General features: G+C 42.7%; 11 protein-coding genes across 11 annotated transcripts; all 11 read left to right on the top strand.

Annotated features, from left to right (window-relative positions):
• Positions 1-5,558: 5,558 nt before the first annotated feature.
• On the top strand, positions 5,559-6,672 carry LOC137633689 (mRNA decay activator protein ZFP36L3-like). The gene is made up of 3 exons (XM_068365937.1): positions 5,559-5,718; positions 5,815-6,078; positions 6,314-6,672. Exons 1-3 carry the CDS (start codon positions 5,559-5,561, stop codon positions 6,670-6,672), a joined length of 783 nt encoding a protein of 260 aa, XP_068222038.1.
• A 3,455-nt stretch (positions 6,673-10,127) lies between these two features.
• Positions 10,128-11,661, top strand: LOC137633688 (antifreeze protein Maxi-like). Its single transcript, XM_068365935.1, has 3 exons — positions 10,128-10,343; positions 10,978-11,205; positions 11,605-11,661. The coding sequence occupies exons 1-3, from the start codon at positions 10,128-10,130 to the stop codon at positions 11,659-11,661; spliced, it is 501 nt and encodes a 166-aa protein (XP_068222036.1).
• Positions 11,662-16,360: 4,699 nt separating this feature from the next.
• LOC137633687 (serine-rich adhesin for platelets-like) lies at positions 16,361-20,241 on the top strand. Its single transcript, XM_068365934.1, has 5 exons — positions 16,361-16,592; positions 17,179-17,423; positions 17,633-17,774; positions 19,054-19,221; positions 19,961-20,241. The coding sequence occupies exons 1-5, from the start codon at positions 16,361-16,363 to the stop codon at positions 20,239-20,241; spliced, it is 1,068 nt and encodes a 355-aa protein (XP_068222035.1).
• A 6,646-nt stretch (positions 20,242-26,887) lies between these two features.
• On the top strand, positions 26,888-35,515 carry LOC137633686 (serine-rich adhesin for platelets-like). The gene is made up of 9 exons (XM_068365933.1): positions 26,888-27,230; positions 28,189-28,433; positions 28,643-28,784; positions 30,062-30,229; positions 30,969-31,416; positions 32,852-33,130; positions 33,384-33,502; positions 34,974-35,098; positions 35,333-35,515. The coding sequence occupies exons 1-9, from the start codon at positions 26,888-26,890 to the stop codon at positions 35,513-35,515; spliced, it is 2,052 nt and encodes a 683-aa protein (XP_068222034.1).
• Positions 35,516-38,124: 2,609 nt separating this feature from the next.
• Positions 38,125-42,272, top strand: LOC137633684 (antifreeze protein Maxi-like). The gene is made up of 4 exons (XM_068365932.1): positions 38,125-38,379; positions 39,664-39,805; positions 41,085-41,252; positions 41,992-42,272. Exons 1-4 carry the CDS (start codon positions 38,125-38,127, stop codon positions 42,270-42,272), a joined length of 846 nt encoding a protein of 281 aa, XP_068222033.1.
• Positions 42,273-46,606: 4,334 nt separating this feature from the next.
• LOC137633683 (keratin-associated protein 6-2-like) lies at positions 46,607-47,059 on the top strand. Its single transcript, XM_068365931.1, has one exon. It carries the CDS (start codon positions 46,607-46,609, stop codon positions 47,057-47,059), a length of 453 nt encoding a protein of 150 aa, XP_068222032.1.
• A 570-nt stretch (positions 47,060-47,629) lies between these two features.
• LOC137633682 (mRNA decay activator protein ZFP36L3-like) lies at positions 47,630-48,452 on the top strand. Its single transcript, XM_068365930.1, has 2 exons — positions 47,630-48,022; positions 48,246-48,452. The coding sequence occupies exons 1-2, from the start codon at positions 47,630-47,632 to the stop codon at positions 48,450-48,452; spliced, it is 600 nt and encodes a 199-aa protein (XP_068222031.1).
• Positions 48,453-48,462: 10 nt separating this feature from the next.
• Positions 48,463-50,465, top strand: LOC137633681 (cuticle protein 64-like). Its single transcript, XM_068365929.1, has 2 exons — positions 48,463-48,645; positions 50,196-50,465. Exons 1-2 carry the CDS (start codon positions 48,463-48,465, stop codon positions 50,463-50,465), a joined length of 453 nt encoding a protein of 150 aa, XP_068222030.1.
• Positions 50,466-50,620: 155 nt separating this feature from the next.
• LOC137633680 (antifreeze protein Maxi-like) lies at positions 50,621-52,798 on the top strand. The gene is made up of 3 exons (XM_068365928.1): positions 50,621-50,700; positions 51,402-51,766; positions 52,512-52,798. The coding sequence occupies exons 1-3, from the start codon at positions 50,621-50,623 to the stop codon at positions 52,796-52,798; spliced, it is 732 nt and encodes a 243-aa protein (XP_068222029.1).
• Positions 52,799-58,271: 5,473 nt separating this feature from the next.
• LOC137633679 (mRNA decay activator protein ZFP36L3-like) lies at positions 58,272-58,968 on the top strand. Its single transcript, XM_068365927.1, has 2 exons — positions 58,272-58,586; positions 58,762-58,968. Exons 1-2 carry the CDS (start codon positions 58,272-58,274, stop codon positions 58,966-58,968), a joined length of 522 nt encoding a protein of 173 aa, XP_068222028.1.
• Positions 58,969-66,494: 7,526 nt separating this feature from the next.
• On the top strand, positions 66,495-70,179 carry LOC137633678 (antifreeze protein Maxi-like). Its single transcript, XM_068365926.1, has 5 exons — positions 66,495-66,575; positions 67,662-67,838; positions 68,617-68,722; positions 68,986-69,153; positions 69,893-70,179. The coding sequence occupies exons 1-5, from the start codon at positions 66,495-66,497 to the stop codon at positions 70,177-70,179; spliced, it is 819 nt and encodes a 272-aa protein (XP_068222027.1).
• Positions 70,180-71,213: the final 1,034 nt, after the last annotated feature.

Below are 71,213 nucleotides of genomic sequence, written 5' to 3'. Positions count from 1 at the left end.
ATGTCTATGCCTATGGCTATGGGTATGTCTATGGCTATGGCTATGTCTATGGCTATGGTTATGGCTATGGCTATGTTTATGTTTATGGCTATGGCTATGTCTATGTCTATGGCTACAGCTATGGCTATGTGTATGTCTATGTCTATGACTATAGCTATAGCTATGGCTCTGGCTCTGGCTATGTTTATGTCTATGGCTATGGCTATGGCTATGGCTGTCTATGTTTATGTGTATGGCTATGTCTATGTGGCTACGGCTATGGCTATGTCTATAGCTATGGCTATGGCTATGGCTATGGCTATGGCTACATCTACAGCTATGGCTACGTCTATATCTATGTCTATGATTATAGCTATGGCTATGGCTATGTCTATTTCTATGTGTATGGCTATGTCTAAGGCTAAGGCTAAGGCTAAGTCTATGGTTAAGGCTGTCTCAGGCTATGGCTATGTCTCTGGCTATGGCTATGGGTATATCTATGTCTATAGCCATGGCCATGGCCATGTCCATGTCTATGTTTATGGGTATGGCTATATCTATGGCTATGGCTATGGCTATGTATACCATGGCTATGGCTATGGCTATGGCTATGTCTATGTCTATGGCTATGGCTATAGCTATTTCTATGTCTATGGCTATGTGTATGGTTATGGATATGGCTATGTCATTGGGTATGTCTATGGATATGGCTATGTCTATCTCTATGGCTTTGGCTATGGCAATGGCTAAGGCTAGGGCAATGTCTATGGCTATGGCTATGTCTATGTCTATGGCTATGTATGCCATGGCTATGTCTATATCTATGTCTATGTCTATGTCAATGGCTGTGGCTATGTCTATGTCTATGTCCACGGCTACAGCTAAGGCTACGGCTACATCTATGGCAATGGCTATGTATATGTCTCTGGCTATGAATAGCTATGGCCATGTCTATGGCTATGGCTATATCTATGTCTATGTCTATGGTTATGGCTAGGGCTATGTCTATTGCTACGGCTAAAGCTACGGCTACGGCTACTTCATATGGCTATGGCTAAGGCTACGGCTAAGACTGCATCATATGGCTATGGCTACGGCTACGTCTACATCTATGGCTATGGCTATGGCTACGCCAATGGCCATGACTAGGGCTATGTCTATGGCTATGGCTGAGACTATTCCTATGGCTATGTCTATGGCTATGTCTATGACTATGGCTATATCTCTGTCTATGTCTATGACTATGGCTATGGCTCTGACTATGGCTTTAGCTCTGGCTATGTGTATGTCTATGGCTATGGCTATGGCTATAGCTATAGCTCTGTCTATATCTATGGCTATGTCTACGTCTATGGCTATGTCTATGTCTATGTGTATGGTTATGTCTATGTCTATGGCTATGGCTGTCTATGTCTATGGCTATGGCTATGGCTAAGTCTATGGCTCTGGCTATGGCTATGTCTATGTGTATGGCTATGGCTATGGCTATGTGTATGGCTTTGGCTACGGCTATTGCTCTGTCTATGGCTATGGCTATGACTATGTCTATGTCTTCAGCTATTGCTATGGCTATGGCTATGTCTATGTCTATGTCTATTTATGCCTTTGGCTATGGCTATGGCCATGTCTATGTCTAGTGCTATGGCTCTGGTCATATCTATGTGTATGTCTATTGCTATGGCTATGGCTATGGCTATGTTTATGTCTATACCCATGGACATGTCCATGTCTATGTCAATGGCTATGGCTAAGGTTATGTCTATGTCTAAGTTTATGGCTATGGCTATGGCTATGGCTATGTTTATGTCTATACCCATGGACATGTCCATGTCCATGTCTATGTCTATGGCAATGGCAATGGCGACATCTACGGCTACGGCTATGTCTCTGGCTATGGCTTTGTCTATGGCTATATCTATGTCTATGGCTATGGCTATGGCTCTGGCTCTGGCTCTGTCTATGTCTATGTCTAAGGGTATGTCTATGTCTATGTCTAAGTGTATGGCTATGGCTATGTATGTGTGGCTATGGCTATGGTTATGGTTATGGCTATGGCTATGGCAATGGCAATGGCAATGGCATTGGCTATGGCTAGGGCTATGGCTATGTCTATGGCTATGGATATTGCTATGGTTATGACTATGTATATGTCTACCATGGTTATGGCTATGTCTATGTTTATTGCTATGGCTAGGGCTCCTTTTATGTCAATGGTAATGGCTATGTCTATGTCTAGGGCTATATCTATGGCTATGGCTATATCTATGTTTTTGTCTGTCTGTCTATGGCTATGGCTATGTCTCTGGCTTCGGCTATGGCTATGGCTATGTCTGTCTATGGCTATGGCTATGTCTATCTGTAAGACTATGTCTATGGCTATGTCTATTTCTATGGCTATGGCAATGGCTATATCTATGTTTATGGCTATGTCTATGGCTTTGGCTATGTCTCTGTCTATGGCTATGGCTATGGCTATGGCTCTGGCTGTGTCTATGTCTATGGCTATGGCTATGTCTATGTGTATGGCTATGTCTGTCTATGCCTATTGCTATGTCTATGTCTATGTCTATGGCTATATCTATAACTTTGTCTATGGTTATCGCTATGGCTATGCCGATGGCTAGGTCTATGGCTATGGCTATGTCTATGGCTATGTATACCATGGCTATGGCTAAGGCTATGTCTATGTCTATGGCTATGGCTATGTCTATGTGTATGTCTATGGCTACGGCTACGGTTGAGGCTACATCTATGGCTACAGCTATGGCTACGGCTACAGCTATGGCTATGTCTACGTCTACGGCTATGGCTACGGCTACTTCTACATCTATGGCTATGGCTATGGCTACGTCATTGGCTATGCTATATATATGTCTATGGCTATGTCTCTGTCTATGTCTATAGCTATGGCTATGGCTATGGCTATGGCAATGTCTATGTCTATAGCTATGGCTATGTCTATGGCTATTGCTATGTCTAAGGCTATGACTATGGCTATATCCATGTCTATGGCTATTGCTATGACTATGGCTATGTCTATGTCTATGGCTATTGCTATGTCTATGTTTATGGTTATGGCTATGGCTAAGGCTATGCCTACCATGGGTTTGGCTATGGCTATGGCTATGTCTATATCTATGGCTAGGGCTATGGCTATGTCTTTGTGTATGGCAATGGTTATAGATATAGCTAGGGCTATGGCTATGTCTTTGTCTATGGCTATGGCTATGGCTATTGCTATGTCTAAGGCTATGACTATGGCTATATCCATGTCTATGGCTATTGCTATGACTATGGCTATGTCTATGTCTATGGCTATTGCTATGTCTATGTTTATGGTTATGGCTATGGCTAAGGCTATGTCTACCATGGGTTTGGCTATGGCTATGGCTATGTCTATATCTATGGCTAGGGCTATGGCTATGTCTTTGTGTATGGCAATGGTTATAGATATAGCTAGGGCTATGGCTATGTCTTTGTCTATGGCTATGGCTATGGCTATTGCTCTGCCTATGGCTATGTCTATGGCTATGTCTAAGTCTATGGCTATGGCTATGGCTATGTCTTTGTCTATGACTATGGCTTTGGCTTTTGCTATGGCTATGGCTATGTCTATGGCTATGTCTAAGTCTATGGCTATGGCTATGACTATGTCTTTGGATATGGCTATGGCAATTGCTATGGCTATGGCTTTGTGTAGGGCTATGGCTATGGGTATGGCTATTGCTAAGTATATGTCTATGTCTATGGCCATGGCTATGGCTATGTCCATATCTATATCTATGTCTATGGCTATGTATATGTCTCTGTTTATGTCTCCAGTTATTCTACTGCTACGGCTCTGGATATGGCTACAGCTACGGCTACGTCCTTCAAACGGCTACGGCTATGGCTATGGCTATGGCTTTGTCTATGTCTATGGCTAGGGCTATGCTATGGATATAACTATGGCTATGGCTATGGCTATTGCTATGGCTATGGCTATGGCTATGTCTATTGCTATGGCTATGGATATGTCTATGGCTATGGCTATGGCTATGGCTGTGTCTAAGTCTATGGCTATGGCTATGGCTATGTCAATGTCTATGTCTATGTCTTCAGATACTGCTATGGCTATGGCTATATCTATGTCTATGTCTATGTCTGTATTTGGCTATGGCTATGTCCTTGTCTATGGCTATGGCTATGGCTATGGCTATATCTATTTCTGTAGCCATGGCTATGGCCATGTCCATGTCTATGTTTATGTCTATGTCTATAGCTATGTCTGTGGCTATGGCTAGGGCAATGTCTATGGCTATGGCTATGGCTATGTCAATGTCTATGTCTATGGCTATGGTTATGAATACCATGGCTATGGCTATGGCTATATCTATGTGTATGGCTATGGCTATGGCTATGTCTATGTTTATGTCTATGGCTTTGGCTTTGGCTATGGCTGTGGCTATGGCTATGACAATGTCTCTAGCTATGGCTATGGCTATGGCTATGGCTATGTCTAAGTCTATGGCTATGGCTATGTATACCATGGCTTTAGCTATGGCTATGTTTATGTCTATGTCTATGGCTTTGGCTCTGTTTATGTCTATGTCTACAGAGACGGCCATGACTACGGCTACATCTATGGCTACGGCAACAGCTACGGATATGGCTACAGCTATGGCTATATCTATGGTTATGTCTAGGGCTATGGCTGTGGCTATGGCCATGTCTATGGCTATGGCTATGGCCATATTTTTGTCTATGTCTATGGCTATGGCTATGGCTTTGTCTATTGCTACAGCTACAGCTACGGCTACAATATATGTCTATGGCTATGGCTAAGGCTACGGCTACGGAAACATCTATGGCTATGGCTAAGTCAATGGTTATGGCTATGGCTATGTCTATGGCTAAGGCTATGGCTATGTGTATGTCTATGGCTATGGCTATGGCTATGGCTAGGTCTATGTCTATGTCTATGACTCTGTCTATGTCTATGGCTATGGCTATGACTATGGATATAGGTCTGGCTATGTGTATGTCTATGGCTATGGCTATAGGTCTGTCTATATCTATGTCTATGGCTATGTCTATGTGTATGGCTATATCTATGGCTATGGCTATGTCTATGTCCATGGCAATGGCTATGGATGCTATGGCTATGGCTATGGCTATGATTATGGCTATGTCTCTAGCTATGGCTATGGCTATGGCTATGTCTATGGCTCTGGCTATGGCTATGGCTATGTCTATGTCTATGGATATGGCTCTAGGTCTGTCTATGGCTATGGCTATGGTTATGGTTATGTCTATATCTATGTCTAAGTCTATGGCTATAGCTATGGCTATGTCTATAGCCATGGACATGTCTATGTCCATGTCTATATCTATGACTATGGCTGAGGCTACTTCCACGTCCACGTCCATTGCTACGGCTACGGCTTCGGCAACGGCGATGGCAATGGCAACGGCGACCGCTACGGCTACGTCAATGGCTATGGCTTTGTCTATGTCTATGTCTATGGCTATGTCTATGTCTATGTCTATGTGTATGGCTATGTCTATGTCTATGGTTATGGCTATGGCTGTCTATGTCTATGGCTATGGCTATGGCTATGGCTATTGCTTTGATTAAGGCTATGGCTATGGCTATGTCTATGTCTATGGCTACAGCTACAGCTATGGCATCATCTATGGCTATGGCTATGGCTATGGCCCTGTCTATGGCTATGGCAATGTCTATGCCTATGGCTATGGGTATGTCTATGGCTATGGCTATGTCTATGGCTATGGTTATGGCTATGGCTATGTTTATGTTTATGGCTATGGCTATGTCTATGTCTATGGCTACAGCTATGGCTATGTGTATGTCTATGTCTATGACCATAGCTATAGCTATGGCTCTGGCTCTGGCTATGTTTATGTCTATGGCTATGGCTATGGCTATGGCTGTCTATGTTTATGTGTATGGCTATGTCTATGTGGCTACGGCTATGGCTATGTCTATGGCTATGGCTATGGCTATGGCTATGGCTATGGCTACATCTACAGCTATGGCTACGTCTATATCTATGTCTATGACTATAGCTATGGCTATGGCTATGTCTATTTCTATGTGTATGGCTATGTCTAAGGCTAAGGCTAAGGCTAAGTCTATGGTTAAGGCTGTCTCAGGCTATGGCTATGTCTCTGGCTATGGCTATGGGTATATCTATGTCTATAGCCATGGCCATGGCCATGTCCATGTCAATGTTTATGGGTATGGCTATATCTATGGCTATGGGTATGGCTATGTATACCATGGCTATAGCTATGGCTATGGCTATGTCTATGTCTATGGCTATGGCTATAGCTATTTCTATGTCTATGGCTATGTGTATGGTTATGGATATGGCTATGTCATTGGGTATGTCTATGGATATGGCTATGTCTATCTCTATGGCTTTGGTTATGGCAATGGCTAAGGCTAGGGCAATGTCTATGGCTATGGCTATGTCTATGTCTATGGCTATGTATGCCATGGCTATGTCTATATCTATGTCTATGTCTATGTCAATGGCTGTGGCTATGTCTATGTCTATGTCCATGGCTACAGCTAAGGCTACGGCTACATCTATGGCAATGGCTATGTATATGTCTCTGGCTATGAATAGCTATGGCCATGTCTATGGCTATGGCTATATCTATGTCTATGTCTATGGTTATGGCTAGGGCTATGTCTATTGCTACGGCTAAAGCTACGGCTACGGCTACTTCATATGGCTATGGCTAAGGTTACGGCTAAGACTGCATCATATGGCTATGGCTACGGCTACGTCTACATCTATGGCTATGGCTATGGCTACGCCAATGGCCATGACTAGGGCTATGTCTATGGCTATGGCTGAGACTATTCCTATGGCTATGTCTATGGCTATGTCTATGACTATGGCTATATCTCTGTCTATGTCTATGACTATGGCTATGGCTCTGACTATGGCTTTAGCTCTGGCTATGTGTATGTCTATGGCTATGGCTATGGCTATAGCTATAGCTCTGTCTATATCTATGGCTATGTCTACGTCTATGGCTATGTCTATGTCTATGTGTATGGCTATGTCTATGTCTATGGCTATGGCTGTCTATGTCTATGGCTATGGCTATGGCTAAGTCTATGGCTCTGGCTATGGCTATGTCTATGTGTATGGCTATGGCTATGGCTATGTGTATGGTTTTGGCTACGGCTATTGCTCTGTCTATGGCTATGGCTATGACTATGTCTATGTCTTCAGCTATTGCTATGGCTATGGCTATGTCCATGTCTATGTCTATTTATGCCTTTGGCTATGGCTATGGCCATGTCTATGTCTAGTGCTATGGCTCTGGTTATATCTATGTGTATGTCTATTGCTATGGCTATGGCTATGGCTATGTTTATGTCTATACCCATGGACATGTCCATGTCTATGTCAATGGCTATGGCTAAGGTTATGTCTATGTCTAAGTTTATGGCTATGGCTATGGCTATGGCTATGTTTATGTCTATACCCATGGACATGTCCATGTCCATGTCTATGTCTATGGCAATGGCAATGGCGACATCTACTGCTACGGCTATGTCTCTGGCTATGGCTTTGTCTATGGCTATATCTATGTCTATGGCTATGGCTATGGCCCTGGCTCTGGCTCTGTCTATGTCTATGTCTAAGGGTATGTCTATGTCTATGTCTAAGTGTATGGCTATGGCTATGTATGTGTGGCTATGGCTATGGTTATGGTTATGGCTATGGCTATGGCAATGGCAATGGCAATGGCATTGGCTATGGCTAGGGCTATGGCTATGTCTATGGCTATGGATATTGCTATGGTTATGACTATGTATATGTCTACCATGGTTATGGCTATGTCTATGTTTATTGCTATGGCTAGGGCTCCTTCTATGTCAATGGTAATGGCTATGTCTATGTCTAGGGCTATATCTATGGCTATGGCTATATCTATGTTTTTGTCTGTCTGTCTATGGCTATGGCTATGTCTATGGCTTCGGCTATGGCTATGGCTATGTCTGTCTATGGCTATGGCTATGTCTATCTGTAAGACTATGTCTATGGCTATGTCTATTTCTATGGCTATGGCAATGGCTATATCTATGTCTATGGCTATGTCTATGGCTATGGCTATGTCTCTGTCTATGGCTATGGCTATGGCTATGGCTCTGGCTGTGTCTATGTCTATGGCTATGTCTATGTGTATGGCTATGTCTGTCTATGCCTATTGCTATGTCTATGTCTATGTCTATGGCTATATCTATAACTTTGTCTATGGTTATCGCTATGGCTATGCCGATGGCTAGGTCTATGGCTATGGCTATGTCTATGGCTATGTATACCATGGCTATGGCTAAGGCTATGTCTATGTCTATGGCTATGGCTATGTCTATGTGTATGTCTATGGCTACGGCTACGGTTGAGGCTACATCTATGGCTACAGCTATGGCTACGGCTACATCTATGGCTATGTCTACGTCTACGGCTATGGCTACGGCTACTTCTACATCTATGGCTATGGCTATGGCTACGTCATTGGCTATGCTATATATATGTCTATGGCTATGTCTCTGTCTATGTCTATAGCTATGGCTATGGCTATGGCTATGGCAATGTCTATGTCTATAGCTATGGCTATGTCTATGGCTATTGCTATGTCTAAGGCTATGACTATGGCTATATCCATGTCTATGGCTATTGCTATGACTATGGCTATGTCTATGTCTATGGCTATTGCTATGTCTATGTTTATGGTTATGGCTATGGCTAAGGCTATGCCTACCATGGGTTTGGCTATGGCTATGGCTATGTCTATATCTATGGCTAGGGCTATGGCTATGTCTTTGTGTATGGCAATGGTTATAGATATAGCTAGGGCTATGGCTATGTCTTTGTCTATGGCTATGGCTATGGCTATTGCTATGTCTAAGGCTATGACTATGGCTATATCCATGTCTATGGCTATTGCTATGACTATGGCTATGTCTATGTCTATGGCTATTGCTATGTCTATGTTTATGGTTATGGCTATGGCTAAGGCTATGTCTACCATGGGTTTGGCTATGGCTATGGCTATGTCTATATCTATGGCTAGGGCTATGGCTATGTCTTTGTGTATGGCAATGGTTATAGATATAGCTAGGGCTATGGCTATGTCTTTGTCTATGGCTATGGCTATGGCTATTGCTCTGCCTATGGCTATGTCTATGGCTATGTCTAAGTCTATGGCTATGGCTATGGCTATGTCTTTGTCTATGACTATGGCTTTGGCTATTGCTATGGCTATGGCTATGTCTATGGCTATGTCTAAGTCTATGGCTATGGCTATGACTATGTCTTTGGATATGGCTATGGCAATTGCTATGGCTATGGCTTTGTGTAGGGCTATGGCTATGGGTATGGCTATTGCTAAGTATATGTCTATGTCTATGGCCATGGCTATGGCTATGTCCATATCTATATCTATGTCTATGGCTATGTATATGTCTCTGTTTATGTCTCCAGTTATTCTACTGCTACGGCTCTGGATATGGCTACAGCTACGGCTACGTCCTTCAAACGGCTACGGCTATGGCTATGGCTATGGCTTTGTCTATGTCTATGGCTAGGGCTATGCTATGGATATAACTATGGCTATGGCTATGGCTATTGCTATGGCTATGGCTATGGCTATGTCTATTGCTATGGCTATGGATATGTCTATGGCTATGGCTATGGCTATGGCTGTGTCTAAGTCTATGGCTATGGCTATGGCTATGTCAATGTCTATGTCTATGTCTTCAGATACTGCTATGGCTATGGTTATATCTATGTCTATGTCTATGTCTGTATTTGGCTATGGCTATGTCCTTGTCTATGGCTATGGCTATGGCTATGGCTATATCTATTTCTGTAGCCATGGCTATGGCCATGTCCATGTCTATGTTTATGTCTATGTCTATAGCTATGTCTGTGGCTATGGCTAGGGCAATGTCTATGGCTATGGCTATGGCTATGTCAATGTCTATGTCTATGGCTATGGTTATGAATACCATGGCTATGGCTATGGCTATATCTATGTGTATGGCTATGGCTATGGCTATGTCTATGTTTATGTCTATGGCTTTGGCTTTGGCTATGGCTGTGGCTATGGCTATGACAATGTCTCTAGCTATGGCTATGGCTATGGCTATGGCTATGTCTAAGTCTATGGCTATGGCCATGTATACCATGGCTTTAGCTATGGCTATGTTTATGTCTATGTCTATGGCTTTGGCTCTGTTTATGTCTATGTCTACAGAGACGGCCATGACTACGGCTACATCTATGGCTACGGCAACGGCTACGGATATGGCTACAGCTATGGCTATATCTATGGTTATGTCTAGGGCTATGGCTGTGGCTATGGCCATGTCTATGGCTATGGCTATGGCCATATCTTTGTCTATGTCTATGGCTATGGCTTTGTCTATTGCTACAGCTACAGCTACGGCTACAATATATGTCTATGGCTATGGCTAAGGCTACGGCTACGGAAACATCTATGGCTATGGCTATGGCTAAGTCAATGGTTATAGCTATGGCTATGTCTATGGCTAAGGCTATGGCTATGTCTATGTCTATGGCTATGGCTATGGCTATGGCTAGGTCTATGTCTATGTCTATGACTCTGTCTATGTCTATGGCTATGGCTATGACTATGGATATAGGTCTGGCTATGTGTATGTCTATGGCTATGGCTATAGGTCTGTCTATATCTATGTCTATGGCTATGTCTATGTGTATGGCTATATCTATGGCTATGGCTATGTCTATGTCCATGGCAATGGCTATGGATGCTATGGCTATGGCTATGGCTATGCTTATGGCTATGTCTCTAGCTATGGCTATGGCTATGGCTATGTCTATGGCTCTGGCTATGGCTATGGCTATATCTATGTCTATGGATATGGCTCTAGGTCTGTCTATGGCTATGGCTATGGTTATGGTTATGTCTATATCTATGTCTAAGTCTATGGCTATAGCTATGGCTATGTCTATAGCCATGGACATGTCTATGTCCATGTCTATATCTATGACTATGGCTAAGGCTACTTCCACGTCCACGTCCATTGCTACGGCTACGGCTTCGGCAACGGCGATGGCAATGGCAACGGCGACCGCTACGGCTACGTCAATGGCTATGGCTTTGTCTATGTCTATGTCTATGGCTATGCCTATGGCTATGCTATGTCTATGGGTATGGGTATGGCTATGTCTATGTTTAGCTATGGATATGGCTATGTCTTAGTCTATGTCTATGTCTATGGCTATGTCTATGTCTATGGCTCTGGCTATGGCTATGGCTATTGCTATGTCTATGGCTATGGCTATGGATATGGATATGTCTGGCTATGGCTTTGGCTATGACTAAGGCTATGGCTATGACTATGTCTGTCTATGGCTATAGCTATGGCTATGGCTATGGCTCTGACTACGTCTATGTCTAAATCTATGGCTATGTCTATGGCTATGTCTATGTCTATTGCTCTGGCTATGGCTCTGGCTATGGCTATGTCTTTGTGATTGGCTCTAGCTATGGCTATGTCTGGCTATGGCTATGGCTATCTCTATTTCTATGTCTATGTCTATGTCTAAGTCTGGCTATGGCTATGGATTTGGCTATGGCTATGGCTACGGCTATGGTTACGGCTAAGGCTACAGCTATATCTATGGCTACTGTTACGGCTACGGCTACGGCTATGGCTAAGGCTCTGGCTAAGGCTCCGGCTATGTCTATGTCTATGGCTATATCTATGTTATATCTATGGCTATGACTATGACTATTTCTATGTCTATGGCTATGTCTATGTCTATGTCTATGGCTATATTTATGGCTATGGCTATGTTCATGTCTATGGCTATGGCTATGGCTGTGGCTATGGCTATGTCTATGGCAAAGTCTATGTGTATGGCAATGGTTATGGTTATGGCTATGGCTATCTATATCTATGTCTATGGCTATGTCTATGGCTATGGCTATGTCCTTGTCTATGTCCAAGGTTATGGCTATGGCTATGGCTATATTTATGTCTATATATCTGTCTATATCTATGGCTATGTCTATGTCTATGTCTAAGTATGTCTATGGCTATGGCTATGGCTATGGCTATGTCTATGGCTATTTCTATGGCTATGGCTATGGCTCCTGCCATAGTGCTGTCTATGGCTTGTTATGTCTATGTCTATGGCTAAGGCTATGGCTACATCTATGTCTATGTCTATGGGTATGGCTATGGTTATGTTCATGTCTGGCTATGGCTATGGCTATGGCTATGGCTAAGGCAATGGCTACGGCTAAGGCTAGGGCTATGGCTACAGCTACAGCTATGTGTACGGCTATGGCTAAGGATATGGCTATGACTATGTCTATATCTGTCTATGTCTATGGCTAAGGCTATGGCTATGTCTATGTCTATGACTATGGCTATGGCTCTGTCTATGCCTATGGCTATGGCTATGGCTATGGCTATATTCATGTCTATGGCTATGTCTATGCCTATGGCTTGGCTATGGCTGTCTATATCTATGTCTATGGCTATGTCTATGTTTATGACTATGTCTATGTTTATGTCCATAGCTATGGTTATGGCTATGTATATATCTATATCTATGTCTATATATTTGGCAATGTCAATGTCTATGTTTATGACTATGGCTATTGCTATGGCTATGTCTAGGTCTATGGGTATGTCTGTGGCTATGGCTAGTGCTCTGGCTATGGCTATGTCTATGTCTGTCTATGGCTATGGCTATGGCTATGGCTATGTCTATGGCTATGGCTATGTCTATGGCTATGGCTATGTCTATATCTACCATTGGTATGGCTATCGGTATGGCTATGGCTATGTCCATGTCTATGTCTATGTCTATGGCTAATGCTATATCTATGTCTATGTCTACAGTTAGGCTACGGCTACGGCTATGGCTATGGCTAAGGCTACGGCTATGCCTACGTCCTCGACTACGGCTAAGTCCTCAGCTACGGCTAAGGTTATGGCTACGGCTATGGCTACGGCTATGGCTATTGCTTTGGCTGTGTCTAACTATGGTTATGGCTATGCCTATGGCTATGGCTATGGCTACGGCTAAGGCTATGGCTAAGTGGCTATGTCTGGCTATGGCTATGGCTATATCTATGTCTATGTCTATGGCTATGGCTATGTCTATGTCTGGCTTTGGCTATGGCTATGGCTATTTCTATGGCTATGGCTATGGCTATGGCTATGTTGCTATGACTATGGTTATGTTTATGTCTATTGCTATGGTAATGGCTATGGGTATGTCTATGGCTATGTCTATGTCTACCATGGTTATGGCTATGGATATGGCTATGGCTATGTCCATGTCTATGTCTATGGCTAATGCTATATATGTCTATATCTATGGCTATGTCTATGTCTATGGCTATGTCAATGGCTATGGATATGTCTATGGCTATGGCTCTGGCTATAGCTCAGGCTGTTTCTATGGCTATGGCTATGGCTATGGCTATGTCTATGGCTATGGCTATGGCTATGTTCATGGCTATGGCTATTTTTATGGCTATGGCTATGTCTATGTTTATGTCTATTGCTATGGCTATGTGTATGACTATGGCTATGGCTATGAATCTGGCTCTGGCTATGTCTATGTCTATGGCTATGGCTATGGGTATGTCTATGTTCATGTCCATGGCTATGTCTATGTGGCTACGGCTATGGCTATGTTTATGGCTATGGCTATGGCTAAAGCTAAGCCTATATCTATGGCTACGGCTACGTCTATATCTATGTCTATGGCTATAGCTATGGATATGGCTATGTCTATTTTTTATGTGTCTGGCTATGGCTAAGGCTAAGGCTATTGGTAAGTCTATGGTTATGGCTGTCTATGGCTATAGCTATGTCTATTGCTATGGCTATGGGTATGTCTATGTCTATAGCCACGGCCATGGCCATGTCCATGTGTATGTTTATGTCTATGTCTATGGCTATGGCTATGGCTATGGCTCTTGCTCTGGCTATGTCTATGTCTATGGCTATGGCTATGGGTATGTCTATGTTTATGTCTATGGCTATTTGTATGTGGCTACGGCTATGGCTATGTCTATGGCTATGGCTATGGCTACGGCTATGCTTACATCTACGGCTACGGCTACGTCTATATCTATGTCTATGGCTATAGCTATGTCTATTTCTATGTGTATGGCTATGGCTAAGGCTAAGGCTATGGCTAAGTCTATGGTTATGGATGTCAATGGATATGGCTATGTCTATGGCTATGGCTATGGGTATGTCTATGTGTATAGCCATGGCCATGGCCATGTCCATGTGTATGTTTATGTCTATGTCTATGGCTATGGCTATGGCTATGGCTATGGCAATGTCTATGGCTATGGCTATGTATACCATGGCCATGGCTATGGCTATGTCCATGTCTATGGCTATGGCTATGGCTATGTCTATGTCTATGGCTATGTCTATGGTTATGGATATGGCTATGTCATTAGGTATGTCTAAGGCTATGGCTATGGCAATGGCTAAGGCTAGGGCAATGTCTACGGCTATGGCTATGGCTATGTCTATGTCTATGGCTATGTATACCATGGCTATGTCTATATTTATATCTATGTCTATGTCTATGTCTATGGCAGTGGCTAGGACAATGTTTATGTCTATGGCAGTGGCTAGGACAAGGTCTATGTCCACGGCTACGGCTAAGGCTATGGCTACATCTATGGCTATGGCTATGGCTATGGCTATGTCTAAGGCTATGGCTATGGCTATGTCTATGGCTATGGCTATGGATATATCTATGTCTATGCCTATGTCTATGTCTATTTCTATGGCTAGGGCTATGTCTATGGCTATGGCTAAAGCTACGCCTATGGGTACGGCTACATCATATGGCTATGGCTAAGGCTATGGCTACATCACATGGCTATGGCTAAGGCTACGGCTATGGCTACATCATATGGCTATGGCTACGGCTATGTCTACATCTATGACTATGGCTATGGCTACATCAATGGCTATGGCTAGGGCTATGTCTATGGCTATAGCTATGATCATGTCTATGGCTATGGCTATGGCCATGTCTATGGCTATGTCTATGACTATGGCTCTGTCTATGTCTATGACAATGGCTATGGCTATGGCTATGACTATGGCTTTAGCTCTGGCTATGTGTATGTCTGTGGCTATTGCTCTGTCTATATATATGGCTATGTCTATGTCTATGGCTATGGCTATGTCTATGTCTATGTCTATGTGTATGGCTATGTCTATGTCTATGGTTATGGCTATGGCTGTCTATGTCTATGGCTATGGCTATGGCTATGGCTATGGCTTTGATTAAGGCTATGGCTATGGCTATGTCTATGTCTATGGCTACAGCTACAGCTATGGCATCATCTATGGCTATGGCTATGGCTATGGCTATGGCCCTGTCTATGGCTATGGCAATGTCTATGCCTATGGCTATGGGTATGTCTATGGCTATGGCTATGTCTATGGCTATGGTTATGGCTATGGCTATGTTTATGTTTATGGCTATGGCTATGTCTATGTCTATGGCTACAGCTATGGCTATGTGTATGTCTATGTCTATGACTATAGCTATAGCTATGGCTCTGGCTCTGGCTATGTTTATGTCTATGGCTATGGCTATGGCTATGGCTGTCTATGTTTATGTGTATGGCTATGTCTATGTGGCTACGGCTATGGCTATGTCTATGGCTATGGCTATGGCTATGGCTATGGCTATGGCTACATCTACAGCTATGGCTACGTCTATATCTATGTCTATGACTATAGCTATGGCTATGGCTATGTCTATTTCTATGTGTATGGCTATGTCTAAGGCTAAGGCTAAGGCTAAGTCTATGGTTAAGGCTGTCTCAGGCTATGGCTATGTCTCTGGCTATGGCTATGGGTATATCTATGTCTATAGCCATGGCCATGGCCATGTCCATGTCTATGTTCATGGGTATGGCTATATCTATGGCTATGGCTGTGGCTATGTATACCATGGCTATGGCTATGGCTATGGCTATGTCTATGTCTATGGCTATGGCTATAGCTATTTCTATGTCTATGGCTATGTGTATGGTTATGGATATGGCTATGTCATTGGGTATGTCTATGGATATGGCTATGTCTATCTCTATGGCTTTGGCTATGGCAATGGCTAAGGCTAGGGCAATGTCTATGGCTATGGCTATGTCTATGTCTATGGCTATGTATGCCATGGCTATGTCTATGTCTATGTCTATGTCAATGGCTGTGGCTATGTCTATGTCTATGTCTGGCTTTGGCTATGGCTATGGCTATGTCTATGGCTATGACTATGGCTATGGCTATGTTGCTATGACTATGGCTATGTCTATGTCTATTGCTATGATAATGGCTATTGCTATGTCTATGGATATGTCTATGTCTACCATGGGGATGGCTATGAATATGGCTATGGCTATGTCCATGTCTATGTCTATGGCTAATGCTATGTCTATGTCTATGTCTTTGGCTATGGCTAAGGCTATGTCTATGACTATTGCTCTGGTAATGGCTATTGCTATGTCTATGGCTATGTCTATGTCTACCATGGGTATGGCTATGGATATGGCTATGGCTATGTCCATGTCTATGTCTATGGCTAATGCTATGTCTATGTCTATGTCTATGGCTATGGCTAGGGCTATGTCTATGGCTACGGCTAAAGCTACGGCTACGGCTAAGGCTACATCATATGGCTATGGCTAAGGTTACGGCTATGGCTACATCGTATGACTATGGCTACGGCTACGTCTACATCTAAGGCTATCGCTATGGCTACGTCAATGGCTATGGCTAGGGCTATGTCTCTGGCTATGGCTATGACTAAGTCTATGGCTATGGCTATGGCTATATCTATGGCTCTCTCTATAACTATGGCTATGTCTCTGCCTATGTCTATGGCTATGGCTATGGCTATGACTATGGCTATAGTTCTGGCTATGTGTATGTCTATGGCTATGGCTATGGCTATGGCTATAGCTCTGTCTATATCTATGGCTATGTCTCTGTCTATGGCTATGTCTATGTCTATGTGTATGGCTATGTTTTTGTCTATGACTATGGCTATGGTTGTGTATGTCTATGGCTCTGGCTATGGCTATGGCTATGGCTATGATTATGGCTGTCTATGGCTATAGCTATGTCTTCATCTATGTATATGGCTATGACTACGGCTACGGGTATGGCCATGGCGTCAAATATGGCTATGGCTATGGCTATGGCCATGTCTATGGCTATGGCTATGTCTATGCCTATGGCTATGGGTATGTCTATGGCTATGGCTATGGCTAGGGCTATGTTCATGTTTATGGCTATGGTTATGTGTATGTCTCTGCCTATGGCTATGGCTATGGCTCTGATAATGGCTATGGCTATGGCTATGGTTATGTGTATGTGTATGTCTATGTCTATGACTATGGCTATAGCTATGGCTCTGGCTCTGGCTATGGTTATGTCTATGTCTATGGCGATGTCTATGGCTATATCTATGTTTATGTCTATGGCTATGTCTATAGCTATGGCTAAGGCTATGGCTATGGCAATGTCTTTGTATATGGGTATAGCTATGTTTAATGCTATCGTTATACTAAGGCTATGGCTATGTCCATGTCTATGGCTATGGCTATGGCTATGGCTATGACTATGGCTATGTCTATGTCTATGGCTATTGCTATGTCTATGTCTATGACTATGGCCATGGCCCTGGCTAATGCTTTGTCGATGTCTACCATGGGTATGGCTATGGCTATGGCTATGGCTATGTCTATGTCTATGGCTAGGGCTATGGCCATTTCTGTCTATAGCTATGGCTATGGCTATGGCTATAGCTATGGCTATGGCTATTTCTATGGCTATGGCTATATCTATGTTTATGGCTATGTTTAAGTCTATGGCTATGGCTATGTGTATGTGTTTGGCTATGGCTATGGCTATTGCTATGTCTATGTGTATGTCTAAGTCTATGTCTCTCTGTATGGCTATGGCTATGTATGTGTGGCTATGGCTATGGTTATGCTATGGCTATGGCTATGGCAATGGCAATGGCGATGGCAATGGCTATGGCTATGGCTATGGCTATGGCTATGTCTATGGCTATGGATATGGCTATGGTTATGTTTATGTATGTCTACCATGGTTATGGCTATGTCTCTGTCTATGTCTATGGCTATGGCTATGGCTATGTCTATGTCTATGGCTATGGCTATGTCTATGTTTTTGTCTGTCTGTCTATGGCTATGGCTATGTCTATGGCTTTGGCTATGACTATGGCTATGGCTATGTCTGTCTATGGCTATGGTTATGTCTATTTCTAAGGCTATGTCTATGGTTATGTCTATGTCTATGGCTCTGGCAATGGCTATGTCTATGTCTACCATGGCTATGGCTAAGGCTACAGCTATGGCTATAGCTATGGCTATGGCTATGTCTATGTCTATGGCTATGTCTATGGCTAGGGCTCTGTCTATGTCTATGGCTATGGCTATGGCTCTGGCTGTGTCTATGTCTATGGCTATGTCTATGGCTATGGCTCTGTCTATGTCTATGGCTATGGCTATGGCTCACGCTGTGTCTATGTCTATGGCTATGGCTATGTCTATGTATATGGCTATGTCTGTCTAAGCCTATTGCTGTCTATGTCTAAGTCTATGGCTACGGCTACTTTGTCTATGGTTATGGCTATAGCTATGGAGATGGCTATGGCTATGCCTAATGCTATGTCTATGTCTATGGCTATGGCTATGTCTATGTGTATGTCTATGGCTACGGCTACGGCTCTGGCTACGTCTATGGCTATGACTATGGCTATGGCTACAGCTATGGCTATGTCTATGTCTATGGCTTTGGCTATGGCAATGTCTACGGCTATGTCTATGTCTATGTCTATGTCAATGGCTACGTCTACGGCTACGGCTACGGCTACGGCTACATCTATGGCTATGGCTATGGCTATGGCTACATCAATGGCTATGCTATGTCTATGTCTATGGCTATGTCTCTGTCAATGTCTATAGCTATGGCTCTGGCTATGGCTATGGCAATGTCTATGTCTATAGCTATGGTTATGTCTATGGCTATCGCTATGTCTAAGGTTATGACTATGGCTATATCCATGTCTATGGCTTTGGCTATGACAATGGCTATGTCTATGTCTATGGCTATTGCTATGTCTATGTCTATGGGTATGGCTATGGCTAAGGCTATGTCTATGTCTACCATGGGTTTGGCTATGGCTATGGCTATGTATATGTCTATGGCTATGGCTATGGCTATGTCTTTGTCTATGGCTATGGTTATAGCTATAGCTAGGGCTATGGCTATGTCTTTGTCTATGGCTATGGCTATGGCTATTGCTATGGCTCTGGCTATGTCTATGGCTATGTCTAAGTCTATGGCTATGGCTATGTCTATGTCTATGGCTATGGCTATGGCTATTGCTATGGCTATGGCTATGTCAATGTCTATATCTATGTCTTCAGATATTGCTATGGCTATGGCTATATCAATGTCTATGTATATGTCTGTCTTTGGCTATGACTATGTCCTTGTCTATGCCTATGGCTATGGCTATGGCTATATCTATGTCTGTAGCCATGGCTATGGCCATGTTCATGTCTATTTTTATGTCTATGTCTATGGCTATGTCTATGGCTATGGCTAAGGCAATGTCGATGGCTATGGCTATGGCTATGTCTATGTCTATGTCTATGGCTATGGCTATGTATACCATGGCTATGGCTATGGCTATATCTATGTCTATGGCTATGGCTATGGCTATATCTATGTCTATGGTTATGGCTATGGCTATGGCTATGTCTATGGCTTTGGCTTCGGCTATGACTATGGCTATGGCTATGGCTATGGCTATGGCTATGGCTATGTCTATGTCTATGGCTATGGCTATGTATACCATGGCTTTAGCTATGGCTATGTCTATGTCTATGGCTGTGGCTATGTTTATATCTATGTCTACGGAGACGGCTATGGCTACGGCTACATATATGGCTATGGCAACGGCTACAGATATGGCTAAAGCTATGGCTTTGGCTATGGCTATGTCTATGGCTATGGCTGTGGCTATAACCCTGTCTATGGCTATGGCTATGGCCATATCTATGTCTCTGGCTATGGATATGGCTTTGTCTATTGCTACAGCTACAGCTACGGCTACGGCTACATCATACGGCTATGGCTATGGCTAAGGTTACAGCTACGGAAACATCTACGGCTATGGCTATGGCTACGTCAATGGTTATGGCTATGGCTATGTCTATGGTTAAGGCTATGGCTATGTCTATGTCTCTGGCTATGGCTATGGCTATGTCTATGGCTATGGCTATGACTCTGACTATGGATATAGGTCTGGCTATGTGTATGTCTATGGCTATGGCTATAGCTCTCTCTATATCTATGTCTATGGCTATGTCTATGTCTATGTGAATGGCTATATCTATGTCTCTGGCTATGGCTATGTCTATGTCCATGGCTATGGCTATGGATGCTATGGCTATGGCTATGGCTATGATTATGGCTATGTCTCTGGCTATGGCTATGGCTATGGCTATGTCTATGGCTCTGGCTATGGCTATGGCTATGTCTATGGCTATGAATATGGTTATGTCTATATATATGTCTATGTCTATGGCTATGGCTATGGCTATTATTATTATTATTATTACTATCCAAGCTACAACCCTAGTTGGAAAAGCAGGATGCTATAAGCCCAGGGGCTCCAACAGGGAAAAATAGCCCAGTGAGGAAAGGAAATAAGGAAATAAATAAATGAAGAGAATAAATTAACAATAAATCATTCTAAAATAAGAAACAACGTCAAAACAGACATGTCATATAATAAACTATCAACAACATCAAAAACAAATATGTCATAAATAAACTATAAAAAGACTATGTCCGCCTGGTCAACAAAAAAGCATTTGCTCCAACTTTGAAATTTTGTAGTTCTACTGATTCAACCACCCGATTAGGAAGATCATTCCACAACTTGGTCACAGCTGGAATAAAACTTCTAGAGTACTGCGTAGTATTGAGCCTCGTGATGGAGAAGGCCTGGCTATTAGAATTAACTGCCTGCCTAGTATTACGAACAGGATAGAATTGTCCAGGGAGATCTGAATGTAAAGGATGGTCAGAGTTGTGAAAAATCTTATGCAACATGCATAATGAACTAATTGAACGACGGTGCCAAAGATTAATATCTAGATCAGGAATAAGAAATTTAATAGACCGTAAGTTTCTGTCCAACAAATTAAGATGAGAATCAGCAGCTGAAGACCAGACAGGAGAACAATACTCAAAACAAGGTAGAATGAAAGAATTAAAACACTTCTTCAAAATAGATTGATCACCGAAAATCTTGAAAGACTTTCTCAATAAGCCTATTTTTGTGAAATTGAAGAAGACACAGACCTTATATGTTTCTCAAAAGTAAATTTACTGTCGAGAATCACACCTAAAATTTTGAAAGAGTCATACATATTTAAAGAAACATTATCAATACTGAGATCCGGATGTTGAGGAACCACCGTCCTTGACCTACCTACAATCATACTTTGAGTTTTGTTAGGATTCAACTTCATACCCCATAATTTGCACCATGCACTAATTCTAGCTAAATCTCTATTAAGGGATTCACCAACCCTAGATCTACATTCAGGGGATGGAATTGATGCAAAGAGAGTAGCATCACCTGCATATGCAACAAGCTTGTTTTCTAGGCCAAACCACATGTCATGTGTATATAGTATAAAAAGTAATGGGCCAAGAACACTACCCTATGGTTTTAGCAATGGACATGTCTATGTCCATGTCTATATCTATGGCTATGGCTATGACTATGGCTACAACCACGTCCACGTCCATTGCTACGGCTACGTCTTCGGCAACGGCGATGGCAACGGCAAGGCCGACCGCTACGGCTACGGCTACGGCTACGTCTATAGCTATGGCTTAGTCTATGACTATGTCTATGGCTATGCCTATGGCTATGCTCTGTCTATGGGTATGGCAATGGCTATGTCTATGTTTAGCTATGGCTATGGCTATGTCTTATTCTATGTCTATGTGTATGTCTATGGCTATGTCTATGTCTGGCTATGTCTATGTCTATGGCTATGGCTATGTCTATGTCTATGGCTCTGACAACGTCTAAGTCTAAATCTATGGCTATGTCTATGTCTATGTCTATGTCTATGGCTCGGGCTATGGCTCTGGCAATGGCTATGTCTTTGTTTATTGCTATAGCTATGGCTATGTCTGGTTCTGGCTATGGCAATGGCTATCTCTATGTCTATGTCAATGTCTATGTCTAAGTCTGGCTATGGTTATGGATAGGGCTATGGCTATGGCTACGGCTACGGTTACGGCTAAGGCTAGAGCTATATCTTTGGCTACTGCTACGGCTACGACTACGGCTATGTCTATGGCTATGGGTATGGCTATGGCTATGGCTAAGGCTATGGCTAAGGCTATGGCTATGTCTATGTCTATGGCTATATCTATGTTATATCTATGGCTATGGCTATGACTATGTCTATGTCTATGGCTATGTCTATGTCAGTGTCTATGGCTATATTTATTGCTATGGCTATGTTCATGTCTATGGCTATGGCTATGGCTATGGCTAAGGCTATGGCTATGTTTATGGCAAAGTCTATGTCTATTGCTATGGCTATGTTTATGGATATGGCTATCTATATCTATGTCTATGACTATGGCTATGGCTATGGCTATGTCCTTGTCTATGTCCAAGGTTATGGCTATGGCTATGGCTATGGCTATGTTTATGTCTATATATCTGTCTATATCTATGGCTATGTCTATGTCTAAGCATGTCTATGTCTATGTCTATGTCTATGGCTATGGCTATGGCAATGGCTATGGCTATGACTATGTCTATGGCTATTTCTATGGCTATGGCTATGGCTATGGCTATGGCTATAGTGCTGTCTATGGCTTGTTATGTCTATGTCTATGGCTATGGCTGTCTATGGCTATGGCTATGGCTATGTATGTGTAAATGGCTATGGCTATATCTATGGCTATAGCTATGGCTCTGTCTATGGCAATGGCTATTGGTATTTCTATGACTATGGCTATGTTTATGGCCAGGGTTATGGCTATGGCTATGGGTATGTCTATGGCTTTGGCTATATCTCTGTCTTTGGCTATGGCTATGTCTATGGCTATGGCTATGGCTTTGTCTATGTCCATGTCTATGGCTCTGGCTATGGCTAAGGCTATGTCCATGTCTATGGCTATGGCTATGGCTATGTCTAATCTATGGCTATGGCTATGGCTATGGCTATGGTTATAGCTATAGCTATGACTATGGCTAGGGCTATGTCTATGGCTATGGCTATGGCTATGTCTATGTCTATGTTTATGGCTATGGCTATGGCTATGGCTATGTCTATGTCTAAGTCTATGGCTATGGGTCTGTCTATGTGTATGGCTATGGCTATGGCTATGTTTATGGCTATGGCTAGGTCTAAGTCTCTGTCTATGGCTATGGTCATGTCTATATCTATAGCTAGGGCTATGTCTATGTCTATGGCTATGGCTATTATTATGTCTATGTCTCTGGCTATGGCTATGGCTATGTCTAATGCTATGGCTATGGCTATGGCTATGGCTCTGTCTATATCTAAGGCTATGTCTATGTCAATGTCTATGACTATGGCTATGGCTATGGCTCTGTCTATGTCTATGGCTATAGCTATGTCTATGTATATGCCTCTGGCTATGGCTATGGCTATGGCTATGTCTATATCTATGGCTATTTCTGTCGATATATCTATGTCTGGCTAAGACTATGTCTATGACTATGTCTATGTCTAAATCTTTGGCTATGTCTATGGCTATGTCTATGTTTATGACTATGTCTATGTTTATGTCCATAGCTATGGTTATGGCTATGTATATATCTATATCTATGTCTATATATTTGGCAATGTCAATGTCTATGTTTATGACTATGGCTATTGCTATGGCTATGTCTATGTCTATGGGTATGTCTGTGGCTATGGCTAGTGCTCTGGCTATGGCTATGTCTATGGCTATGGCTATGTCTATGTTTGTCTATGTCTAAGGCTATGGCTATGGCTATGGCTATGGCTATGTCTATGGCTATGGCTATGTCTATGGCTATGGCTATGTCTATATCTACCATTGGTATGGCTATCGGTATGGCCATGGCTATGTCCATGTCTATGTCTATGTCTATGGCTAATGCTATATCTATGTCTATGTCTACAGTTAGGCTACGGCTACGGCTATGGCTATGGCTAAGGCTACGGCTATGCCTACGTCCTCGACTACGGCTAAGTCCTCAGCTACGGCTAAGGTTATGGCTACGGCTATGGCTACGGCTATGGCTATTGCTTTGGCTGTGTCTAACTATGGTTATGGCTATGCCTATGGCTATGGCTATGGCTACGGCTAAGGCTATGGCTAAGTGGCTATGTCTGGCTATGGCTATGGCTATATCTATGTCTATGTCTATGGCTATGGCTATGTCTATGTCTGGCTTTGGCTATGGCTATGGCTATTTCTATGGCTATGGCTATGGCTATGTTGCTATGACTATGGTTATGTTTATGTCTATTGCTATGGTAATGGCTATGGGTATGTCTATGGCTATGTCTATGTCTACCATGGTTATGGCTATGGATATGGCTATGGCTATGTCCATGTCTATGTCTATGGCTAATGCTATATATGTCTATATCTATGGCTATGTCTATGTCTATGGCTATGTCAATGGCTATGTCTATGGCTAATGCTATATATGTCTATATCTATGGCTATGGCTATGTCTATGTCTATGGCTATGGCTATGGCTATGTCTACATCTATGGCTATGGCTACGGCATTGTCTATGTCTATGTCTATGGCTATCTCTATGGCTATGGCTATGGCTATGGCTATTTGTATATCTATGGCTATGTCGAAGGCTATCTCTATGTCTATGGCTATGGCTCTGTCTATGGCCATGTCTATAGCTATGGCTATGCCTGATCCTTTCGGTATGGCTATGGCTAAGGCTGAGGCATTGGCTATGGCTATGGCTTTGGATATGGCCATGGCTATATCTATGGCTATGGCTATAGCTATGGCTATGGCTCTGGCTATGTCTATATCTATGGCTATGTCTGTGGCTATGGTAAAGGCTCTGGCTATGGCTATGTCTATGGCTATGTCTATTTGTATGTCTATGTCTGTCTATGTCTAATGGCTAAGGCTATGGCTACGGCTATGTCTATGGCTATGGCAATGTCTATGTCTACCATGGGTATGGCTATGGATATGGCTATGGCTATGTCCATGTCTATGTCTATGTCTATGGCTAAGGCTATGTCTATGTCTATGTCTAAGGTTAGGCCATGGCTACGGCTTTGGCTTTGGATAAGGCTACGGCTATGTCCTCGGCTATGGCTACGTCCTCAGCTATGGCTAAGGCTACAGCTACGGCTATGGCTACAGCCACGGCTATGGCTACGTCTTTGGCTATGGCTATTGCTTTGGCTGTGTCTAGCTATGGCTATGGCCATGCCTATGGCTATGGCTATGGCTATAGCTATGGCTAAGGCTATAGCTATGTGGCTATGTCTGGCTATGGCTATGGCTATATCTATGTCTATGTCTAAGTCTATGGCTATGGCTATGTCTATGTCTGGCTATGGCTTTGGCTATGGCTATTTCTATAGCTATGGCTATGGCTATGGCTCTGTGGCTCTGACTATGGCTATATCTATGTTTATGGCTATGGCAATGGCTATGGTTATGTCTATGGCTATGTCTATGTCTACCATGGGTATGGCTATGGATATGGCTATGGCTATGTCCATGTCTATGTCTATGGCTAATGCTATGTCTATGTGTATGTCTATGTCTATGGCTATGTCTATGTCTATGGCTATATCAATGGCTATGGATATGGCTATGGCTCTGGCTACGTCTATGTGGCTATAGCTATGGACAGTCTATGGCTATGGCTATGGCTATGGCTAAGGCTATGTCTATGGCTCTGGCTCTGTCTGTCTATGGCTATGACTATGGCTATGTCTGGCTATGGCTATGGCTATATATATGTCTATGTCCATGTCTATGTCTATGGAAATGGCTGAGGCTATGGCTACGGCTTTGGCTATGGCTACGGCTATGGCTATGTCTATGGCTATGGCTATGTCTATGTCTATGTCTATATGGCTATGGCTATGGCTATGGCTATGACTATGGCTATGGGTATGGTAATGGCAATGGCTATGGCTTTGTCTATGTCTATGTCTATGGCTATGTCTATGGCAATGAAAAAGGCTATTGGTATATCTATGTCTATGTCAATGTCTATGGCTATGTCTATGTCTATGTGGCTATGGCTTTGGCTATGGCTAAGACTATGAATATGCTATGGCTATAGCTATATCTATATGGCTATGGCTATGGCTATGGTTATGACTATGGCCATGGCTATGGTTATGATTATGTTTATGGCTATGTCTATGTCTATGGCTATGGCTATAGCTATGTCTACATCTATGGCTATGGCTACGGCTATGGCTACGGCAATGTCTATGTCTATGTCTATGTCTATGTCTATGGCTATATCTATGGCTATGGCTATGGCTCTGTCTCTGGCTATGGCTATGGCTGACCCTTTGGGTATGGCTATGGCTATGGCTGAGGCATTGTCTATGGCAATGGCTTTGGCTATGGCTATGTCTATGGCTATGGCTATAGCTATTGCTATGGCTATGGCTGAGGCTATGTCTATGGCTATGGCTATGTCTATGTCAAAAGCTATGACTACAGCTATGGCTGTCTATTGATATGGCTATGACTATGGCTAGGGCTGTGGCTATCACTATGTCTATGGCTAGGGCTATGGCTATAGCTATGGCTATAGCTATGGCTCTGTCACTGGCTATGGCTATGGCTATGTTTATTGCTTTGGCTATGGCTATGTCTATGGCTATTGCTATGGCTATGGCTATGGCTAAGGCTATGGCTAAGTGGCTATCTCTGGCTATGGCTATGGCTATATCTATGTCTATGTCTATGTCTATGGCTATGGCTATGTCTATGTCTTTGGCTATGGCTAGGGCTATGTCTATGACTATTGCTCTGGTAATGGCTATTGCTATGTCTATGGCTATGTCTATGTCTACCATGGGTATGGCTATGGATATGGCTATGGCTATGTTCATGTCTATGTCTATGGCTAATGCTATGTCTATGTCTATGTCTGGCTTTGGCTATGGCTATGGCTATGTCTATGGCTATGACTATGGCTATGGCTATGTTGCTATGACTATGGCTATGTCTATGTCTATTGCTATGATAATGGCTATTGCTATGTCTATGGATATGTCTATGTCTACCATGGGGATGGCTATGGATATGGCTATGGCTATGTCCATGTCTATGTCTATGGCTAATGCTATGTCTATGTCTATGTCTTTGGCTATGGCTAGGGCTATGTCTATGACTATTGCTCTGGTAATGGCTATTGCTATGTCTATGGCTATGTCTATGTCTACCATGGGTATGGCTATGGATATGGCTATGGCTATGTCCATGTCTATGTCTATGGCTAATGCTATGTCTATGTCTATGTCTATGGCTATGGCTAGGGCTATGTCTATGGCTACGGCTAAAGCTACGGCTACGGCTAAGGCTACATCATATGGCTATGGCTAAGGTTACGGCTATGGCTACATCGTATGACTATGGCTACGGCTACGTCTACATCTAAGGCTATCGCTATGGCTACGTCAATGGCTATGGCTAGGGCTATGTCTCTGGCTATGGCTATGACTAAGTCTATGGCTATGGCTATGGCTATATCTATGGCTCTGTCTATAACTATGGCTATGTCTCTGCCTATGTCTATGGCTATGGCTATGGCTATGACTATGGCTATAGTTCTGGCTATGTGTATGTCTATGGCTATGGCTATGGCTATGGCTATAGCTCTGTCTATATCTATGGCTATGTCTATGTCTATGGCTATGTCTATGTCTATGTGTATGGCTATGTTTTTGTCTATGACTATGGCTATGGTTGTGTATGTCTATGGCTCTGGCTATGGCTATGGCTATGGCTATGATTATGGCTGTCTATGGCTATAGCTATGTCTTCATCTATGTATATGGCTATGACTACGGCTACGGGTATGGCCATGGCGTCAAATATGGCTATGGCTATGGCTATGGCCATGTCTATGGCTATGGCTATGTCTATGCCTATGGCTATGGGTATGTCTATGGCTATGGCTATGGCTAGGGCTATGTTCATGTTTATGGCTATGGTTATGTGTATGTCTCTGCCTATGGCTATGGCTATGGCTCTGATAATGGCTATGGCTATGGCTATGGTTATGTGTATGTGTATGTCTATGTCTATGACTATGGCTATAGCTATGGCTCTGGCTCTGGCTATGGTTATGTCTATGTCTATGGCGATGTCTATGGCTATATCTATGTTTATGTCTATGGCTATGTCTATAGCTATGGCTAAGGCTATGGCTATGGCAATGTCTTTGTCTATGGGTATAGCTATGTTTAATGCTATCGTTATACTAAGGCTATGGCTATGTCCATGTCTATGGCTATGGCTATGGCTATGGCTATGACTATGGCTATGTCTATGTCTATGGCTATTGCTATGTCTATGTCTATGACTATGGCCATGGCCCTGGCTAATGCTTTGTCGATGTCTACCATGGGTATGGCTATGGCTATGGCTATGGCTATGTCTATGTCTATGGCTAGGGCTATGGCCATTTCTGTCTATAGCTATGGCTATGGCTATGGCTATAGCTATGGCTATGGCTATTTCTATGGCTATGGCTATATCTATGTTTATGGCTATGTTTAAGTCTATGGCTATGGCTATGTGTATGTGTTTGGCTATGGCTATGGCTATTGCTATGTCTATGTGTATGTCTAAGTCTATGTCTCTGTATGGCTATGGCTATGTATGTGTGGCTATGGCTATGGTTATGCTATGGCTATGGCTATGGCAATGGCAATGGCGATGGCAATGGCTATGGCTATGGCTATGGCTATGGCTATGTCTATGGCTATGGATATGGCTATGGTTATGTTTATGTATGTCTACCATGGTTATGGCTATGTCTCTGTCTATGTCTATGGCTATGGCTATGGCTATGTCTATGTCTATGGCTATGGCTATGTCTATGTTTTTGTCTGTCTGTCTATGGCTATGGCTATGTCTATGGCTTTGGCTATGACTATGGCTATGGCTATGTCTGTCTATGGCTATGGTTATGTCTATTTCTAAGGCTATGTCTATGGTTATGTCTATGTCTATGGCTCTGGCAATGGCTATGTCTATGTCTACCATGGCTAGGGCTATGGCTACAGCTATGGCTATAGCTATGGCTATGGCTATGTCTATGTCTATGGCTATGTCTATGGCTAGGGCTCTGTCTATGTCTATGGCTATGGCTATGGCTCTGGCTGTGTCTATGTCTATGGCTATGTCTATGGCTATGGCTCTGTCTATGTCTATGGCTATGGCTATGGCTCAGGCTGTGTCTATGTCTATGGCTATGGCTATGTCTATGTATATGGCTATGTCTGTCTAAGCCTATTGCTGTCTATGTCTAAGTCTATGGCTACGGCTACTTTGTCTATGGTTATGGCTATAGCTATGGAGATGGCTATGGCTATGCCTAATGCTATGTCTATGTCTATGGCTATGGCTATGTCTATGTGTATGTCTATGGCTACGGCTACGGCTCTGGCTACGTCTATGGCTATGACTATGGCTATGGCTACAGCTATGGCTATGTCTATGTCTATGGCTTTGGCTATGGCAATGTCTACGGCTATGTCTATGTCTATGTCTATGTCAATGGCTACGTCTACGGCTACGGCTACGGCTACGGCTACATCTATGGCTATGGCTATGGCTATGGCTACATCAATGGCTATGCTATGTCTATGTCTATGGCTATGTCTCTGTCAATGTCTATAGCTATGGCTCTGGCTATGGCTATGGCAATGTCTATGTCTATAGCTATGGTTATGTCTATGGCTATCGCTATGTCTAAGGTTATGACTATGGCTATATCCATGTCTATGGCTTTGGCTATGACAATGGCTATGTCTATGTCTATGGCTATTGCTATGTCTATGTCTATGGGTATGGCTATGGCTAAGGCTATGTCTATGTCTACCATGGGTTTGGCTATGGCTATGGCTATGTATATGTCTATGGCTATGGCTATGGCTATGTCTTTGTCTATGGCTATGGTTATAGCTATAGCTAGGGCTATGGCTATGTCTTTGTCTATGGCTATGGCTATGGCTATTGCTATGGCTCTGGCTATGTCTATGGCTATGTCTAAGTCTATGGCTATGGCTATGTCTATGTCTATGGCTATGGCTATGGCTATTGCTATGGCTATGGCTATGTCAATGTCTATATCTATGTCTTCAGATATTGCTATGGCTATGGCTATATCAATGTCTATGTATATGTCTGTCTTTGGCTATGACTATGTCCTTGTCTATGCCTATGGCTATGGCTATGGCTATATCTATGTCTGTAGCCATGGCTATGGCCATGTTCATGTCTATGTTTATGTCTATGTCTATGGCTATGTCTATGGCTATGGCTAAGGCAATGTCGATGGCTATGGCTATGGCTATGTCTATGTCTATGTCTATGGCTATGGCTATGTATACCATGGCTATGGCTATGGCTATATCTATGTCTATGGCTATGGCTATGGCTATATCTATGTCTATGGTTATGGCTATGGCTATGGCTATGTCTATGGCTTTGGCTTCGGCTATGACTATGGCTATGGCTATGGCTATGGCTATGGCTATGGCTATGTCTATGTCTATGGCTATGGCTATGTATACCATGGCTTTAGCTATGGCTATGTCTATGTCTATGGCTGTGGCTATGTTTATATCTATGTCTACGGAGACGGCTATGGCTACGGCTACATATATGGCTATGGCAACGGCTACGGATATGGCTAAAGCTATGGCTTTGGCTATGGCTATGTCTATGGCTATGGCTGTGGCTAAACCCTGTCTATGGCTATGGCTATGGCCATATCTATGTCTCTGGCTATGGATATGGCTTTGTCTATTGCTACAGCTACAGCTACGGCTACGGCTACATCATACGGCTATGGCTATGGCTAAGGTTACAGCTACGGAAACATCTACGGCTATGGCTATGGCTACGTCAATGGTTATGGCTATGGCTATGTCTATGGTTAAGGCTATGGCTATGTCTATGTCTATGGCTATGGCTATGGCTATGTCTATGGCTATGGCTATGACTCTGACTATGGATATAGGTCTGGCTATGTGTATGTCTATGGCTATGGCTATAGCTCTCTCTATATCTATGTCTATGGCTATGTCTATGTCTATGTGAATGGCTATATCTATGTCTCTGGCTATGGCTATGTCTATGTCCATGGCTATGGCTATGGATGCTATGGCTATGGCTATGGCTATGATTATGGCTATGTCTCTGGCTATGGCTATGGCTATGGCTATGTCTATGGCTCTGGCTATGGCTATGGCTATGTCTATGGCTATGACTATGGTTATGTCTATATATATGTCTATGTCTATGGCTATGGCTATGGCTATTATTATTATTATTATTACTATCCAAGCTACAACCCTAGTTGGAAAAGCAGGATGCTATAAGCCCAGGGGCTCCAACAGGGAAAAATAGCCCAGTGAGGAAAGGAAATAAGGAAATAAATAAATGAAGAGAATAAATTAACAATAAATCATTCTAAAATAAGAAACAACGTCAAAACAGACATGTCATATAATAAACTATCAACAACATCAAAAACAAATATGTCATAAATAAACTATAAAAAGACTATGTCCGCCTGGTCAACAAAAAAGCATTTGCTCCAACTTTGAACTTTTGTAGTTCTACTGATTCAACCACCCGATTAGGAAGATCATTCCACAACTTGGTCACAGCTGGAATAAAACTTCTAGAGTACTGCGTAGTATTGAGCCTCGTGATGGAGAAGGCCTGGCTATTAGAATTAACTGCCTGCCTAGTATTACGAACAGGATAGAATTGTCCAGGGAGATCTGAATGTAAAGGATGGTCAGAGTTGTGAAAAATCTTATGCAACATGCATAATGAACTAATTGAACGACGGTGCCAAAGATTAATATCTAGATCAGGAATAAGAAATTTAATAGACCGTAAGTTTCTGTCCAACAAATTAAGATGAGAATCAGCAGCTGAAGACCAGACAGGAGAACAATACTCAAAACAAGGTAGAATGAAAGAATTAAAACACTTCTTCAAAATAGATTGATCACCGAAAATCTTGAAAGACTTTCTCAATAAGCCTATTTTTTGTGAAATTGAAGAAGACACAGACCTTATATGTTTCTCAAAAGTAAATTTACTGTCGAGAATCACACCTAAAATTTTGAAAGAGTCATACATATTTAAAGAAACATTATCAATACTGAGATCCGGATGTTGAGGAACCACCGTCCTTGACCTACCTACAATCATACTTTGAGTTTTGTTAGGATTCAACTTCATACCCCATAATTTGCACCATGCACTAATTCTAGCTAAATCTCTATTAAGGGATTCACCAACCCTAGATCTACATTCAGGGGATGGAATTGATGCAAAGAGAGTAGCATCACCTGCATATGCAACAAGCTTGTTTTCTAGGCCAAACCACATGTCATGTGTATATAGTATAAAAAGTAATGGGCCAAGAACACTACCCTATGGTTTTAGCAATGGACATGTCTATGTCCATGTCTATATCTATGGCTATGGCTATGACTATGGCTACAACCACGTCCACGTCCATTGCTACGGCTACGTCTTCGGCAACGGCGATGGCAACGGCAAGGCCGACCGCTACGGCTACGGCTACGGCTACGTCTATAGCTATGGCTTAGTCTATGACTATGTCTATGGCTATGCCTATGGCTATGCTCTGTCTATGGGTATGGCAATGGCTATGTCTATGTTTAGCTATGGCTATGGCTATGTCTTATTCTATGTCTATGTGTATGTCTATGGCTATGTCTATGTCTGGCTATGTCTATGTCTATGGCTATGGCTATGTCTATGTCTATGGCTCTGACAACGTCTAAGTCTAAATCTATGGCTATGTCTATGTCTATGTCTATGTCTATGTCTATGGCTCGGGCTATGGCTCTGGCAATGGCTATGTCTTTGTTTATTGCTATAGCTATGGCTATGTCTGGTTCTGGCTATGGCAATGGCTATCTCTATGTCTATGTCAATGTCTATGTCTAAGTCTGGCTATGGTTATGGATAGGGCTATGGCTATGGCTACGGCTACGGTTACGGCTAAGGCTAGAGCTATATCTTTGGCTACTGCTACGGCTACGACTACGGCTATGTCTATGGCTATGGGTATGGCTATGGCTATGGCTAAGGCTATGGCTAAGGCTATGGCTATGTCTATGTCTATGGCTATATCTATGTTATATCTATGGCTATGGCTATGACTATGTCTATGTCTATGGCTATGTCTATGTCAGTGTCTATGGCTATATTTATGGCTATGGCTATGTTCATGTCTATGGCTATGGCTATGGCTATGGCTAAGGCTATGGCTATGTTTATGGCAAAGTCTATGTCTATTGCTATGGCTATGTTTATGGATATGGCTATCTATATCTATGTCTATGACTATGGCTATGGCTATGGCTATGTCCTTGTCTATGTCCAAGGTTATGGCTATGGCTATGGCTATGGCTATGTTTATGTCTATATATCTGTCTATATCTATGGCTATGTCTATGTCTAAGCATGTCTATGTCTATGTCTATGTCTATGGCTATGGCTATGGCAATGGCTATGGCTATGACTATGTCTATGGCTATTTCTATGGCTATGGCTATGGCTATGGCTATGGCTATAGTGCTGTCTATGGCTTGTTATGTCTATGTCTATGGCTATGGCTGTCTATGGCTATGGCTATGGCTATGTATGTGTAAATGGCTATGGCTATATCTATGGCTATAGCTATGGCTCTGTCTATGGCAATGGCTATTGGTATTTCTATGACTATGGCTATGTTTATGGCCAGGGTTATGGCTATGGCTATGGGTATGTCTATGGCTTTGGCTATATCTCTGTCTTTGGCTATGGCTATGTCTATGGCTATGGCTATGGCTTTGTCTATGTCCATGTCTATGGCTCTGGCTATGGCTAAGGCTATGTCCATGTCTATGGCTATGGCTATGGCTATGTCTAATCTATGGCTATGGCTATGGCTATGGCTATGGTTATAGCTATAGCTATGGACTATGGCTAGGGCTATGTCTATGGCTATGGCTATGGCTATGTCTATGTCTATGTTTATGGCTATGGCTATGGCTATGGCTATGTCTATGTCTAAGTCTATGGCTATGGGTCTGTCTATGTGTATGGCTATGGCTATGGCTATGTTTATGGCTATGGCTAGGTCTAAGTCTCTGTCTATGGCTATGGTCATGTCTATATCTATAGCTAGGGCTATGTCTATGTCTATGGCTATGGCTATTATTATGTCTATGTCTCTGGCTATGGCTATGGCTATGTCTAATGCTATGGCTATGGCTATGGCTATGGCTCTGTCTATATCTAAGGCTATGTCTATGTCAATGTCTATGACTATGGCTATGGCTATGGCTCTGTCTATGTCTATGGCTATAGCTATGTCTATGTATATGCCTCTGGCTATGGCTATGGCTATGGCTATGTCTATATCTATGGCTATTTCTGTCGATATATCTATGTCTGGCTAAGACTATGTCTATGACTATGTCTATGTCTAAATCTTTGGCTATGTCTATGGCTATGTCTATGTTTATGACTATGTCTATGTTTATGTCCATAGCTATGGTTATGGCTATGTATATATCTATATCTATGTCTATATATTTGGCAATGTCAATGTCTATGTTTATGACTATGGCTATTGCTATGGCTATGTCTATGTCTATGGGTATGTCTGTGGCTATGGCTAGTGCTCTGGCTATGGCTATGTCTATGGCTATGGCTATGTCTATGTCTGTCTATGTCTAAGGCTATGGCTATGGCTATGGCTATGGCTATGTCTATGGCTATGGCTATGTCTATGGCTATGGCTATGTCTATATCTACCATTGGTATGGCTATCGGTATGGCTATGGCTATGTCCATGTCTATGTCTATGTCTATGGCTAATGCTATATCTATGTCTATGTCTACAGTTAGGCTACGGCTACGGCTATGGCTATGGCTAAGGCTACGGCTATGCCTACGTCCTCGACTACGGCTAAGTCCTCAGCTACGGCTAAGGTTATGGCTACGGCTATGGCTACGGCTATGGCTATTGCTTTGGCTGTGTCTAACTATGGTTATGGCTATGCCTATGGCTATGGCTATGGCTACGGCTAAGGCTATGGCTAAGTGGCTATGTCTGGCTATGGCTATGGCTATATCTATGTCTATGTCTATGGCTATGGCTATGTCTATGTCTGGCTTTGGCTATGGCTATGGCTATTTCTATGGCTATGGCTATGGCTATGTTGCTATGACTATGGTTATGTTTATGTCTATTGCTATGGTAATGGCTATGGGTATGTCTATGGCTATGTCTATGTCTACCATGGTTATGGCTATGGATATGGCTATGGCTATGTCCATGTCTATGTCTATGGCTAATGCTATATATGTCTATATCTATGGCTATGTCTATGTCTATGGCTATGTCAATGGCTATGTCTATGGCTAATGCTATATATGTCTATATCTATGGCTATGGCTATGTCTATGTCTATGGCTATGGCTATGGCTATGTCTACATCTATGGCTATGGCTACGGCATTGTCTATGTCTATGTCTATGGCTATCTCTATGGCTATGGCTATGGCTATGGCTATTTGTATATCTATGGCTATGTCGAAGGCTATCTCTATGTCTATGGCTATGGCTCTGTCTATGGCCATGTCTATAGCTATGGCTATGCCTGATCCTTTCGGTATGGCTATGGCTAAGGCTGAGGCATTGGCTATGGCTATGGCTTTGGATATGGCCATGGCTATATCTATGGCTATGGCTATAGCTATGGCTATGGCTCTGGCTATGTCTATATCTATGGCTATGTCTGTGGCTATGGTAAAGGCTCTGGCTATGGCTATGTCTATGGCTATGTCTATTTGTATGTCTATGTCTGTCTATGTCTAATGGCTAAGGCTATGGCTACGGCTATGTCTATGGCTATGGCAATGTCTATGTCTACCATGGGTATGGCTATGGATATGGCTATGGCTATGTCCATGTCTATGTCTATGTCTATGGCTAAGGCTATGTCTATGTCTATGTCTAAGGTTAGGCCATGGCTACGGCTTTGGCTTTGGATAAGGCTACGGCTATGTCCTCGGCTATGGCTACGTCCTCAGCTATGGCTAAGGCTACAGCTACGGCTATGGCTACAGCCACGGCTATGGCTACGTCTTTGGCTATGGCTATTGCTTTGGCTGTGTCTAGCTATGGCTATGGCCATGCCTATGGCTATGGCTATGGCTATAGCTATGGCTAAGGCTATAGCTATGTGGCTATGTCTGGCTATGGCTATGGCTATATCTATGTCTATGTCTAAGTCTATGGCTATGGCTATGTCTATGTCTGGCTATGGCTTTGGCTATGGCTATTTCTATAGCTATGGCTATGGCTATGGCTCTGTGGCTCTGACTATGGCTATATCTATGTTTATGGCTATGGCAATGGCTATGGTTATGTCTATGGCTATGTCTATGTCTACCATGGGTATGGCTATGGATATGGCTATGGCTATGTCCATGTCTATGTCTATGGCTAATGCTATGTCTATGTGTATGTCTATGTCTATGGCTATGTCTATGTCTATGGCTATATCAATGGCTATGGATATGGCTATGGCTCTGGCTACGTCTATGTGGCTATAGCTATGGACAGTCTATGGCTATGGCTATGGCTATGGCTAAGGCTATGTCTATGGCTCTGGCTCTGTCTGTCTATGGCTATGACTATGGCTATGTCTGGCTATGGCTATGGCTATATATATGTCTATGTCCATGTCTATGTCTATGGAAATGGCTGAGGCTATGGCTACGGCTTTGGCTATGGCTACGGCTATGGCTATGTCTATGGCTATGGCTATGTCTATGTCTATGTCTATATGGCTATGGCTATGGCTATGGCTATGACTATGGCTATGGGTATGGTAATGGCAATGGCTATGGCTTTGTCTATGTCTATGTCTATGGCTATGTCTATGGCAATGAAAAAGGCTATTGGTATATCTATGTCTATGTCAATGTCTATGGCTATGTCTATGTCTATGTGGCTATGGCTTTGGCTATGGCTAAGACTATGAATATGCTATGGCTATAGCTATATCTATATGGCTATGGCTATGGCTATGGTTATGACTATGGCCATGGCTATGGTTATGATTATGTTTATGGCTATGTCTATGTCTATGGCTATGGCTATAGCTATGTCTACATCTATGGCTATGGCTACGGCTATGGCTACGGCAATGTCTATGTCTATGTCTATGTCTATGTCTATGGCTATATCTATGGCTATGGCTATGGCTCTGTCTCTGGCTATGGCTATGGCTGACCCTTTGGGTATGGCTATGGCTATGGCTGAGGCATTGTCTATGGCAATGGCTTTGGCTATGGCTATGTCTATGGCTATGGCTATAGCTATTGCTATGGCTATGGCTGAGGCTATGTCTATGGCTATGGCTATGTCTATGTCAAAAGCTATGACTACAGCTATGGCTGTCTATTGATATGGCTATGACTATGGCTAGGGCTGTGGCTATCACTATGTCTATGGCTATGGCTATGGCTATAGCTATGGCTATAGCTATGGCTATGTCACTGGCTATGGCTATGGCTATGGCTATGTTTATTGCTTTGGCTATGGCTATGTCTATGGCTATTGCTATGGCTATGGCTATGGCTAAGGCTATGGCTAAGTGGCTATGTCTGGCTATGGCTATGGCTATATCTATGTCTATGTCTATGTCTATGGCTATGGCTATGTCTATGTCTTTGGCTATGGCTAGGGCTATGTCTATGACTATTGCTCTGGTAATGGCTATTGCTATGTCTATGGCTATGTCTATGTCTACCATGGGTATGGCTATGGATATGGCTATGGCTATGTCCATGTCTATGTCTATGGCTAATGCTATGTCTAGGCCTATGTCTGGCTTTGGCTATGGCTATGGCTATGTCTATGGCTATGACTATGGCTATGGCTATGTTGCTATGACTATGGCTATGTCTATGTCTATTGCTATGATAATGGCTATTGCTATGTCTATGGATATGTCTATGTCTACCATGGGGATGGCTATGGATATGGCTATGGCTATGTCCATGTCTATGTCTATGGCTAATGCTATGTCTATGTCTATGTCTTTGGCTATGGCTAGGGCTATGTCTATGACTATTGCTCTGGTAATGGCTATTGCTATGTCTATGGCTATGTCTATGTCTACCATGGGTATGGCTATGGATATGGCTATGGCTATGTCCATGTCTATGTCTATGGCTAATGCTATGTCTATGTCTATGTCTATGGCTATGGCTAGGGCTATGTCTATGGCTACGGCTAAAGCTACGGCTACGGCTAAGGCTACATCATATGGCTATGGCTAAGGTTACGGCTATGGCTACATCGTATGACTATGGCTACGGCTACGTCTACATCTAAGGCTATCGCTATGGCTACGTCAATGGCTATGGCTAGGGCTATGTCTCTGGCTATGGCTATGACTAAGTCTATGGCTATGGCTATGGCTATATCTATGGCTCTGTCTATAACTATGGCTATGTCTCTGCCTATGTCTATGGCTATGGCTATGGCTATGACTATGGCTATAGTTCTGGCTATGTGTATGTCTATGGCTATGGCTATGGCTATGGCTATAGCTCTGTCTATATCTATGGCTATGTCTATGTCTATGGCTATGTCTATGTCTATGTGTATGGCTATGTTTTTGTCTATGACTATGGCTATGGTTGTGTATGTCTATGGCTCTGGCTATGGCTATGGCTATGGCTATGATTATGGCTGTCTATGGCTATAGCTATGTCTTCATCTATGTATATGGCTATGACTACGGCTACGGGTATGGCCATGGCGTCAAATATGGCTATGGCTATGGCTATGGCCATGTCTATGGCTATGGCTATGTCTATGCCTATGGCTATGGGTATGTCTATGGCTATGGCTATGGCTAGGGCTATGTTCATGTTTATGGCTATGGTTATGTGTATGTCTCTGCCTATGGCTATGGCTATGGCTCTGATAATGGCTATGGCTATGGCTATGGTTATGTGTATGTGTATGTCTATGTCTATGACTATGGCTATAGCTATGGCTCTGGCTCTTGCTATGGTTATGTCTATGTCTATGGCGATGTCTATGGCTATATCTATGTTTATGTCTATGGCTATGTCTATAGCTATGGCTAAGGCTATGGCTATGGCAATGTCTTTGTCTATGGGTATAGCTATGTTTAATGCTATCGTTATACTAAGGCTATGGCTATGTCCATGTCTATGGCTATGGCTATGGCTATGGCTATGACTATGGCTATGTCTATGTCTATGGCTATTGCTATGTATATGTCTATGACTATGGCCATGGCCCTGGCTAATGCTTTGTCGATGTCTACCATGGGTATGGCTATGGCTATGGCTATGGCTATGTCTATGTCTATGGCTAGGGCTATGGCCATTTCTGTCTATAGCTATGGCTATGGCTATGGCTATAGCTATGGCTATGGCTATTTCTATGGCTATGGCTATATCTATGTTTATGGCTATGTTTAAGTCTATGGCTATGGCTATGTGTATGTGTTTGGCTATGGCTATGGCTATTGCTATGTCTATGTGTATGTCTAAGTCTATGTCTCTGTGTATGGCTATGGCTATGTATGTGTGGCTATGGCTATGGTTATGCTATGGCTATGGCTATGGCAATGGCAATGGCGATGGCAATGGCTATGGCTATGGCTATGGCTATGGCTATGTCTATGGCTATGGATATGGCTATGGTTATGTTTATGTATGTCTACCATGGTTATGGCTATGTCTCTGTCTATGTCTATGGCTATGGCTATGGCTATGTCTATGTCTATGGCTATGGCTATGTCTATGTTTTTGTCTGTCTGTCTATGGCTATGGCTATGTCTATGGCTTTGGCTATGACTATGGCTATGGCTATGTCTGTCTATGGCTATGGTTATGTGTATTTCTAAGGCTATGTCTATGGTTATGTCTATGTCTATGGCTCTGGCAATGGCTATGTCTATGTCTACCATGGCTATGGCTATGGCTACAGCTATGGCTATAGCTATGGCTATGGCTATGTCTATGTCTATGGCTATGTCTATGGCTAGGGCTCTGTCTATGTCTATGGCTATGGCTATGGCTCTGGCTGTGTCTATGTCTATGGCTATGTCTATGGCTATGGCTCTGTCTATGTCTATGGCTATGGCTATGGCTCAGGCTGTGTCTATGTCTATGGCTATGGCTATGTCTATGTATATGGCTATGTCTGTCTAAGCCTATTGCTGTCTATTTCTAAGTCTATGGCTACGGCTACTTTGTCTATGGTTATGGCTATAGCTATGGAGATGGCTATGGCTATGCCTAATGCTATGTCTATGTCTATGGCTATGGCTATGTCTATGTGTATGTCTCTGGCTACGGCTACGGCTCTGGCTACGTCTATGGCTATGACTATGGCTATGGCTACAGCTATGGCTATGTCTATGTCTATGGCTTTGGCTATGGCAATGTCTACGGCTATGTCTATGTCTATGTCTATGTCAATGGCTACGTCTACGGCTACGGCTACGGCTACGGCTACATCTATGGCTATGGCTATGGCTATGGCTACATCAATGGCTATGCTATGTCTATGTCTATGGCTATGTCTCTGTCAATGTCTATAGCTATGGCTCTGGCTATGGCTATGGCAATGTCTATGTCTATAGCTATGGTTATGTCTATGGCTATCGCTATGTCTAAGGTTATGACTATGGCTATATTCATGTCTATGGCTTTGGCTATGACAATGGCTATGTCTATGTCTATGGCTATTGCTATGTCTATGTCTATGGGTATGGCTATGGCTAAGGCTATGTCTATGTCTACCATGGGTTTGGCTATGGCTATGGCTATGTATATGTCTATGGCTATGGCTATGGCTATGTCTTTGTCTATGGCTATGGTTATAGCTATAGCTAGGGCTATGGCTATGTCTTTGTCTATGGCTATCGCTATGGCTATTGCTATGGCTCTGGCTATGTCTATGGCTATGTCTAAGTCTATGGCTATGGCTATGTCTATGTCTATGGCTATGGCTATGGCTATTGCTATGGCTATGGCTATGTCAATGTCTATATCTATGTCTTCAGATATTGCTATGGCTATGGCTATATCAATGTCTATGTATATGTCTGTCTTTGGCTATGACTATGTCCTTGTCTATGCCTATGGCTATGGCTATGGCTATATCTATGTCTGTAGCCATGGCTATGGCCATGTTCATGTCTATGTTTATGTCTATGTCTATGGCTATGTCTATGGCTATGGCTAAGGCAATGTCGATGGCTATGGCTATGGCTATGTCAATGTCTATGTCTATGGCTATGGCTATGTATACCATGGCTATGGCTATGGCTATATCTATGTCTATGGCTATGGCTATGGCTATATCTATGTCTATGGTTATGGCTATGGCTATGGCTATGTCTATGGCTTTGGCTTCGGCTATGACTATGGCTATGGCTAGGGCTATGGCTATGGCTATGGCTATGTCTATGTCTATGGCTATGGCTATGTATACCATGGCTTTAGCTATGGCTATGTCTATGTCTATGGCTGTGGCTATGTTTATATCTATGTCTACGGAGACGGCTATGGCTACGGCTACATATATGGCTATGGCAACGGCTACGGATATGGCTAAAGCTATGGCTTTGGCTATGGCTATGTCTATGGCTATGGCTGTGGCTATAACCCTGTCTATGGCTATGGCTATGGCCATATCTATGTCTCTGGCTATGGATATGGCTTTGTCTATTGCTACAGCTACAGCTACGGCTACGGCTACATCATACGGCTATGGCTATGGCTAAGGTTACAGCTACGGAAACATCTACGGCTATGGCTATGGCTACGTCAATGGTTATGGCTATGGCTATGTCTATGGTTAAGGCTATGGCTATGTCTATGTCTATGGCTATGGCTATGGCTATGTCTATGGCTATGGCTATGACTCTGACTATGGATATAGGTCTGGCTATGTGTATGTCTATGGCTATGGCTATAGCTCTCTCTATATCTATGTCTATGGCTATGTCTATGTCTATGTGAATGGCTATATCTATGTCTCTGGCTATGGCTATGTCTATGTCCATGGCTATGGCTATGGATGCTATGGCTATGGCTATGGCTATGATTATGGCTATGTCTCTGGCTATGGCTATGGCTATGGCTATGTCTATGGCTCTGGCTATGGCTATGGCTATGTCTATGGCTATGACTATGGTTATGTCTATATATATGTCTATGTCTATGGCTATGGCTATGGCTATGGCTATTATTATTATTATTATTACTATCCAAGCTACAACCCTAGTTGGAAAAGCAGGATGCTATAAGCCCAGGGGCTCCAACAGGGAAAAATAGCCCAGTGAGGAAAGGAAATAAGGAAATAAATAAATGAAGAGAATAAATTAACAATAAATCATTCTAAAATAAGAAACAACGTCAAAACAGACATGTCATATAATAAACTATCAACAACATCAAAAACAAATGTCATAAATAAACTATAAAAAGACTATGTCCGCCTGGTCAACAAAAAAGCATTTGCTCCAACTTTGAACTTTTGAAGTTCTACTGATTCAACAACCCGATTAGGAAGATCATTCCACAACTTGGTCACAGCTGGAATAAAACTTCTAGAGTACTGCGTAGTATTGAGCCTCGTGATGGAGAAGGCCTGGCTATTAGAATTAACTGCCTGCCTAGTATTACGAACAGGATAGAATTGTCCAGGGAGATCTGAATGTAAAGGATGGTCAGAGTTGTGAAAAATCTTATGCAACATGCATAATGAACTAATTGAACGACGGTGCCAAAGATTAATATCTAGATCAGGAATAAGAAATTTAATAGACCGTAAGTTTCTGTCCAACAAATTAAGATGAGAATCAGCAGCTGAAGACCAGACAGGAGAACAATACTCAAAACAAGGTAGAATGAAAGAATTAAAACACTTCTTCAAAATAGATTGATCACCGAAAATCTTGAAAGACTTTCTCAATAAGCCTATTTTTTGTGAAATTGAAGAAGACACAGACCTTATATGTTTCTCAAAAGTAAATTTACTGTCGAGAATCACACCTAAAATTTTGAAAGAGTCATACATATTTAAAGAAACATTATCAATACTGAGATCCGGATGTTGAGGAACCACCGTCCTTGACCTACCTACAATCATACTTTGAGTTTTGTTAGGATTCAACTTCATACCCCATAATTTGCACCATGCACTAATTCTAGCTAAATCTCTATTAAGGGATTCACCAACCCTAGATCTACATTCAGGGGATGGAATTGATGCAAAGAGAGTAGCATCACCTGCATATGCAACAAGCTTGTTTTCTAGGCCAAACCACATGTCATGTGTATATAGTATAAAAAGTAATGGGCCAAGAACACTACCCTATGGTTTTAGCAATGGACATGTCTATGTCCATGTCTATATCTATGGCTATGGCTATGACTATGGCTATAACCACGTCCACGTCCATTGCTACGGCTACGTCTTCGGCAACGGCGATGGCAACGGCAAGGCCGACCGCTACGGCTACGGCTACGGCTACGTCTATAGCTATGGCTTAGTCTATGACTATGTCTATGGCTATGCCTATGGCTATGCTCTGTCTATGGGTATGGCAATGGCTATGTCTATGTTTAGCTATGGCTATGGCTATGTCTTATTCTATGTCTATGTGTATGTCTATGGCTATGTCTATGTCTGGCTATGTCTATGTCTATGGCTATGGCTATGTCTATGTCTATGGCTCTGACAACGTCTAAGTCTAAATCTATGGCTATGTCTATGTCTATGTCTATGTCTATGTCTATGGCTCGGGCTATGGCTCTGGCAATGGCTATGTCTTTGTTTATTGCTATAGCTATGGCTATGTCTGGTTCTGGCTATGGCAATGGCTATCTCTATGTCTATGTCAATGTCTATGTCTAAGTCTGGCTATGGTTATGGATAGGGCTATGGCTATGGCTACGGCTACGGTTACGGCTAAGGCTAGAGCTATATCTTTGGCTACTGCTACGGCTACGACTACGGCTATGTCTATGGCTATGGGTATGGCTATGGCTATGGCTAAGGCTATGGCTAAGGCTATGGCTATGTCTATGTCTATGGCTATATCTATGTTATATCTATGGCTATGGCTATGACTATGTCTATGTCTATGGCTATGTCTATGTCAGTGTCTATGGCTATATTTATGGCTATGGCTATGTTCATGTCTATGGCTATGGCTATGGCTATGGCTAAGGCTATGGCTATGTTTATGGCAAAGTCTATGTCTATTGCTATGGCTATGTTTATGGATATGGCTATCTATATCTATGTCTATGACTATGGCTATGGCTATGGCTATGTCCTTGTCTATGTCCAAGGTTATGGCTATGGCTATGGCTATGGCTATGTTTATGTCTATATATCTGTCTATATCTATGGCTATGTCTATGTCTAAGCATGTCTATGTCTATGTCTATGGCTATGGCTATGGCAATGGCTATGGCTATGACTATGTCTATGGCTATTTCTATGGCTATGGCTATGGCTATGGCTATGGCTATAGTGCTGTCTATGGCTTGTTATGTCTATGTCTATGGCTATGGCTGTCTATGGCTATGGCTATGGCTATGTATGTGTAAATGGCTATGGCTATATCTATGGCTATAGCTATGGCTCTGTCTATGGCAATGGCTATTGGTATTTCTATGACTATGGCTATGTTTATGGCCAGGGTTATGGCTATGGCTATGGGTATGTCTATGGCTTTGGCTATATCTCTGTCTTTGGCTATGGCTATGTCTATGGCTATGGCTATGGCTTTGTCTATGTCCATGTCTATGGCTCTGGCTATGGCTAGGGCTATGTCCATGTCTATGGCTATGGCTATGGCTATGTCTAATCTATGGCTATGGCTATGGCTATGGCTATGGTTATAGCTATAGCTATGGCTATGGCTAGGGCTATGTCTATGGCTATGGCTATGGCTATGTCTATGTCTATGTTTATGGCTATGGCTATGGCTATGGCTATGTCTATGTCTAAGTCTATGGCTATGGGTCTGTCTATGTGTATGGCTATGGCTATGGCTATGTTTATGGCTATGGCTAGGTCTAAGTCTCTGTCTATGGCTATGGTCATGTCTATATCTATAGCTAGGGCTATGTCTATGTCTATGGCTATGGCTATTATTATGTCTATGTCTCTGGCTATGGCTATGGCTATGGCTATGTCTAATGCTATGGCTATGGCTATGGCTATGGCTCTGTCTATATCTAAGGCTATGTCTATGTCAATGTCTATGACTATGGCTATGACTATGGCTCTGTCTATGTCTATGGCTATAGCTATGTCTATGTATATGCCTCTGGCTATGGCTATGGCTATGGCTATGTCTATATCTATGGCTATTTCTGTCGATATATCTATGTCTGGCTAAGACTATGTCTATGACTATGTCTATGTCTAAATCTTTGGCTATGTCTATGGCTATGTCTATGTTTATGACTATGTCTATGTTTATGTCCATAGCTATGGTTATGGCTATGTATATATCTCTATCTATGTCTATATATTTGGCAATGTCAATGTCTATGTTTATGACTATGGCTATTGCTATGGCTATGTCTATGTCTATGGGTATGTCTGTGGCTATGGCTAGTGCTCTGGCTATGGCTATGTCTATGGCTATGGCTATGTCTATGTCTGTCTATGTCTAAGGCTATGGCTATGGCTATGGCTATGGCTATGTCTATGGCTATGGCTATGTCTATGGCTATGGCTATGTCTATATCTACCATTGGTATGGCTATCGGTATGGCTATGGCTATGTCCATGTCTATGTCTATGTCTATGGCTAATGCTATATCTATGTCTATGTCTACAGTTAGGCTACGGCTACGGCTATGGCTATGGCTAAGGCTACGGCTATGCCTACGTCCTCGACTACGGCTAAGTCCTCAGCTACGGCTAAGGTTATGGCTACGGCTATGGCTACGGCTATGGCTATTGCTTTGGCTGTGTCTAACTATGGTTATGGCTATGCCTATGGCTATGGCTATGGCTACAGCTAAGGCTATGGCTAAGTGGCTATGTCTGGCTATGGCTATGGCTATATCTATGTCTATGTCTATGGCTATGGCTATGTCTATGTCTGGCTTTGGCTATGGCTATGGCTATTTCTATGGCTATGGCTATGGCTATGGCTATGTTGCTATGACTATGGTTATGTTTATGTCTATTGCTATGGTAATGGCTATGGGTATGTCTATGGCTATGTCTATGTCTACCATGGTTATGGCTTTGGATATGGCTATGGCTAAGTCCATGTCTATGTCTATGGCTAATGCTATATATGTCTATATCTATGGCTATGTCTATGTCTATGGCTATGTCAATGGCTATGGATATGTCTATGGCTATGGCTCTGGCTATAGCTCAGGCTGTTTCTATGGCTATGGCTATGGCTATGTCTATGGCTATGGCTATGGCTATGTTCATGGCTATGGCTATTTTTATGGCTATGGCTCTGTCTATGTGTATGGCTCTGGCTATGGCTATGGGTATGGCTCTCTCTGTCAAAGGCTATAGCTATGGCTATGTCTATGTCTATGGCTATGGCTTTGGCTATGTCTGGCTATGGCTATAGCTGTATCTATGTCTATGTCTATGTCTATGGCTATGGCTAAGGCTATGGCTACGGTTATAACTTTGGCTATGTCTATGGCTATGGCAATGTGTATGTCTATGTCTATGTGGCTATGGCAATGGCTATGGCTATGACTATGGCTATGGGTATGGCAATGGCAATGGCTATGTCTCTGGCTATGGATATGGCTATGGCAATGTCTTTGGCTATGGCTATGGCTATTACTATGTCTATGTCTATGACTGTGGCTATGGCTATGGCTATATATATATCTATGGCTATGGCTATGGCTATGTCTATTGCTATGGCTATGGCTATGTTTATGGCTGTGGCTCTGGTTACGGCTTTGTCTAGGGCTATGTCTACGGTTATGTTTATTGCAAAGAATATGGCTATTAGTATATCTATGTCTATGGCTATGTCTATGGCTATGTGGCTCTGGCTTTGGCTATGGCTAAGACTATGACTATGGCTATGGCTCTGGTTATGTCTATGTGGCTATGGCTATAGCTATGGCTCTTGCTATGGTTCTGCCTATGTTTATGGCTATGGCTATGTCTATGTCTATGGCTATGGCTATGGCTATGTCTACATCTCTGGCTATGGCTACGGCATTGTCTATGTCTTTGTCTATGGCTATCTCTATGGCTATGGCTATGGCTATGGCTATTTGTATATCTATGGCTATGTCGAAGGCTATCTCTATGTCTATGGCTATGGCTCTGTCTATGGCCATGGCTATAGCTATGGCTATGCCTGATCCTTTCGGTATGGCTATGGCTAAGGCTGAGGCATTGGCTATGGCTATGGCTTTGGCTATGGCCATGGCTATGTCTATGGCTATGGCTATAGCTATGGCTATGGCTCTGGCTATGTCTATATCTATGGCTATGTCTGTGGCTATGGTAAAGGCTCTGGCTATGGCTATGTCTATGGCTATGTCTATTTGTATGTCTATGTCTGTCTATGTCTAATGGCTAAGGCTATGGCTATGGCTATGTCTATGGCTATGGCTATGTCTATGTCTACCATGGGTATGGCTATGGATATGGCTATGGCTATGTCCATGTCCATGTCTATGTCTATGTCTATGGCTAAGGCTATGTCTATGTCTATGTCTACGGTTAGGCTATGGCTACGGCTTTGGCTTTGGATAAGGCTACGGCTATGTCCTCGGCTATGGCTACGTCCTCAGCTATGGCTAAGGCTACAGCTACGGCTATGGCTACAGCCACGGCTATGGCTACGTCTTTGGCTATGGCTATTGCTTTGGCTATGTCTAGCTATGGCTATGGCCATGCCTATGGCTATGGCTATGGCTATAGCTATGGCTAAGGCTATAGCTATGTGGCTATGTCTGGCTATGGCTATGGCTATATCTATGTCTATGTCTAAGTCCATGGCTATGGCTATGTCTATGTCTGGCTATGGCTTTGGCTATGGCTATTTCTATAGCTATGGCTATGGCTATGGCTACATGGCTCTGACTATGGCTATATCTATGTTTATGGCTATGGCAATGGCTATGGTTATGTCTATGGCTATGTCTATGTCTACCATGGGTATGGCTATGGATATGGCTATGGCTATGTCCATGTTTATGTCTATGGCTAATGCTATGTCTATGTGTATGTCTATGTCTATGGCTATGTCTATGTCTATGGCTATATCAATGGCTATGGATATGGCTATGGCTCTGGCTACGTCTATGTGGCTATGGCTATGGACAGTCTATGGCTATGGCTATGGCTATGGCTGAGGCTATGTCTATGGCTCTGGCTCTGTCTGTCTATGGCTATGACTATGGCTATGTCTGGCTATGGCTATGGCTATATATATGTCTATGTCCATGTCTATGTCTATGGAAATGGCTGAGGCTATGGCTACGGCTTTGGCTATGGCTACGGCTATGGCTATGTCTATGGCTATGGCTATGTCTATGTCTATGTCTATATGGCTATGGCTAGGGCTATGTCTATGACTATTGCTCTGGTAATGGCTATTGCTATGTCTATGGCTATGTCTATGTCTACCATGGGTATGGCTATGGATATGGCTATGGCTATGTCCATGTCTATGTCTATGGCTAATGCTATGTCTATGTCTATGTCTATGGCTATGGCTAGGGCTATGTCTATGGCTACGGCTAAAGCTACGGCTACGGCTAAGGCTACATCATATGGCTATGGCTAAGGTTACGGCTATGGCTACATCGTATGACTATGGCTACGGCTACGTCTACATCTAAGGCTATCGCTATGGCTACGTCAATGGCTATGGCTAGGGCTATGTCTCTGGCTATGGCTATGACTAAGTCTATGGCTATGGCTATGGCTATATCTATGGCTCTCTCTATAACTATGGCTATGTCTCTGCCTATGTCTATGGCTATGGCTATGGCTATGACTATGGCTATAGTTCTGGCTATGTGTATGTCTATGGCTATGGCTATGGCTATGGCTATAGCTCTGTCTATATCTATGGCTATGTCTATGTCTATGGCTATGTCTATGTCTATGTGTATGGCTATGTTTTTGTCTATGACTATGGCTATGGTTGTGTATGTCTATGGCTCTGGCTATGGCTATGGCTATGGCAATGATTATGGCTGTCTATGGCTATAGCTATGTCTTCATCTATGTATATGGCTATGACTACGGCTACGGGTATGGCCATGGCGTCAAATATGGCTATGGCTATGGCTATGGCCATGTCTATGGCTATGGCTATGTCTATGCCTATGGCTATGGGTATGTCTATGGCTATGGCTATGGCTAGGGCTATGTTCATGTTTATGGCTATGGTTATGTGTATGTCTCTGTCTATGGCTATGGCTATGGCTCTGATAATGGCTATGGCTATGGCTATGGTTATGTGTATGTGTATGTCTATGTCTATGACTATGGCTATAGCTATGGCTCTGGCTCTGGCTCTGGTTATGTCTATGTCTATGGCGATGTCTATGGCTATATCTATGTTTATGTCTATGGCTATGTCTATAGCTATGGCTAAGGCTATGACTATGGCAATGTCTTTGTCTATGGGTATAGCTATGTTTAATGCTATCGTTATACTAAGGCTATGGCTATGTCCATGTCTATGGCTATGGCTATGGCTATGACTATGGCTATGTCTATGTCTATGGCTATTGCTATGTCTATGTCTATGACTATGGCCATGGCCCTGGCTAATGCTTTGTCGATGTCTACCATGGGTATGGCTATGGCTATGGCTATGGCTATGTCTATGTCTATGGCTAGGGCTATGGCCATTTCTGTCTATAGCTATGGCTATGGCTATGGCTATTTCTATGGCTATGGCTATATCTATGTTTATGGCTATGTTTAAGTCTATGGCTTTGGCTATGTGTATGTGTTTGGCTATGGCTATGGCTATTGCTATGTCTATGTGTATGTCTAAGTCTATGTCTCTGTGTATGGCTATGGCTATGTATGTGTGGCTATGGCTATGGTTATGCTATGGCTATGGCTATGGCAATGGCAATGGCGATGGCAATGGCTATGGCTATGGCTATGGCTATGGCTATGTCTATGGCTATGGATATGGCTATGGTTATGTTTATGTATGTCTACCATGGTTATGGCTATGTCTCTGTCTATGTCTATGGCTATGGCTATGGCTATGTCTATGTCTATGGCTATGGCTATGTCTATGTTTTTGTCTGTCTGTCTATGGCTATGGCTATGTCTATGGCTTTGGCTATGACTATGGCTATGGCTATGTCTGTCTATGGCTATGGTTATGTCTATTTCTAAGGCTATGTCTATGGTTATGTCTATGTCTATGGCTCTGGCAATGGCTATGTCTATGTCTACCATGGCTATGGCTATGGCTATGGCTACAGCTATGGCTATAGCTATGGCTATGGCTATGTCTATGTCTATGGCTATGTCTATGGCTAGGGCTCTGTCTATGTCTATGGCTATGGCTATGGCTCTGGCTGTGTCTATGTCTATGGCTATGTCTATGGCTATGGCTCTGTCTATGTCTATGGCTATGGCTATGGCTCAGGCTGTGTCTATGTCTATGGCTATGGCTATGTCTATGTATATGGCTATGTCTGTCTAAGCCTATTGCTGTCTATGTCTAAGTCTATGGCTACGGCTACTTTGTCTATGGTTATGGCTATAGCTATGGAGATGGCTATGGCTATGCCTAATGCTATGTCTATGTCTATGGCTATGGCTATGTCTATGTGTATGTCTATGGCTACGGCTACGGCTCTGGCTACGTCTATGGCTATGACTATGGCTATGGCTACAGCTATGGCTATGTCTATGTCTATGGCTTTGGCTATGGCAATGTCTACGGCTATGTCTATGTCTATGTCTCTGTCAATGGCTACGTCTACGGCTACGGCTACGGCTACGGCTACATCTATGGCTATGGCTATGGCTATGGCTACATCAATGGCTATGCTATTTCTATGTCTATGGCTATGTCTCTGTCAATGTCTATAGCTATGGCTCTGGCTATGGCTATGGCAATGTCTATGTCTATAGCTATGGTTATGTCTATGGCTATCGCTATGTCTAAGGTTATGACTATGGCTATATCCATGTCTATGGCTTTGGCTATGACAATGGCTATGTCTATGTCTATGGCTATTGCTATGTCTATGTCTATGGGTATGGCTATGGCTATGGCTAAGGCTATGTCTATGTCTACCATGGGTTTGGCTATGGCTATGGCTATGTATATGTCTATGGCTAGGGCTAGGGCTATGTCTTTGTCTATGGCTATGGTTATAGCTATAGCTAGGGCTATGGCTATGTCTTTGTCTATGGCTATGGCTATGGCTATTGCTATGGCTCTGGCTATGTCTATGGCTATGTCTAAGTCTATGGCTATGGCTATGTCTATGTCTATGGCTATGGCTATGGCTATTGCTATGGCTATGGCTATGTCAATGTCTATATCTATGTCTTCAGATATTGCTATGGCTATGGCTATATCAATGTCTATGTATATGTCTGTCTTTGGCTATGACTATGTCCTTGTCTATGGCTATGGCTATGGCTATGGCTATATCTATGTCTGTAGCCATGGCTATGGCCATGTTCATGTCTATGTTTATGTCTATGTCTATGGCTATGTCTATGGCTATGGCTAAGGCAATGTCGATGGCTATGGCTATGGCTATGTCTATGTCTATGTCTATGGCTATGGCTATGTATACCATGGCTATGGCTATGGCTATATCTATGTCTATGGCTATGGCTATGGCTATATCTATGTCTATGGTTATGGCTATGGCAATGGCTATGTCTATGGCTTTGGCTTCGGCTATGACTATGGCTATGGCTATGGCTATGGCTATGGCTATGGCTATGTCTATGTCTATGGCTATGGCTATGTATACCATGGCTTTAGCTATGGCTATGTCTATGTCTATGTCTATGGCTGTGGCTATGTTTATATCTATGTCTACGGAGACGGCTATGGCTACGGCTACATATATGGCTATGGCAACGGCTACGGATATGGCTAAAGCTATGGCTTTGGCTATGGCTATGTCTATGGCTATGGCTGTGGCTATAGCCCTGTCTATGGCTATGGCTATGGCCATATCTATGTCTCTGGCTATGGATATGGCTTTGTCTATTGCTACAGCTATAGCTACGGCTACGGCTACATCATACGGCTATGGCTATGGCTAAGGTTACAGCTACGGAAACATCTACGGCTATGGCTATGGCTACGTCAATGGTTATGGCTATGGCTATGTCTATGGTTAAGGCTATGGCTATGTCTATGTCTATAGCTATGGCTATGGCTATGTCTATGGCTATGGCTATGACTCTGACTATGGATATAGGTCTGGCTATGTGTATGTCTATGGCTATGGCTATAGCTCTCTCTATATCTATGTCTATGGCTATGTCTATGTCTATGTGAATGGCTATATCTATGTCTCTGGCTATGGCTATGTCTATGTCCATGGCTATGGCTATGGATGCTATGGATATGGCTATGGCTATGATTATGGCTATGTCTCTGGCTATGGCTATGGCTATGTCTATGGCTCTGGCTATGGCTATGGCTATGTCTATGGCTATGACTATGGTTATGTCTATATATATGTCTATGTCTATGGCTATGGCTATGGCTATTATTATTATTATTATTACTATCCAAGCTACAACCCTAGTTGGAAAAGCAGGATGCTATAAGCCCAGGGGCTCCAACAGGGAAAAATAGCCCAGTGAGGAAAGGAAATAAGGAAATAAATAAATGAAGAGAATAAATTAACAATAAATCATTCTAAAATAAGAAACAACGTCAAAACAGACATGTCATATAATAAACTATCAACAACATCAAAAACAAATATGTCATGAATAAACTATAAAAAGACTATGTCCGCCTGGTCAACAAAAAAGCATTTGCTCCAACTTTGAACTTTTGTAGTTCTACTGATTCAACCACCCGATTAGGAAGATCATTCCACAACTTGATCACAGCTGGAATAAAACTTCTAGAGTACTGCGTAGTATTGAGCCTCGTGATGGAGAAGGCCTGGCTATTAGAATTAACTGCCTGCCTAGTATTACGAACAGGATAGAATTGTCCAGGGAGATCTGAATGTAAAGGATGGTCAGAGTTGTGAAAAATCTTATGCAACATGCATAATGAACTAATTGAACGACGGTGCCAAAGATTAATATCTAGATCAGGAAAAAGAAATTTAATAGACCGTAAGTTTCTGTCCAACAAATTAAGATGAGAATCAGCAGCTGAAGACCAGACAGAAGAACAATACTCAAAACAAGGTAGAATGAAAGAATTAAAACACTTCTTCAAAATAGATTGATCACCGAAAATCTTGAAAGACTTTCTCAATAAGCCTATTTTTTGTGAAATTGAAGAAGACACAGACCTTATATGTTTCTCAAAAGTAAATTTACTGTCGAGAATCACACCTAAAATTTTGAAAGAGTCATACATATTTAAAGAAACATTATCAATACTGAGATCCGGATGTTGAGGAACCACCGTCCTTGACCTACCTACAATCATACTTTGAGTTTTGTTAGGATTCAACTTCATACCCCATAATTTGCACCATGCACTAATTCTAGCTAAATCTCTATTAAGGGATTCACCAACCCTAGATCTACATTCAGGGGATGGAATTGATGCAAAGAGAGTAGCATCACCTGCATATGCAACAAGCTTGTTTTCTAGGCCAAACCACATGTCATGTGTATATAGTATAAAAAGTAATGGGCCAAGAACACTACCCTATGGTTTTAGCAATGGACATGTCTATGTCCATGTCTATATCTATGGCTATGGCTATGACTATGGCTACAACCACGTCCACGTCCATTGCTACGGCTATGTCTTCGGCAACGGCGATGGCAACGGCAAGGCCGACCGCTACGGCTACGGCTACGGCTACGTCTATAGCTATGGCTTAGTCTATGACTATGTCTATGGCTATGCCTATGGCTATGCTCTGTCTATGGGTATGGCAATGGCTATGTCTATGTTTAGCTATGGCTATGGCTATGTCTTATTCTATGTCTATGTGTATGTCTATGGCTATGTCTATGTCTGGCTATGTCTATGTCTATGGCTATGGCTATGTCTATGTCTATGGCTCTGACAACGTCTAAGTCTAAATCTATGGCTATGTCTATGTCTATGTCTATGTCTATGTCTATGGCTCGGGCTATGGCTCTGGCAATGGCTATGTCTTTGTTTATTGCTATAGCTATGGCTATGTCTGGTTCTGGCTATGGCAATGGCTATCTCTATGTCTATGTCAATGTCTATGTCTAAGTCTGGCTATGGTTATGGATAGGGCTATGGCTATGGCTACGGCTACGGTTACGGCTAAGGCTAGAGCTATATCTTTGGCTACTGCTACGGCTACGACTACGGCTATGTCTATGGCTATGGGTATGGCTATGGCTATGGCTAAGGCTATGGCTAAGGCTATGGCTATGTCTATGTCTATGGCTATATCTATGTTATATCTATGGCTATGGCTATGACTATGTCTATGTCTATGGCTATGTCTATGTCAGTGTCTATGGCTATATTTATGGCTATGGCTATGTTCATGTCTATGGCTATGGCTATGGCTATGGCTAAGGCTATGGCTATGTTTATGGCAAAGTCTATGTCTATTGCTATGGCTATGTTTATGGATATGGCTATCTATATCTATGTCTATGACTATGGCTATGGCTATGGCTATGTCCTTGTCTATGTCCAAGGTTATGGCTATGGCTATGGCTATGGCTATGTTTATGTCTATATATCTGTCTATATCTATGGCTATGTCTATGTCTAAGCATGTCTATGTCTATGTCTATGGCTATGGCTATGGCAATGGCTAAGGCTATGACTATGTCTATGGCTATTTCTATGGCTATGGCTATGGCTATGGCTATGGCTATAGTGCTGTCTATGGCTTGTTATGTCTATGTCTATGGCTATGGCTGTCTATGGCTATGGCTATGGCTATGTATATGTAAATGGCTATGGCTATATCTATGGCTATAGCTATGGCTCTGTCTATGGCAATGGCTATTGGTATTTCTATGACTATGGCTATGTTTATGGCCAGGGTTATGGCTATGGCTATGGGTATGTCTATGGCTTTGGCTATATCTCTGTCTTTGGCTATGGCTATGTCTATGGCTATGGCTATGGCTTTGTCTATGTCCATGTCTATGGCTCTGGCTATGGCTAGGGCTATGTCCATATCTATGGCTATGGCTATGGCTATGTCTAATCTATGGCTATGGCTACGGCTATGGCTATGGTTATGGCTATAGCTATGGCTATGGCTAGGGCTATGTCTATGGCTATGGCTATGGCTATGTCTATGTCTATGTTTATGGCTATGGCTATGGCTATGGCTATGTCTATGTCTAAGTCTATGGCTATGGGTCTGTCTATGTGTATGGCTATGGCTATGGCTATGTTTATGGCTATGGCTAGGTCTAAGTCTCTGTCTATGGCTATGGTCATGTCTATATCTATAGCTAGGGCTATGTCTATGTCTATGGCTATGGCTATTATTATGTCTATGTCTCTGGCTATGGCTATGGCTATGTCTAATGCTATGGCTATGGCTATGGCTATGGCTCTGTCTATATCTAAGGCTATGTCTATGTCAATGTCTATGACTATGGCTATGGCTATGGCTCTGTCTATGTCTATGGCTATAGCTATGTCTATGTATATGCCTCTGGCTATGGCTATGGCTATGGCTATGTCTATATCTATGGCTATTTCTGTCGATATATCTATGTCTGGCTAAGACTATGTCTATGACTATGTCTATGTCTAAATCTTTGGCTATGTCTATGGCTATGTCTATGTTTATGACTATGTCTATGTTTATGTCCATAGCTATGGTTATGGCTATGTATATATCTATATCTTTGTCTATATATTTGGCAATGTCAATGTCTATGTTTATGACTATGGCTATTGCTATGGCTATGTCTATGTCTATGGGTATGTCTGTGGCTATGGCTAGTGCTCTGGCTATGGCTATGTCTATGGCTATGGCTATGTCTATGTCTGTCTATGTCTAAGGCTATGGCTATGGCTATGGCTATGGCTATGGCTATGTCTATGGCTATGGCTATATCTATATCTACCATTGGTATGGCTATCGGTATGGCTATGGCTATGTCCATGTCTATGTCTATGTCTATGGCTAATGCTATATCTATGTCTATGTCTACAGTTAGGCTACGGCTACGGCTATGGCTATGGCTAAGGCTACGGCTATGCCTACGTCCTCGACTACGGCTAAGTCCTCAGCTACGGCTAAGGTTATGGCTACGGCTATGGCTACGGCTATGGCTATTGCTTTGGCTGTGTCTAACTATGGTTATGGCTATGCCTATGGCTATGGCTATGGCTACGGCTAAGGCTATGGCTAAGTGGCTATGTCTGGCTATGGCTATGGCTATATCTATGTCTATGTCTATGGCTATGGCTATGTCTATGTCTGGCTTTGGCTATGGCTATGGCTATTTCTATGGTTATGGCTATGGCTATGGCTATGGCTATGTTGCTATGACTATGGTTATGTTTATGTCTATTGCTATGGTAATGGCTATGGGTATGTCTATGGCTATGTCTATGTCTACCATGGTTATGGCTATGGATATGGCTATGGCTATGTCCATGTCTATGTCTATGGCTAATGCTATATATGTCTATATCTATGGCTATGTCTATGTCTATGGCTATGTCAATGGCTATGGATATGTCTATGGCTATGGCTCTGGTTATAGCTCAGGCTGTTTCTATGGCTATGGCTATGGCTATGGCTATGTCTATGGCTATGGCTATGGCTATGGCTATGACTATGTTCATGGCTATGGCTATTTTTATGGCTATGGCTCTGTCTATGTGTATGGCTCTGGCTATGGCTATGGGTATGGCTCTCTCTGTCAAAGGCTATAGCTATGGCTATGTCTATGTCTATGGCTATGGTTTTGGCTATGTCTGGCTATGGCTATAGCTGTATCTATGTCTCTGTCTATGTCTATGGCTATGGCTAAGGCTATGGCTACGGTTATAACTTTGGCTATGGCTATGGCTATGTCTATGGCTATGGCAATGTGTATGTCTATGTCTATATGGCTATGGCAATGGCTATGGCTATGACTATGGCTATGGGTATGGCAATGGCAATGGCTATGTCTCTGGCTATGGATATGGCTATGGCAATGTCTTTGGCTATGGCTATGGCTATTACTATGTGTATGTCTATGACTGTGGCTATGGCTATGGCTATATATATATCTATGGCTATGGCTATGGCTATGTCTATTGCTATGGCTATGGCTATGTTTATGGCTGTGGCTCTGGTTATGGCTTTGTCTAGGGCTATGTCTACGGTTATGTTTATTGCAAAGAATATTGCTATTAGTATATCTATGTCTATGGCTATGTCTATGGCTATGTGGCTCTGGCTTTGGCTATGGCTAAGACTATGACTATGGCTATGGCTCTGGTTATGTCTATGTGGCTATGGCTATAGCTATGGCTCTTGCTATGGTTCTGCCTATGTTTATGGCTATGGCTATGTCTATGTCTATGGCTATGGCTATGGCTATGTCTACATCTATGGCTATGGCTACGGCATTATCTATGTCTATGTCTATGGCTATCTCTATGGCTATGGCTATGGCTATGGCTATTTGTATATCTATGGCTATGTCGAAGGCTATCTCTATGTCTATGGCTATGGCTCTGTCTATGGCCATGGCTATAGCTATGGCTATGCCTGATCCTTTCGGTATGGCTATGGCTAAGGCTGAGGCATTGGCTATGGCTATGGCTTTGGCTATGGCCATGGCTATGTCTATGGCTATGGCTATAGCTATGGCTATGGCTCTGGCTATGTCTATATCTATGGCTATGTCTGTGGCTATGGAAAAGGCTCTGGCTATGGCTATGTCTATGGCTAGGTCTATTTGTATGTCTATGTCTGTCTATGTCTAATGGCAAAGGCTATGGCTATGGCTATGTCTATGGCTATGGCTATGTCTATGTCTACCATGGATATGGCTATGGCTATTTCCATGTCTATGTCTATGTCTATGGCTAAGGCTATGTCTATGTCTATGTCTACGGTTAGGCCATGGCTACGGCTTTGGCTTTGGATAAGGCTACGGCTATGTCCTCGGCTATGGCTACGTCCTCAGCTATGGCTAAGGCTACAGCTACGGCTATGGCTACAGCCACGGCTATGGCTACGTCTTTGGCTATGGCTATTGCTTTGGCTGTGTCTAGCTATGGCTATGGCCATACCTATGGCTATGGCTATGGCTATAGCTATGGCTAAGGCTATAGCTATGTGGCTATGTCTGGCTATGGCTATGGCTATATCTATGTCTATGTCTAAGTCTATGGCTATGGCTATGTCTATGTCTGGCTATGGCTTTGGCTATGGCTATTTCTATAGCTATGGCTATGGCTATGGCTATGTGGCTCTGACTATTGCTATATCTATGTTTATGGCTATGGCAATGGCTATGGTTATGTCTATGGCTATGTCTATGTCTACCATGGGTATGGCTATGGATATGGCTATGGCTATGTCATTGTCTATGTCTATGGCTAATGCTATGTCTATGTGTATGTCTATGTCTATGGCTATGTCTATGTCTATGGCTATATCAATGGCTATGGATATGGCTATGGCTCTGGCTACGTCTATGTGGCTATGGCTATGGACAGTCTATGGCTATGGCTATGGCTATGGCTAAGGCTATGTCTATGGCTCTGGCTCTGTCTGTCTATGGCTATGACTATGGCTATGTCTGGCTATGGCTATGGCTATATATATGTCTATGTCCATGTCTATGTCTATGGAAATGGCTGAGGCTATGGCTACGGCTTTGGCTATGGCTACGGCTATGGCTACGTCTATGGCTATGGCTATGTCTATGTCTATGTCTATATGGCTATGGCTATGGCTATGGCTATGACTATGGCTATGGGTATGGTAATGGCAATGGCTATGGCTTTGTCTATGTCTATGTCTATGGCTATGTCTATGGCAATGAAAAAGGCTATTGGTATATCTATGTCTATGTCAATGTCTATGGCTATGTCTATGTCTATGTGGCTATGGCTTTGGCTATGGCTAAGACTATGAATATGCTATGGCTATAGCTATATCTATATGGCTATGGCTATGGCTATGGTTATGACTATGGCCATGGCTATGGTTATGATTATGTTTATGGCTATGTCTATGTCTATGGCTATGGCTATAGCTATGTCTACATCTATGGCTATGGCTACGGCTATGGCTACGGCAATGTCTATGTCTATGTCTATGTCTATGTCTATGGCTATATCTATGGTTATGGCTATGGCTCTGTCTCTGGCTATGGCTATGGCTGACCCTTTGGGTATGGCTATGGCTATGGCTGAAGCATTGTCTATGGCAATGGCTTTGGCTATGGGTATGTCTATGGCTATGGCTATAGCTATTGCTATGGCTATGGCTGAGGCTATGTCTATGGCTATGGCTATGTCTATGTCAAAAGCTATGACTACAGCTATGGCTGTCTATTGATATGGCTATGACTATGGCTAGGGCTGTGGCTATCACTATGTCTATGGCTATGGCTATGGCTATAGCTATGGCTATAGCTATGGCTATGTCACTGGCTATGGCTATGGCTATGGCTATGTTTATTGCTTTGGCTATGGCTATGTCTATGGCTATTGCTATGGCTATGGCTAAGGCTATGGCTAAGTGGCTATGTCTGGCTATGGCTATGGCTATATCTATGTCTATGTCTATGTCTATGGCTATGGCTATGTCTATGTCTGGCTTTGGCTATGGCTATGGCTATGTCTATGGCTATGACTATGGCTATGGCTATGTTGCTATGACTATGGCTATGTCTATGTCTATTGCTATGATAATGGCCATTGCTATGTCTATGGATATGTCTATGTCTACCATGGGGATGGCTATGGATATGGCTATGGCTATGTTCATGTCTATGTCTATGGCTAATGCTATGTGTATGTCTATGTCTTTGGCTATGGCTAGGGCTATGTCTATGACTATTGCTCTGGTAATGGCTATTGCTATGTCTATGGCTATGTCTCTGTCTACCATGGGTATGGCTATGGATATGGCTATGGCTATGTCCATGTCTATGTCTATGGCTAATGCTATGTCTATGTCTATGTCTATGGCTATGGCTAGGGCTATGTCTATGGCTACGGCTAAAGCTACGGCTACGGCTAAGGCTACATCATATGGCTATGGCTAAGGCTACGGCTATGGCTACATCGTATGACTATGGCTACGGCTACGTCTACATCTAAGGCTATCGCTATGGCTACGTCAATGGCTATGGCTAGGGCTATGTCTCTGGCTATGGCTATGACTAAGTCTATGGCTATGGCTATGGCTATATCTATGGCTCTGTCTATAACTATGGCTATGTCTCTGCCTATGTCTATGGCTATGGCTATGGCTATGACTATGGCTATAGTTCTGGCTATGTGTATGTCTATGGCTATGGCTATGGCTATGGCTATAGCTCTGTCTATATCTATGGCTATGTCTATGTCTATGGCTATGTCTATGTCTATGTGTATGGCTATGTTTTTGTGTATGACTATGGCTATGGTTGTGTATGTCTATGGCTCTGGCTATGGCTATGGCTATGGCTATGATTATGGCTGTCTATGGCTATAGCTATGTCTTCATCTATGTATATGGCTATGACTACGGCTACGGGTATGGCCATGGCGTCAAATATGGCTATGGCTATGGCTATGGCCATGTCTATGGCTATGGCTATGTCTATGCCTATGGCTATGGGTATGTCTATGGCTATGGCTATGGCTAGGGCTATGTTCATGTTTATGGCTATGGTTATGTGTATGTCTCTGTCTATGGCTATGGCTATGGCTCTGATAATGGCTATGGCTATGGCTATGGTTATGTGTATGTATATGTCTATGTCTATGACTATGGCTATAGCTATGGCTCTGGCTCTGGCTCTGGTTATGTCTATGTCTATGGCGATGTCTATGGCTATATCTATGTTTATGTCTATGGCTATGTCTATAGCTATGGCTATGGCTATGGCTATGGCAATGTCTTTGTCTATGGGTATAGCTATGTTTAATGCTATCGTTATACTAAGGCTATGGCTATGTCCATGTCTATGGCTATGGCTATGGCTATGACTATGGCTATGTCTATGTCTATGGCTATTGCTATGTCTATGTCTATGTCTATGGCCATGGCCCTGGCTAATGCTTTGTCGATGTCTACCATGGGTATGGCTATGGCTATGGCTATGTCTATGTCTATGTCTATGGCTATGGCTATGGCCATGTCTGTCTATAGCTATGGCTCTGGCTATGGCTATAGCTATGGCTATGGCTATTTCTATGGCTATGGCTATGTCTATGTTTATGGCTATGTTTAAGTCTATGGCTATGGCTATGTGTATGTGTTTGGCTATGGCTATGGCTATTGCTATGTCTATGTGTATATATAAGTCTATGTCTCTGTGTATGGCTATGGCTATGTATGTGTGGCTATGGCTATGGTTATGCTATGGCTATGGCTATGGCAATGGCAATGGCGATGGCGATGGCAATGGCTATGGCTATGGCTATGGCTATGTCTATGGCTATGGATATGGCTATGGTTTTGTTTATGTATGTCTACCATGGTTATGGCTATGTCTATGTCTATGGCTATGGCTATGGCTATGTCTAAGTCTATGGCTATGGCTATGTCTATGTTTTTGTCTGTCTGTCTTTGGCTATGGCTATGTCTAGGGCTTTGGCTATGACTATGGCTATGGATATGTCTGTCTATGGCTATGGTTATGTCTATTTCTAAGGCTATGTCTATGGCTATGTCTATGTCTATGGCTCTGGCAATGGCTATGTCTATGTCTACCATGGCTATGACTATGGCTACAGCTATGGCTATAGCTATGGCTATGGCTATGTCTATGTCTATGGCTATGTCTATGGCTAGGGGTCTGTTCATGTCTATGGCTATGGCTATGGCTCTGGCTGTGTCTATATCTATGGCTATGTCTATGGCTATGGCTCTGTCTATGTCTATGGCTATGGCTATGGCTCAGGCTGTGTCTATGTCTATGGCTATGGCTATGTCTATGTATATGGCTATGTCTGTCTAAGCCTATTGCTGTCTATGTCTAAGTCTATGGCTACGACTACTTTTTCTATGGTTATGGCTATGGCTATGGAGATGGCTATGGCTATGCCTAATGCAATGTCTATGTCTATGGCTATGGCTATGTCTATGTGTATGTCTATGGCTACGGCTACGGCTCTGGCTACGTCTATGGCTATGACTATGGCTACGGCTACAGCTATGGCTATGTCTATGTCTATGGCTTTGGCTATGGCAATGTCTACGGCTATGTCTATGTCTATGTCTATGTCAATGGCTACGTCTACGGCTACGGCTACGGCTACATCTATGGCTATGGCTATGGCTATGGCTACATCAATGGCTATGTTATGTCTATGTCTATGGCTATGTCTCTGTCAATGTCTATAGCTATGGCTCTGGCTATGGCTATGGCAATGTCTATGTCTATAGCTATGGTTATGTCTATGGCTATCGCTATGTCTAAGGTTATGACTATGGCTATATCCATGTCTATGGCTTTGGCTATGACAATGGCTATGTCTATGTCTATGGCTATTGCTATGTCTATGTCTATGGTTATGGCTATGGCTAAGGCTATGTCTATGTCTACCATGGGTTTGGCTATGGCTATGGCTATGTATATGTCTATGGGTAGGGCTATGGCTATGTCTTTGTCTATGGCTATGGTTATAGCTATAGCTAGGGCTATGGCTATGTCTTTGTCTATGGCTATGGCTATGGCTATTGCTATGGCTCTGGCTATGTCTATGGCTATGTCTAAGTCTATGGCTATGGCTATGTCTATGTCTTTGTCTATGGCTATGGCTATGGCTATTGCTATGGCTATGGCTATGTCAATGTCTATATCTATGTCTTCAGATATTGCTATGGCTATGGCTATATCAATGTCTATGTATATGTCTGTCTTTGGCTATGACTATGTCCTTGTCTATGGCTATGGCTATGGCCATGGATATATCTATGTCTGTAGCCATGGCTATGGCCATGTTCATGTCTATGTTTATGTCTATGTCTATGGCTATGGCTAAGGCAATGTCGATGGCTATGGCTATGGCTATGTCTATGTCTATGTCTATGGCTATGGCTATGTATACCATGGCTATGGCTATGGCTATATCTATGTCTATGGCTATGGCTATGGCTATATCTATGTCTATGGTTATGGCTATGGCTATGGCTATGTCTATGGCTTTGGCTTCGGCTATGACTATGGCTATGGCTATGGCTATGTCTATGTCTATGGCTATGGCTATGTATACCATGGCTTTAGCTATGGCTATGTCTATGTCTATGTCTATGGCTGTGGCTATGTTTATATCTATGTCTACGGAGACGGCTATGGCTACGGCTACATATATGGCTTCGGCAACGGCAACGGATATGGCTAAAGCTATGGCTTTGGCTATGGCTATGTCTATGGCTATGGCTGTGGCTATAGCCCTGTCTATGGCTATGGCTATGGCCATATCTATGTCTCTGGCTATGGATATGGCTTTGTCTATTGCTACAGCTACAGCTACGGCTACGGCTACATCATACGGCTATGGCTATGGCTAAGGTTACAGCTACAGAAACATCTACGGCTATGGCTATGGCTACGTCAATGGTTATGGCTATGGCTATGTCTATGGTTAAGGCTATGGCTATGTCTATGTCTATGGCTATGGCTATGGCTATGTCTATGGCTATGGCTATGGCTATGACTATGGATATAGGTCTGGCTATGTGTATGTCTATGGCTATGGCTATAGCTCTGTCAATATCTATGTCTATGGCTATGTCTATGTCTATGTGAATGGCTATATCTGTCTCTGGTTATGGCTATGTCTATGTCCATGGCTATGGCTATGGATGCTATGGCTATGGCTATGGCTATGATTATGGCTATGTCTCTGGCTATGGCTATGGCTATGGCTATGTCTATGGCTCTGGCTATGGCTATGTCTATGTCTATGGATATGGCTATGGCTATGTCTATGGCTATGGCTATGGTTATGTCTATATATATGTCTATGTCTATGGCTATGGCTATGGCTATGGTTTTAGCAATGGACATGTCTATGTCCATGTCTATATCTATGGGTATGGCTATGACTATGGCTACAACCATGTCCACGTCCATTGCTACGGCTACGTCTTCGGCAACGGCGATGGCAACGGCAAGGGCGACCGCTACGGCTACGGCGACGTCTATAGCTATGGCTTAGTCTATGACTATGTCTATGGCTATGCCTATGGCTATGCTCTGTCTATGGGTATGGCAATGGCTATGTCTATGCTTAGCTATGGCTTATTCTATGTCTATGTGTATGTCTATGACTATGTCTATGTCTGGCTATGTCTATGTCTATGGCTATGGCTATGTCTATGTCTATGGCTCTGACTACGTCTAAGTCTAAATCTATGTCTATGTCTATGTCTATGGGTCGGGCTATGGCTCTGGCAATGGCTATGTCTTTGTTTATTGCTATAGCTATGGCTATGTCTGGCTCTGGCTATGGCAATGGCTATCTCTATGTCTATGTCAATGTCTATGTCTAAGTCTGGCTATGGCTATGGATAGGGCTATGGCTATGGCTACGGCTATGGCTATGTCTATGGCTATGGCTGTGTCTATGTCTATGTCTATATGGCTATGGCTATGGCTATGGCTATGACTATGGCTATGGGTATGGTAATGGCAATGGCTATGGCTTTGTCTATGTCTATATCTATGGCTATGTCTATGGCAATGAAAAAGGCTATTGGTATATCTATGTCTATGTCAATGTCTATGGCTCTGTCTATGTCTATGTGGCTATGGCTTTGGCTATGGCTAAGACTATGAATATGCTATGGCTATAGCTATATCTATATGGCTATGGCTATGGCTATGGTTATGACTATGGCCATGGCTATGGTTATGATTATGTTTATGGCTATGTCTATGTCTATGGCTATGGCTATAGCTATGTCTACATCTATGGCTATGGCTACGGCTATGGCTACGGCAATGTCTATGTCTATGTCTATGGCTATCTCTATGGCTATGGCTATGGCTCTGTCTCTGGCTATGGCTATGGCTGACCCTTTGGGTATGGCTATGGCTATGGCTGAGGCATTGTCTATGGCAATGGCTTTGGCTATGGCTATGTCTATGGCTATGGCTATAGCTATGGCTATGGCTATGGCTGAGGCTATGTCTATGGCTATGGCTCTGTCTATGTCAAAAGCTATGACTACAGCTAAATCTGTCTATTGATATGGCTATGACTATGGCTAGGGCTGTGGCTATCACTATGTCTATGGCTATGGCTATGGCTATAGCTATGGCTATAGCTATGGCTATGTCAATGGCTATGGCTATGGCTATGGCTATGTTTATTGCTTTGGCTATGGCTATGTCTATGGCTATTGCTATGGCTATGGCTAAGGCTATGGCTAAGTGGCTATGTCTGGCTATGGCTATGGCTATATTGATGTCTATGTCTATGTCTATGGCTATGGCTATGTCTATGTCTGGCTTTGGCTATGGCTATGGCTATGTCTATGGCTATGACTATGGCTATGGCTATGTTGCTATGACTATGGCTATGTCTATGTCTATTGCTATGGTAATGGCTATTGCTATGTCTATGGATATGTCTATGTCTACCATGGGGATGGCTATGGATATGGCTATGGCTATGTCCATGTCTTTGTCTATGGCTAATGCTATGTCTATGTCTATGTCTTTGGCTATGGCTAGGGCTATGTCTATGACTATTGCTATGGTAATGGCTATTGCTATGTCTATGGCTATGTCTATGTCTACCATGGGTATGGCTATGGATATGGCTATGGCTATGTCCATGTCTATGTCTATGGCTAATGCTATGTCTATGTCTATGTCTATGGCTATGGCTAGGGCTATGTCTATGGCTACGGCTAAAGCTACGGCTACGGCTAAGGCTACATCATATGGCTATGGCTAAGGCTACGGCTATGGCTACATAGTATAACTATGGCTACGGCTACGTCTACATCTAAGGCTATCGCTTTGGCTACATCAATGGCTATGGCTAGGGCTATGTCTCTGGCTATGGCTATGACTAAGTCTATGGCTATGGCTATGGCTATATCTATGGCTATGTCTATAACTATGGCTATGTCTCTGTCTATGTCTATGGCTATGGTTATGGCTATGACTATGGCTATAGTTCTGGCTATGTGTATGTCTATGGCTATGGCTATGACTATGGCTATAGCTCTGTCTATATCTATGGCTATGTCTATGTCTATGGCTATGTCTATGTCTATGTGTATGACTATGTTTTTGTCTATGACTATGGCTATGGTTGTGTATGTCTATGGCTCTGGCTATGGCGATGGCTATGGCTATGATTATGGCTGTCTATGGCTATAGCTTTGTCTTCATCTATGTATATGGCTATGACTACGGCTACGGGTATGGCCATGGCGTCATCTATGGCTATGGCTATGGCTAAGGCCATGTCTATGGCTATGGCTATGTCTATGCCTATGGCTATGGGTATGTCTATGGCTATGGCTATGGCTAGGGCTATATTCATGTTTATGGCTATGGTTATGTGTATGTGTCTGTCTATGGCTATGGCTATGGCTCTGATAATGGCTTTGGCTATGGCTATGGCTATGTGTATGTGTATGTCTATGTCTATGACTATGGCTATAGCTATGGCTCTGGCTCTGGCTCTGGCTATGTCTATGTCTATGGCGATGTCTATGGCTATATCTATGTTTATGTCTATGGCTATGTCTATAGCTTTGGCTATGGCTATGGCTATGGCAATGTCTTTGTCTATGGGTATAGCTATGTTTAATGCTATCGTTATACTAAGGCTATGGTTATGTCCATGTCTATGGCTATGGCTATGGCTATGACTATGGCTATGTCTATGTCTATGGCTATTGCTATGTCTATGTCTATGTCTATGGCCATGGCCCTGGCTAATGCTTTGTCGATGTCTACCCTGGGCATGGCTATGGCTATGGCTATGGCTATGTCTATGTCTATGGCTAGGGCTATGGCCATTTCTGTCTATAGCTATGGCTATGGCTATGGCTATAGCTATGGCTATGGTTATTTCTATGGCTATGGCTATATCTATGTTTATGGCTATGTTTAAGTCTATGGCTATGGCTATGTGTATGTGTTTGGCTATGGCTATGGCTATTGCTATGTCTATGTGTATGTCTAAGTCTATGTCTTTGTGTATGGCTATGGCTATGTATGTGTGGCTATGGCTATGGTTATGCTATGGCTATGGCTATGGCAATGGCAATGGCGATGGCAATGGCTATGGCTATGGCTATGGCTATGGCTATGGCTATGTCTATGTCTATGGCTATGGCTATGTCTATGTTTTTGTCTGTCTGTCTATGGCTATGGCTATGTCTATGGCTTTGGCTATGACTATGGCTATGGCTATGTCTGTCTATGGCTATGGTTATGTCTATTTCTAAGGCTATGTCTATGGTTATGTCTATGTCTATGGCTCTGGCAATGGCTATGTCTATGTCTACCATGGCTATGGCTATGGCTACAGCTATGGCTATAGCTATGGCTATGGCTATGTCTATGTCTATGGCTATGTCTATGGCTAGGGCTCTGTCTATATCTATGGCTATGGCTATGGCTCTGGCTGTGTCTATGTCTATGGCTATGTCTATGGCTATGGCTCTGTCTATTTCTATGGCTATGGCTATGGCTCAGGCTGTGTCTATGTCTATGGCTATGGCTATGTCTATGTATATGGCTATGTCTGTCTAAGCCTATTGCTGTCTATATCTAAGTCTCTGGCTACGGCTACTTTGTCTATGGTTATGGCTATAGCTATGGAGATGGCTATGGCTATGCCTAAAGCTATGTCTATGTCTATGGCTATGGCTATGTCTATGTGTATGTCTATCGCTACGGCTACGGCTCTGGCTACGTCTATGGCTATGACTATGGCTACGGCTACAGCTATGGCTATGTCTATGTCTATGGCTTTGGCTATGGCAATGTCTACGGCTATGTCTATGTCTATGTCTATGTCAATGGCTACGTCTACGGCTACGGCTACGGCTACGGCTATATCTATGGCTATGGCTATGGCTATGGCTACATCAATGGCTATGCTATGTCTATGTCTATGGCTATGTCTCTGTCAATGTCTATAGCTATGGCTCTGGCTATGGCTATGGCAATGTCTATGTCTATAGCTATGGTTATGTCTATGGCTATCGCTATGTCTAAGGTTATGACTATGGCTATATCCATGTCTATGGCTTTGGCTATGACAATGGCTATGTCTATGTCTATGGCTATTGCTATGTCTATGTCTATGGGTATGGCTATGGCTAAGGCTATGTCTATGTCTACCATGGGTTTGGCTATGGCTATGGCTATGTATATGTCTATGGCTAGGGCTATGGCTATGTCTTTGTCTATGGCTATGGTTATAGCTATAGCTAGGGCTATGGCTATGTCTTTGTCTATGGCTATGGCTATGGCTATTGCTATGGCTCTGGCTATGTCTATGGCTATGTCTAAGTCTATGGCTATGGCTATGTCTATGTCTATGGCTATGGCTATGGCTATTGCTATGGCTATGGCTATGTCAATGTCTATATCTATGTCTTCAGATATTGCTATGGCTATGGCTATATCAATGTCTATGTATATGTCTGTCTTTGGCTATGACTATGTCCTTGTCTATGGCTATGGCTATGGCTATGGCTATATCTATGTCTGTAGCCATGGCTATGGCCATGTTCATGTCTATGTTTATGTCTATGTCTATGGCTATGTCTATGGCTATGGCTAAGGCAATGTCGATGGCTATGGCTATGGCTATGTCTATGTCTATGTCTATGGCTATGGCTATGTATACCATGGCTATGGCTATGGCTATATCTATGTCTATGGCTATGGCTATGGCTATATCTATGTCTATGGTTATGGCTATGGCTATGGCTATGTCTATGGCTTTGGCTTCGGCTATGACTATGGCTATGGCTATGGCTATGGTTATGGCTATGGCTATGTCTATGTCTATGGCTATGGCTATGTATACCATGGCTTTAGCTATGGCTATGTCTATGTCTATGTCTATGGCTGTGGCTATGTTTATATCTATGTCTACGGAGACGGCTATGGCTACGGCTACATATATGGCTATGGCAACGGCTACGGATATGGCTAAAGCTATGGCTTTGGCTATGGCTATGTCTATGGCTATGGCTGTGGCTATAGCCCTGTCTATGGCTATGGCTATGGCCATATCTATGTCTCTGGCTATGGATATGGCTTTGTCTATTGCTACAGCTACAGCTACGGCTACGGCTACATCATACGGCTATGGCTATGGCTAAGGTTACAGCTACAGAAACATCTACGGCTATGGCTATGGCTACGTCAATGGTTATGGCTATGGCTATGTCTATGGTTAAGGCTATGGCTATGTCTATGTCTATGGCTATGGCTATGGCTATGTCTATGGCTATGGCTATGACTCTGACTATGGATATAGGTCTGGCTATGTGTATGTCTATGGCTATGGCTATAGCTCTCTCTATATCTATGTCTATGGCTAAGTCTATGTCTATGTGAATGGCTATATCTATGTCTCTGGCTATGGCTATGTCTATGTCCATGGCTATGGCTATGGATGCTATGGCTATGGCTATGGCTATGATTATGGCTATGTCTCTGGCTATGGCTATGGCTATGGCTATGTCTATGGCTCTGGCTATGGCTATGGCTATGTCTATGGCAATGACTATGGTTATGTCTATATATATGTCTATGTCTATGGCTATGGCTATGGCTATTATTATTATTATTATTACTATCCAAGCTACAACCCTAGTTGGAAAAGCAGGATGCTATAAGCCCAGGGGCTCCAACAGGGAAAAATAGCCCAGTGAGGAAAGGAAATAAGGAAATAAATAAATGAAGAGAATAAATTAACAATAAATCATTCTAAAATAAGAAACAACGTCAAAACAGACATGTCATATAATAAACTATCAACAACATCAAAAACAAATATGTCATAAATAAACTATAAAAAGACTATGTCCGCCTGGTCAACAAAAAAGCATTTGCTCCAACTTTGAACTTTAGTAGTTCTACTGATTCAACCACCCGATTAGGAAGATCATTCCACAACTTGGTCACAGCTGGAATAAAACTTCTAGAGTACTGCGTAGTATTGAGCCTCGTGATGGAGAAGGCCTGGCTATTAGAATTAACTGCCTGCCTAGTATTACGAACAGGATAGAATTGTCCAGGGAGATCTGAATGTAAAGGATGGTCAGAGTTGTGAAAAATCTTATGCAACATGCATAATGAACTAATTGAACGACGGTGCCAAAGATTAATATCTAGATCAGGAATAAGAAAT

This window comes from Palaemon carinicauda, chromosome 43 (genome assembly GCF_036898095.1).
Source record: "Palaemon carinicauda isolate YSFRI2023 chromosome 43, ASM3689809v2, whole genome shotgun sequence".
Lineage (NCBI taxonomy): Eukaryota > Metazoa > Arthropoda > Malacostraca > Decapoda > Palaemonidae > Palaemon > Palaemon carinicauda.
The sequence above is the reverse complement of the archived record's forward strand: the minus strand, read 5'-3'. Positions and strand labels throughout refer to the sequence as shown.

Bases quoted from the DNA above. Each gene is read 5' to 3' on its own strand.
- LOC137633689 (XM_068365937.1), top strand. From the start codon at position 5,559: ATGGCTATGGCTATGGCTATGGCTATTGCTTTGATTAAGGCTATGGCT. The intron at 5,719-5,814 runs GTATGTCTATGG...CTATGGCTACAG, and splicing joins GTCTATGCCTATGGCTATGG to CTATGGCTATGTGTATGTCT. The intron at 6,079-6,313 runs GTATGGCTATGT...CTATGGCTATAG, and splicing joins GGCTATGTCTATTTCTATGT to CTATTTCTATGTCTATGGCT.
- LOC137633688 (XM_068365935.1), top strand. From the start codon at position 10,128: ATGTCTCTAGCTATGGCTATGGCTATGGCTATGGCTATGTCTAAGTCT. The intron at 10,344-10,977 runs GTTATGTCTAGG...TCTATGTCTAAG, and splicing joins CAGCTATGGCTATATCTATG to TCTATGGCTATAGCTATGGC. The intron at 11,206-11,604 runs GTATGGGTATGG...TCTATGTCTAAG, and splicing joins TGGCTATGCTATGTCTATGG to TCTGGCTATGGCTATGGATT.
- LOC137633687 (XM_068365934.1), top strand. From the start codon at position 16,361: ATGGCTATGTCTATGTCTATTGCTATGATAATGGCTATTGCTATGTCT. The intron at 16,593-17,178 runs GTATGGCTATGG...CTATGGCTATAG, and splicing joins TATGTCTATGTCTACCATGG to CTATGTCTTCATCTATGTAT. The intron at 19,222-19,960 runs GTATGGCTATGG...CCATGGCTTTAG, and splicing joins TGCTATGTCTATGTCTATGG to CTATGGCTATGTCTATGTCT.
- LOC137633686 (XM_068365933.1), top strand. From the start codon at position 26,888: ATGGCTATGACTATGGCTAGGGCTGTGGCTATCACTATGTCTATGGCT. The intron at 28,434-28,642 runs GTTATGTGTATG...CGTTATACTAAG, and splicing joins TGGCTATGGCTATGGCTATG to GCTATGGCTATGTCCATGTC. The intron at 35,099-35,332 runs GCTAGTGCTCTG...GTCTACAGTTAG, and splicing joins TGGGTATGTCTGTGGCTATG to GCTACGGCTACGGCTATGGC.
- LOC137633684 (XM_068365932.1), top strand. From the start codon at position 38,125: ATGTCTATGTCTATGTCTATGGCTATGGCTATGTCTATGTCTTTGGCT. The intron at 38,380-39,663 runs GTTGCTATGACT...CGTTATACTAAG, and splicing joins ATGACTATGGCTATGGCTAT to GCTATGGCTATGTCCATGTC. The intron at 41,253-41,991 runs GTATGGCTATGG...CCATGGCTTTAG, and splicing joins TGCTATGTCTATGTCTATGG to CTATGGCTATGTCTATGTCT.
- LOC137633683 (XM_068365931.1), top strand. From the start codon at position 46,607: ATGGCTATGTCTATGTCTGGCTTTGGCTATGGCTATGGCTATTTCTAT.
- LOC137633682 (XM_068365930.1), top strand. From the start codon at position 47,630: ATGGCTCTTGCTATGGTTCTGCCTATGTTTATGGCTATGGCTATGTCT. The intron at 48,023-48,245 runs GTAAAGGCTCTG...GTCTACGGTTAG, and splicing joins TGGCTATGTCTGTGGCTATG to GCTATGGCTACGGCTTTGGC.
- LOC137633681 (XM_068365929.1), top strand. From the start codon at position 48,463: ATGTGGCTATGTCTGGCTATGGCTATGGCTATATCTATGTCTATGTCT. The intron at 48,646-50,195 runs GTTATGTCTATG...CGTTATACTAAG, and splicing joins TGGCTATGGCAATGGCTATG to GCTATGGCTATGTCCATGTC.
- LOC137633680 (XM_068365928.1), top strand. From the start codon at position 50,621: ATGGCGATGGCAATGGCTATGGCTATGGCTATGGCTATGGCTATGTCT. The intron at 50,701-51,401 runs GTATGTCTACCA...CTATGGCTACAG, and splicing joins ATGGCTATGGTTATGTTTAT to CTATGGCTATGTCTATGTCT. The intron at 51,767-52,511 runs GTATGGCTATGG...CCATGGCTTTAG, and splicing joins TGCTATGTCTATGTCTATGG to CTATGGCTATGTCTATGTCT.
- LOC137633679 (XM_068365927.1), top strand. From the start codon at position 58,272: ATGTCTATGTCTATGGCTATCTCTATGGCTATGGCTATGGCTATGGCT. The intron at 58,587-58,761 runs GCTAGGTCTATT...GTCTACGGTTAG, and splicing joins TGGCTATGGCTATGTCTATG to GCCATGGCTACGGCTTTGGC.
- LOC137633678 (XM_068365926.1), top strand. From the start codon at position 66,495: ATGTCTTTGTCTATGGCTAATGCTATGTCTATGTCTATGTCTTTGGCT. The intron at 67,839-68,616 runs GCTAGGGCTATG...TCTATATCTAAG, and splicing joins TGGCTATGTCTATGTCTATG to TCTCTGGCTACGGCTACTTT. The intron at 68,723-68,985 runs GTATGTCTATCG...CAATGTCTATAG, and splicing joins GGCTATGGCTATGTCTATGT to CTATGGCTCTGGCTATGGCT.